The sequence below is a fragment of the Gossypium hirsutum genome, chromosome A01 (assembly GCF_007990345.1).
Source record: "Gossypium hirsutum isolate 1008001.06 chromosome A01, Gossypium_hirsutum_v2.1, whole genome shotgun sequence".
Lineage (NCBI taxonomy): Eukaryota > Viridiplantae > Streptophyta > Magnoliopsida > Malvales > Malvaceae > Gossypium > Gossypium hirsutum.
Genome location: NC_053424.1, coordinates 110,670,711 through 110,742,799, shown reverse-complemented (window position 1 = coordinate 110,742,799; position 72,089 = coordinate 110,670,711). Strand labels below are relative to the sequence as shown.

Genomic DNA, 72,089 nt, shown 5'->3' with positions numbered 1-72,089 from the left:
GGCTTGCAAATCTTGATCATTTTTTTGAGCTTCACAAATCTCTTGTAAAAACATCGGTCTTGCTCTTAACTCTGCTAGAATCGAACCATCATTTGATACCTTTAACTGAGTGTTCATAGCTTTCAAAGCAAATAACAACTTTCTGCTCAAAGCATCGGCAACCACATTCGCTTTTCCCGGATGATAGTCAATAACAAGCTTGTAATCTTTCAACCATCTTCGCTGTCTCAAATTCAAGTCTTTCTATGACATCAAGTACTTAAAACTTTTGTGATCTGTATATACTCGGCACTTTTCACCATACAGATAATGTCGACAAATCTTCAAAGCAAACACTATAGCAGCCAATTCCAAATCATGAGTCGGATAATTCCTTTCGTGAGATTTTAACTATCTCGAAGCATAAGGCACCACTTTTCCTTCTTGCATAAGTACACATCCTAAACCATTTCAAGAAGCATCACTATACACCACAAATTCTTTACCTGATTCGGATTGTACCAATACTGGTGCTTTAGTTAATAACTTTTTCAATTCTTTAAAACTCTGTTGACATTCTTCTGTCCATTCAAATTTAACATCCTTTCGGAGTAGTCTAGTCATAGGAGCAGCAATTATAGAAAATCCATTTGCAAACGGCCGATAATACCCAGCTAGCTCCAAGAAACTTCTAACATCTGTTACATTTTTCGGTGGTTTCCAATCAAAAATGGCTGAAATTTTACTAGGATCAACCTGTATACCATCACCTGAAACAATATGACCTAAAAATCCAACTTCCCGAAGCCAAAATTTACTTTTACTGAACTTAGCATACAGCTGCTTATCTCTCAAAGTTTGCAAAACTATCCTCAAGTGCTTAGCATGTTTTGTCTCATCTTTTGAATAAATTAAGATGTCATTTATAAACACCACAATGAATTTGTCCAAGTATGGCTGAAATATGCGATTCATTAAATCCATAAACACAGCAGGAGCATTTGTTAACCTGAATGGTATAACTAAAAATTCATAATAACTGTACCTTGTTCTAAAAGTAGTTTGAGGCATATTCGACTCTTTTACTCGCAGCTGATAGTACCCAGATCTCAAGTCAATCTTTGAAAACCATGTCGCTCCTTTTAGCTGATCGAACAAATCATCAATTCTTGGCAATGAATACTTGTTTTTGATTGTCACATTGTTTAATTGCCGATAGTCAACACACAATCTCATAGAACCATCCTTCTTTTTCACAAATAACACGGGAGCACCCTAAGGTGAAAAACTCGGTCTCACAAAGTCTTTATCAGTCAACTCTTGCAACTACGACTTTAATTCTTTCAACTCTGCTGGTGCCATTCTATACGGAGCAATCGAGATCGGAGCTATTCCCGGTATCAAATCAATACCAAATTCTACTTCCCTGACTGGAGGCAAACCCGGCAACTCTTCTGGAAATACATCCGCAAATTCACACACAATCGGCACTGATTCAACTTTCTTTTCAACTTCTTTTGTATTAATTACATACGCAAAATAAGCTTCATAACCCTTTTTCAAATATCTCTGGCTGACATCGAAGAAATCATACTAGATAATGCCTCTGATTTATCTGGTTCAACCCGTAGAATTTCACCACTTTCACACTTTAATTCTATAACCTTTTCTTTGCAATTTACTATAGCATCATGCAATGTCAACCAATCCATACCCAAAATAACATCAAATTCATCAAACAGCAACAACATCAATTTGGCCGGAAAGTAATGACCCCAAATCATTAAAGGGAATTTCTTGCATACTTTATCAACTATCACACATTTGCCTAACGGATTCGACACTCTAATCATAAATTCTGTGTTCTCAATAGGTATATTCATACTAGACAACAATTTCATGCACACATATGAATGAGTAGAACCGGGATCAATCAAAGCAAGAACATTAACATTATAAAGAGAAAATCTACCAGTAATCACGTCAGGTGATGAAGCATCTTCACGTGCCTTTATAGCATAAGTTCTAGCTGGAGCCCTTGCTTCAGATTTAGTTGCTAAATCTCTGGCTACATTCTTGCTGCTTGCTTCATTTCCAGCTTTTCTCGAATATCTTCCCCTCAAGTCTGCACCACTAACTTTTACACTCTGAAAATTTTCTTTCTCAACTCTCTCTGGGCAGTCTCTAATAAAATGATCCGGAGAACCACACCGAAAACATTCATTCGTTCTACACGGGCCAAAATGATTTCTACCACACCGCTGGCACTCGGGCTTAGCAAATCTCGAATTCCTTACACTAGCCACGGAAGTAGTCTGAGATCTAAGACCCACATTTTGCTTCTTAGAATTTCTATATGATTGTCCGGCCGAAACCTGAGAACGAGGATTCATATTTCTAGATTTTCTGGATTGCTGTGAGAATGAACTGCTCATCGGTCTTTTCTTCCAATTTCTAGTCTCAGCCTCTACTTTTTTCTTCTCTTTAAGTAGTTCTTCAGCCTTGCAATCTCGATCAACCAGTACTACCATTTCTTTTAATTCAAGAATCCCAACAAATACTTTGATGTCTTCATTGAGTCCGTCTTCAAATCATCTGCACATTTTAGCCTCTATAGGAATATATTCTCTAGCATATTTACTCAACCTGATGAACTCCCTTTCGTATTCAGTAACTGTCATGCTCCCCTACTTTAATTCAAGAAACTCTTTACGCTTATGATCAATAAATCTTTCACTGATGTATTTCTTCCAAAATTCTTCTTGAAAGAACTCCCAAGTTATTTTCTCTTTCGGTACTACTGAAGTCAATGTCTTCCACCAATGATAAGCTGAATCCCTCAACAATGATATAGCACATTTCAAGCATTCCTCAGGTGTACAAGACAATTCATCAAATACCCGAATAGAATTCTCAAGCCAAAACTCTGCTTTCTCGGCATCATCATCAATATTTGCCCTGAATTCTTTAGCCCCTTGCTTACGGATTTTGTCAACTGGAGTTTTGTGAAATTTCATCAGATCTACACCTTGAGGCATCGGGTGTACAGGTTGAGGAATCAGGGGAGGTGGGGGAGGTTGTGCATTCAGGTTCGTACGAACGAACTTAGTATACCGGGCATTCATCATCTGGAGAAAGGCTTCCCGAGCCCTTTCTCCTCCTCCTTGACCAACAGTAGGAGGTGGATTTTCAGTTGGCACCGCCGCTTCAGCCGGGGCTGGTGCATTACTCTCTACACCATCAGCCGCAACTGGATCGAGATCCATTTACTATAAAAAAATCATTTAAAAGGTCAGAAGTCGTCACACTATCACAATATATATATGGCATGTATAGCAAAACCCGTACATACAACACATTAGTCCGAAAACTGACTAAACTTGCTCTGATACCACCAAATGTAACGCCCTCACGCCCGAGACTGTCGCCAGAGTCGAGCTTGAGGTGTTACTAAACTTAATTCATTAATTTAACAGCTCAAACAATTTATTTTTAAAATTTCTAGACAAGCTGGCCAACTGCATCACAGTTGCCTAAAAATTCATATATCGAGTTCCAAAACTCAAAATTAAGATCCATAAATTTTTCCTGAAACTAGACTCATATATCTATCTAATAATATTTTTTTAAAATTTTTGGTCGATCCAATGAGTACATTTTATTAGTTAAAGTCTCCCCTGTTTCAGGGTTCGACTACTCTGACCCCTGTGTATTACGAATCAAATATCTCCCTATATAGATTTTCAATGACTATGCCATTTGTTTCTTATAAAACTAGACTCAATAAATATTTCATAAATATAAGATAAAACTCCTAATTATTTTTGTACAATTTATAGTGAATTTTTAAAGTCAGAATAGGGGATACAGAGATCACTCTGACCCTATTCCACCAAAACTTAAATATCTCACAAAATATAACTCATATACCTATTTTGTTCCATCCATATGAAAGTAGACTCATCAAGATTCAATTTCATAACTTACTCATCATTTAATTCCATTTCTACTATTTGTAGTGATTTTTTAAATTTACATAACTGCTGCTGTGAGATTCTGTTTTATGGCAAATTTTACTTTACTATAGATTTTCATCGACTCAATAGCATTTTAAACATACATAACATCAAATATGACTTAGATTGGCCATTCCAATGGCTAACCATTTACAAACCCTTTTCTTGCCAAACCATAGCTATATCATAAGATCATTTACACAAAGTGAGTATTTTTCCATACATGCCACATTCAAAACACACAAGCCATTTTACCAATTTAGGCCTTCGGATAGTGTGAACGAGTCTTCGACCTATCCCGATTCTCAAGCTGGCTTGTCAACAACTACAATGAATGAAAAGGAGGGGGTAAGCATAAATGCTTAGTAAGTTCACATGAAAATAGCAAGTAACATAATCATGCAATTCCACATAAAACATCATTTGCATAAACAACACCAAGACATTCATGTTTCATTTGCATTTAATATATTTCTACGATTTCATCATACCAAGTTCTCAACCCGAGGATTTAAGCACATACCTGTCAAATTTTCTCATCCATCGCACTTACCAATATGTCACCTTCGTTTTAGGCATTCTTCTCATTCACTTAAGATTCACCCGTTGAACACATCAGAATATAATTTGAATACGCGGATTTCAAGAACGTAAGTGCCATACCCGCAGCTAGACAAACTCAATAGCCTGCGGAATTTATGTAACCAAGCAACCATATAACCCGCCCATAAGTGAACTCGGACTCAAATCAACGAGCTCGGGCGTTCGCATCCATAAGTGAACTCGGACTCAACTCAACGAGTTCGGATGCCTAGTTACATCTCATGAACTCGGACTCAACTCAACGAGTTCAGAACTCAAATATCCTAGTGACATGTCACTTGTATTTTAATATATTCCTAAGGTTCAAACTGGATTTTTCCTCGATCTCACATCTTTGCCGTCTTCCACGGAATATCGAAATCGATACTCGGTGATAGTTCATACTCATCAAGTAATTCACATAATTACATATTATTCAACAATAACCACAAAACATAACAATTCATGATAATAATAAGCATCATATCATATAAACAACATTAAATTGATTAAAATGACAATTATGTTACTACATTTACACATGAACTTACCTCGATACAATATATTAGCAATCGAGCCTACTCTTCGTAAACTTTGTTTTTCCCTCGATCGCTACTTAAATCTCGTTTCTCTTGATCTATAATGCCAAATTAATCTTATTTAATACATACATTCATCAAAACAGTCTTTAATACAAACTTTGGAAAAATTACATTTTTGCCCCTAAACTTTTGCATAATTACACTTTTACCCCTAGGCTCGGGAATTAAACTTCATCCCTTATTCTTATGTTTTATGACATCCTGATCATTTTTCCCTTCTATAGAAACATCAAATTCACACTCTAACATGCATTTATGACTATTAGGTATTTTTACTGATTAAGTCATTTTACTCGTTTTCACTTAAAACCGAGTAGCACAAGTTGTCTAACATAATTTAAAACCTCATATTATATCATAAAACACCAAAATACACAAATTTCACCTACGGGTATTTTTCCAAATATGAACCCTAGGTTGAATTTTTGCTAGCATAAGTTAATTCGAGTTACCGGTATTCCAAAAATGTAAAGAACATTAAAAACGGGGCTTGGAATCACTTACTATGGAGCTTGGAAGCTTGAAACAAACCCTAGATATGGAGAACCCTATAAATTTCGGCTTAATGAAGAATATGGACAAAAATTGGCTTTTAATTTTGTTTTAAATTCATTTTAAAAACTAAATGACCAAAATGCCCTTCCTACTAAACTTTCAAAAAAATTCCATCCATGTCCAATTTTTGTCCATAGACTTATAAATTGGTCACATTTCTATTTAGGACCTCCTCATTAATATTCCAAAGCAATTTCATACTAAAATCTCCTAGAATGCAAGTTTTGCAAATTATTCGATTTAGTCCCTAGTTTCAATTTAAGCATTTTAGGCATAGGATTTCATCACAAAATTTTCACACAATCATGCAATCATATCATAAACATCAAAATAATTATAAAATAGTTATTTCTATGTCATATTTGTGGTTACGAACCACTATTCCGTTTAGGCCCTAATTTGGGATATTACATAATGAACCTATTCATTTGTAAGATGATAGTTATGTAGCTTGATAAGTCTTAAGGCATTGGTATAGGTTTATTCATGACTTATAAAGTCCATATTTGAAATGGAATGTTATGTTTAAAGTTTATACGAGCTTACTAAGCATTCATTGCTTACGTAGTTATCTTTCTCTTACTTTACAGATTATCAGAAGCTCGATCAGTTTAAAAGCTTGTCGTAGATCTATCACACTATCCAGCAATTATATCCGTAGATTTTGATATATTGATCAAGGTTATAATGGCATGTATAGGTGGACTTGTGGTTCAAGTTAGTTGATGTGTTGTTATGACAATGTGATAATGCACGTTTGAATGGTTAAATTGATAGGTGATTAATTGATCTCAACATGGTCAAATTATGATATGTTTTAGAAAAGTTTTGAATAAATGTGCATGATTGATATATGGTATGCATATATGTTGGTTGTTGGTACCATTTGGAAATGGTTAGATTTGTGTCATTTATATGGTTTTGATGCATGTGAGAAATGGTTCAAATGGCAATGTTACTTTGACATGGCATGAATCTAGTATGGTATGGTTGAAATGTGTAAATTATGATATGATTTGGTATAGAAATAAGTTAGTTGAGGAATGGTTAAGTATGCACATGTTTAGGTATGTTTGATACATTATGTTTGAGGTGCCTTTTGGCATATTGGTTGTATGGATAAATGACCTTTTGAATTGGTCTTATTATGCATGTTTTAGATATGTTTTAAGGTTTAATTCAATGTGCAAATGGCTTGTGGGTGTCTGCTTGAATTGGGTGAAAGAAATGGCTTGAATTTGGCCTATTTCTTGTCCACATGACCTAAGACACGAGTGTGTGTCTCAACCGTGTGTGATGCACAGCCATGCGACACGACCGTGTGCCCCCTATAGGTTTTAAAGGTGGAATTTTGAGTGTTACATGGCCTGACACACAGGCGTGTGGCTTGGCCATGTGACCCAAGTCAAAGAGTTACACAAGCACATACACGAGCTGGGACACGGCCATGTGTCCCTATTTTGAATTTCCACACGACCTGAGACACGGGTGTGTTTCTCAGCCGTGTGAGTCACACAGACTGGCCATACGGCCGTATAACCCCTATAGTGTGAGTTTTTCTATCTTTTTCCATGAAGTTCTAAATGTTTTTTATTTAGTCTCAAATCATTTCAAAAGTGTTTCTAAGGCCTCAAGGGCTCAAATTAGGGACGTTATGCATGTGTTTGAATGCATTTTGCAATCGTTTCAAAAATGTTGGAAATGAATAATTTGAGTTACGTTTTTATGATAACGCTCTGTAACCCTATTTCGGTGACGGATACGGGTTAAGGGTGTCACAGTACCAGTCCAAAATAAGGATTCAAATCGGTTGAATCAATCGAATTGGTTTTCTATCTCTATATATATTTTTTTAAAATTTATTCAATTGAGCTAGTCGAATCAATTGAACTAGTAATAAGTGGTTTAATCTTTACCCACCGATTTGGGTCTAAAAACATTAAGCTTTGTTGATGATATAATATAAGTAAAATTAATTGTTTATTATTTAGGTTTTAAATTCCGTGTAAAATAACAAAGAGCAAAAAGTTTTCATGTTCTTTAATTTTAAAAATTCAAAATTTTAAAATTGATGAACACTTTTTTAAACCAAATCATGGTTTCCAAAATAGTCCGTTAAGCAAATTGATGAACACTTTTTTGAACAAGAAGAAAGCTTGCCGAAAGAACCTTTGGAAGCCCTTTCAAGAACTTGAAAATTTCCATCTCCTGTTTGGTGATGATTGCTATATTCTTTTTTCAATGCAAAAGTGTTTTCCTGTTGAGCTAGAGAATGCTTATTGTATACATACTGTGAATTGTTGGGTATGGCTATTAACCATAAGAAGTCTGAACTGTTTCTCACTAAACCTGGAAAGGCAATGTGAAATCATTGGATATTGGTGTTCAAACAATTGACCAACCTAGTAAATTTCTCAGTTCGAATGTAAGATATCTAAATAACTGAACTCTGTTTTTCCAATCAGTAATAGAAAGAATGCTAAGAAAGCTTGCGGGATGGAAAACTAATTTCATATCCCAGGGTGGCCAATTTACCTTAACAAGATCTATTATTTCGGATATTTCTTTATATTCATTTTCACTGGTTAAAGTTTCAAAAACAATCGAAGATGATGATGAAAGACAAAAGAGACTACATATCTATAGTTGGGGTCATCTGTGTAAGCCATGCAGACTACTATTATGTAAGAAAGCATGACAAATATTGGCTAAACCACTACCGTTAGCTTAGTCTGTAACAGCCCGTTTTTAGTCAAATCAGAACAGTGGTTTCGAGACTACTAATTTGAGTTCAAAATATTTATTTTATTATTATTTTAATGTCTACAGCATGATTGTATGATTGTGTGAAAATTTCGTTAGGAAATTTTATTGTTTGAATGCTTAATTTGTTATAAAAGACTAAATCGCGTAAAGTTAAAACTTGTGTTCTATTAGTTAAATGTAACACCCTAAACTCGGCCTAGAAGTCTAGACCGAATTCAGGAATGATACATTGACCACCAAAGTGATCATGAGAAAATCTTACAAAACTAGTCATTCTTAATTCGATTCCTGAAATAATTAATATTGAGTATTAAAAAAACCAGAATAATAAAATGATTAAACCGTAAAACAGAATTATACCACAGTGTTAAAAACCTTATATTCAAAATTGAATAACCAATAAAAGTTTGAAACCACAAACTAATAACTTATTAGTCTCAAAACTGTCTGAGTCCTCTACATACCGAGTCCAGCATCCAAAATCCCGAAATGTACCTGAAAGGGGAAACAAAAGAGGGGGTAAGCTATACGAGCTTAGTGTGAGATCAAACTAACTAGCTACCAAAATAGAAATAGATACAGTAAACTTGAAAATAGTTCAGCAGCAGAATACACTTACAGAGCGACTATAACAAAACAGACCATATGTAACTTTACAGTCATATAGCTCTGTTAGACACAATATCAGAAATTCTCAGAAGTCACAAACTGGCCTAAGCCCTTTTCCAGAATCAGAATCGGTTGGGTCTTAGCCCATCACACAAGGTTTCTTTAGACATGAGTGCCTTTCAGTCAAATAGTACAATCCGACTCCTCAGTCAATCAGACAGTCAAATAGATATTGCAGTCACAGAATCACACAGACGCATGTGAGTGTAAATGAATTATAAAATAACTCACCCATCCAACCAACACACCATCTCCATCCAACCCGGCACATCCTGTGGGGATTTAATCAACCCACCTATCCCTGTACTACGAGTAGGATCTCGAAAAGCCCATCCAACCTTATACTCCACAGAACGTCATCCCGGGTTGCTCGACAATGATGATCATCAATATTGTCCTCGACCCTCAGGGAATTGGGACCGCCCACGACCCTCTAGGTATTAAGGCTATCAGTAAGCTGTAAGGTGCCATGCGGAAGACGACGATACAGACATATAGTATAACTGCCAAATCAGATGTGCTACACAGCAAGGCTAGCGTATAAGTTGTACTGTGCAATGCAGTGAACCACGGTACAGACGTGCAGTATAACTGCCAGATCACATAATGTTACGTAGCGTAGCTAACGTACATACGGTACAGTGCAATGCGGCAAACTGCTATACCATTATTAGTAATGTCCACGACCCTTAGGGTATTGGGACCGCCCATGACCCACTGAGTATTATTAAGGGCTTTCAGAATGTAGACAAATTGCCAAATCGTAAATCTCCCTTCTCTTCAACATCCCACCCAAAAAGATTTATACATATGTATGTATGTATGCAGTCAGATGTACACAATTTAGAATACAAATTCAGATAGTCAATCAAAAGAATACACACACATCCGGTCATCAGTTATAGAATCAAACATGTATACCTTCGTATCTCGAATCCAGTATCAACTTATCTAACAAATAATCACAAATGCGCACATATCAAGCCCAAATCAAAGTCATAATTACCCCCAGTAAGGCTTAGTCGAGGGTTGGAACACACAGAGTCGCATTTGCACTTGCATTTGACCTAAAACCCAAAGTTTGGCAAGATAGGGCCACATGCCCGTATGCTCTGGCTGTGTGGGGGTCAAAAAGCCCGTGGGAAGGGTTGCACACGGCCGTGCGACAGAGGCATACTCCCGTGTGGTGCAGAGCCACGGCCATGTGATTAGGCTCGTGTAAAACACTGTCCTATTTCACTAAGCTCAAGTGCAGAGTAGACACGGCCTTGTGAAGGTCTCACACGCCCGTGTGGCCACGAGACACGGCCGTGTGTTCCAAAACACACGCATGTGTGGAATCCCTAATTCCCAAATCAGTCACACGGTCGTATAGCCAGGCCGTGTGACCCCAAATCTCAGTCCCTAATTTCCAAACTCACACGCCCGTGTGGACCAAGGGACACAGCATTGTGATTTCCAACAAAAATCCCTAAAACAGCCACACGGCCGTATGGCACCAAGATTGGTCGAAACCTTGAAGCCATGAAACCGCCCTAAAATAACCCCGAAAACACCATTTTAGCCACCAAACTATTCCTCAACTTTGGTACTATCGAAACCACAACAGAAAATAAAGTATCGCACTCCATTTTAGCCTTCAAAGCTCTGAAACTAGAGAATCAAAGCATTCTCATGAAAAGCCAAAACAACACTTGTAAAAAAAAGATAAGTAGATTAGTCAGAGTTGAGTCTCACACCTATTTTGATGACGAAGAAGACGACAAAGGAGCAGAAAATCAAGGTCCTTCGACCCCACAACACCACCGATTCCAAAAAGCAAAAAGAAGAACATGAGAACAAAAACCAAGAAGAAAAAGAACAAAAAAATAATGTGCCAAGTAAAAGCAAATAAAAATAAAAATAATTAATAATAACACTAAAGACAAATAAATACAATAATTATTTTAACTGAAATCAGAAATAACTAAAATGTTTTCTAAAACGCCCAACAGGGACTCGAACTCAAAACCTTGAGACAAACCAACACACTCACAACCACTAGACCAGCAAGCCCACTCTGCCACTAAACTGCACAACTTAACTTATGTGTGTAACCTTCCCACTATCCCTACACTCAAAACCCAAAACTTCTAGGCCCAAAATTCGGGGTGTTACATTAAAGGTGCGTAATAGCTATAGAACCTTAAAGTAGAGGTCCTTATGTGGTAAATAGTCCATTAATAGGATAGTGGATGATAATTGCTTGGTAATTTTGAAACTTATAATAAATTCTAATGTTAATTTTGGTATTTGGTAATTTAAGGTTAATTAAATAAAACAAAACAAAAATTTGTTTCATTACCATCTTATTCAATCGATTTTTAGGGAAAAAGAAGCCATTTTCACCCTTTCCATTCGGCCAAGCTTGTTTGTGCAATTGGTAAGTGATTTTTGTCCCGTTTTTAACGATTTCTATGCTTTTGAGATCGTTGCAACTTAATCGAGCTAGCCCATGGACTATTTTGCAAAATTTTTAAAGGTTTAGGGCTTTCTATTGATGAATATAGGTGTATTTTGATGTTTGATGATAGAAAATGTATGCTTGCTGTTAGATAAACAACATTTGTAAAGTGATTTTTGACAAAATTTATCATTTAGGGATTTAATTGAGAAATCTTAAAATTTTATGGTTAAATTGTGAAATAAATGAAAAATATAGGCTGCTAGGGACTTAATTGGAATTCGGCTAGCATGGGTATAGGTTGAATTACATGAATTTATATTTTTATGAGATAAGGACTAAATTGTAAAAATGTTGAAATATTTGGAGCAAAATGTAAAGTTGCCTTACTATTTATTTTGGACTGAATTGAATAGAATGATAATTAAATAAGTTAATTTGGATTACATTTAGATCAAGAAAAGCAAAATTCAAATTTAGATCGGGGGAAAAACAAAGTATCGAACTAATCGACTTATTTCGTTATTTTTACAATCAAAGTAAGTTCATATGTTAATAAGCATTATTATAATTGTGTTTTAAATGCTTTAATTTTGAATATATTGTGTATACAACATTGCGAATATGTTTGACGACAATTCAGCAAATGAGAAATCCCGGTTGAACCGTAGGAATAGATTAGGATACAAATGACATGTCATTAGGGATTATGTGATTTGGGTGCTGTTCTGTATGTCCTACCGGTGGTTGAGTTATCCGACATGTGTTGCGGATACTTGTCAACTTGTGTGAGCAGACCCGTTGATAGCTCGAGAGTGAGCATTATATGTGATATGAGATCGAGATAGCTTCGACTATATATGTGGCACTTAGGGTGCGAGATTCCTGTGTATCCGATAGTATTCCAAATGGTTCAACAGGTATATCAGAGATGTAGTTGAATATGAATTTGATATGAGATGGTACATGTATTTACATGAACCGTATAAGCATTGAAATGAGAAAGTTTATGAAATTCATAATTAACTTGGTGAATGAAAATGTGGTAAGTTGGTGAATCATTATGAGATATGTTATGTTTAAATTACTTAAATTGGGCATATATGGTAAGTTGAGTTATACTTTTATATGTACTTACTAAGCTTTATAGCTTACATTATTTATTTTACCGTGTTTTATAGTGAAATCAAAGCTAGCTCGGATTTGGGAATTGTCGGAGACTTCATCATACTGTCAAGCTATCACTTTGGTACTTTTGAATCTATGTTTTGGGGATATATGGCATGTATAAGAGCTTTGGTCATTCTGGTATATGTTAGTAATGAATTTAGCCATTTGGATTGGCTTGTAAATGTTTAATGTTTGGTTTTGTATATAGCCATGAGAGTTGGCTTATTTTGGTTGATTTGGTTGTGTGTATATATATATGCAAATGGCCTTTGTCTTGTGTTGATAATTGTTATGCAAATGATTGTGGTAAATGGTTGATATTTGAGAATTGGTATGCTTATGAGTTTAGGCAAAATTATGCATAATTGGAAGTGTCCACATTGATGATTTGTGAAATTGAGGTTTAGTATGAAATTGAATGGCATATTGTGGTATTTGTGTGCCTTGTATATGTTGGTATTGAAATGGTATGATTTATGCTTGTTTGAGGTTGGTTGAATGCCTATGTATGCCATATTATTTGTTATTTGGTTTGGTATAAGTGTATGCAAATTTGGGTGGCAAGATGGCTTGGTGAATAGCTTATTTTTGTCCACACGGGCAGAGACACGGGCATGTGTCTCAGCCGTGTGTGAAGCACGGTCAGGTTACACGGTTGTGTGTCCCGTGGTGTGTAATTAGAAATCAAATCAGTATGCTCCACACGGTTTAGAAATTAGAAAAATGAAGTCTATTTTACAATGACAACCCAAGATCCAAGAGGTGAATATAAAAATGATAAATATATTAAAAATTAGAAAAATATAACAATATATAATTCTAAAATTTTTTAAATACTTAAATAACTCAATTTTTTAAAAATTTTAAAAAAATTAAAATTTCATAAGAATATTAAAATGTTCAACAAATAAATATAAATGTTATAAAATAAAGAGAGATTGAGAGAGTAAAAAACAAAGAAAACATGAAAGTAATAGAGAATGTACTTTATTTATCAAATGAGATGATTACAATGCTTTATTAGTCTCTATTTATAGGCATAAGAAGTATAAAAGAAGTAGAGGTCTAATTCTAATAACTATTAGAATTTAAAGTACATTAAAACTTTATCTTGATCATGATGGACATCCACTTAATAAGATATTCATAACACTCCCCCTTGGATGTCCATTGATAGATAATGCGCCTCGTTAAAACCTTATTAGGAAAAACCGTATGGGATAAAAACATAATGAAGGAAAAAAGTACACAATCTATAATATGCATAATATGCTGCCTCACTAAAACCTTACTAGAAAAACCCAATGGGACAAAACCTTGGTTAAGGGAAAAAGAGTATGTAACAGCCCGATTTTCAGTGGTAATTATGCCTTTTTTTTAAAGTTGAGGCCACATATGCCTGATAAAAATCTTAGATTTTTATGTTTTAAATATATATAAATATATTATTTAATTATAAAGTTAGTTGTGTAGTTAATTAGGTTTTAGTTAAATAAATTTGCTTGAATTAGGAGTAATTAGGAAAAAAGACTAAATTACAATAGGGGTGAAAGCTTAATTATAGATTAAAGAAAAGTTAAAAGGAACAAATAGGCAATTATGCCTTTTTTTTAAAGTTGAGGCCGCATATGCCTGATAAAAGTCTTAGATTTTTATGTTTTAAATATATATAAATATATTATTTAATTATAAAGTATTTTATTATTTTATTATTTTATTATATTGTAAATTATATTAATTATATTATATTATTATATTATAAATAAACCAAAAAGTTGACAAATGTATTGTAACACCCCTTACCCGTATCCGACACCAGGACAGGGTTCGAGGCATTACTGGACTTAAACCTAAACAAACATACAATGCCGAACCATAAAATTTCATCCAAAATTAAAACTTTTCAGTCACATGCAAATTGTCTCTTATAAAGGCCTACGAGGCCCAAAACATACGTTGGGAGCGGTTCGGGACTAAACCGAGAACTTTAGAAAATTTAGAAAATTTTCTTATTTTGGGAAGTCACACGCCCGTATGAGTAGGCCGTGTGGTCACACACGCCCTTGTCCTCAGCCTTGTAACTCTCTGACTATGACGTCATCAACAAAATAAGGTTACACGGCCAAGTCACACGCCCGCGTACTTAAGCCGTGTAGCGAATTAAATTCTCGAAATTAAGTGCAGACTTCACACGGCTTGGGCACACGCCCATATCCTAAGGCCTTGTCCTCCACACGACTACACATGTCTACTGGGCATGTGTTTACTGCTGGGCATTCTATTTGCATTAATTAGGGTGTAGGGGACACACGGCCGGATCACACACCCATAGGGCGGACTGTGTGTCACACATGGCCTAGACACACACTCGTGTGTCTACCGTGTGGATAACTTTGAGGCTATTTTCCAAGCCATTTGTCACCCTTAGATGCTCATTCACTCATACATTTTTTATGGCATGCAACATAGTATATTTACTTACTCAAATACTCATAAACTTGATTAATCCATAACTTTGTAACATCAACATATCACCTATCCAAACCATCAAGTTTTCACATAACATTTCACACCAATTTCATATTTGTCTATCATCTCTACTAACCTATTTTTAATTTACACACTTGCATCACCTTTAATGTCATGCACATTAATTCTGTAACATCCCCTTAACCCCAAACCGTCGCCAGAATAGGGTTACGAGGCATTACTAGGCAAATCAGACAACTTACAAAACAATTCACAAATAAATAATAATATTCATAGTATAATATGATAGTTAAGTCCTAATAATAGACGCTTGAAGCCAAAACATAAATTTAAAAGTGAAACGGAACTTGTTTTCATTTTTTTAATTTTTTTTGTAATTTATTTATTTATTTATTTTTTTAAAATTTCGACAGCATTTCTGCTTATTTTTACATAAAACCCCCTGCAAACTTTAAACTCAAAAACAAACCAATATCAATACTCCAACCAATGATTAAGTATACTCAATTACATCCAATTTATATCAAATAATAATTTAATACCTTAGTTTAAACAATATAACATGTTAGTATATATGTATAATTAATAATATTTATTTCATTTCAATTATTTAATACCAAATCTACCATTTCATAACTTTATATCATATTCATAATCCAAAACATTATAATCATTTATATACAACCAAAATCATTTAACTTAATGTATACATATAATTTATATGCAACTACCTAGTACATGCCACTTAACCAAAGGAAGAAATACATCACCAAAATCTTTTTGTTGGAGTCGGGTTTGTTTTAGATGCTAGACTGGATCCGAAACTCTAAAGACCTACGTACGGAAACAATCGTACGTTGAGTATTTCATACTCAGTGGTATTACTATAAATCAAGACTATTTAACATTAATAAATTACAAACATCAACCATAAATTTTATAATTATTTAAACTAATTTTATATATAATTATTTTACTTCATAAATCTTAAATTCATAATTCATTTTTCTCATACCAACTCAATTCATAATTTAGTTCATACATTCTTTCTCATACTTTTCAATAGTGCCAAAACAAATAATCTTATTTTCAAAATTTCATTTCAATTATTTACCCTATTAACAAGGCTCGGACTCTGACAGATATGCGGATTCCACCCAACCACACCAGAATGTTCAACCCAAACACACCCAGAATATTATAAATCCTCCATAACACACCAATAAGGCATTTAATGCCTCTTCGGATAAACCGAAGTATATAATAACAGAAATCTCTTCTCGGCCGAACTACAAATCTCCTCGTCACATCACAAATCCAATGGCATGCCATTTATATCAAATCTAGTCCGACAAGTTAATAGGGTATTATTTTATTTTTCCAATTTCGATTTCATTTACACACAAATTTTCAATTCACAATCAATTCAAACATCTATTATTTTAATTCATATATAAATTAATTTCCACATATACTCATATTTAAATTCAAATATAATACTTACCTTACCTTAATTATTCCATAACTATAAATTCAATATACATTTAATAAATAGTTTGAGTTATAGTAATACAAACCCGAAACACGAGTTTACTCCTCAACGATCTTTTCTTTTTCTTTGGATGCCGATGCCTCGTTTTCCTTGTTAGCTACAAAAATAATAATAATAATAATAATAATAATATAAATTATTAATTGCAGCATTAATTTAATAATTAATTGAATTTTTATTCAATTTATTCCCTAATTCTCATTTAATCCTAATTAACTCTTTTATTTGTTTTATTTGATTTATACTTCATTTCTACTCAATTTCCTTCCATGTTTACCCAAACAATTTAATGTTCATTATAAAATCCTAATTTAAATTTTCTTTCAATTTAATTTCCTAAAACACAAAACTTATAGCTTCTTTTACAATTTAATCCCTTTTTCAATTTCTAACTTAAAAATCATTCAATTAAATCCCTAATTCTTCTTTTTCTTCAACATGAACTTTGTTTAAAAGCTTTTAAACTTTCAAACTATCAAATTAATTTCATCAAAACCTTGTTTTAAGACTTCTAAAACATCAAATTTAAGAGAAAAGGACTAAATTTAGCTTACCAAACAAGTTTGAAGCTTCAAAATCCAATTTTCCCCTTTTCTTTTCTTGCCCTTTTCTTCCCCTGTTTTTCGAATGCTCTCTGTTTCTTATTCTGTTTGTTTCTTTTTATTTCATTCTTTCATTCTTTTATTTACTTTATTTATTTAATTAATATATATTATAATATATTTATTTTAAATATCTATTAAGCATTTAATTATATTCACACAAGTGTACACCATCAATACCATACATTTGTCACCATTTATTTTATTTTATTTTTTTCACACAAGTATTTAATAATTTAATTTTTTAATTAACAAATATCTTTTACTTTAATATTAAGTAACTTAATTATTTTATTACAAGTGTACATGTATCTATTTATTACAAATGTACCAATATTTTTATTACAATTGTCATTATTCAATTTATTTGTCAAACAAAAATTTCATAAATTAATTATTTAATTAATAAATATCTTTAACTTAAAATTAATAATAATAATAATAATATAAAACCATACTAATAATTAATAATAATAATAATAAAATCTTAGATTTTTTTAATGCATATGGCACCTAATCTTTTGTAAATGGTTTAATTACCATTTTAATCCTTTTTATTTTCTATTACTTTAGAATTAAACTTTTACCCCTTTTTCAATTTAGTTCTTTTTACTAATTTCTCTAAATTAAGCTAAATTCACTTAATTAAAACCTAATTAGACACGCTACTAAATTCATAAATATTTCTAATAAGTATTTTCGAACTTATTTCACTAAGGCGAAAGCCCTATAACTCACTTTTCTGGTGCCCGTGAATTTTGGGTCATTATAAATTCATATTTTATACACTAAGCATACATGTCATCCATCACACTTGTTAACATAAGCAACCATAACCACGTTAAAGCCTAAGCACATTTGCATGCATGGACCAATAGTTAGGGTTACGACCCAAATAATCAATATGAACCATATCACATGGCCATATACAAAATAAATCAAATATTACCATAAGCCAACACATTTGGCTAATCAATATGACACATAACACAAAGACCAAGTCTCTATACATGCCATACTCAAAATGTTGAGACTAACTATACCCAAATATCCAGTTGATAGTGTGATCGAGCCTCCAACGTCCTTCGATCCTCGAGCTAGCTTGGCGATACTATAAGAAAATGGAAAGATAAGGGAGTAAGCATAAAGCTTAGTAAGTTCAAATGTAAATAAATAGCAACATAATCATATAAATAAATACCAATGACATAACATAGTTTACTTATGTGTTATCATAAATTCATAGGCTTAACTTACACAATTCCAGTCTTACCATAAGTTTGTCACATATCGAGCTCATTCATATAGGTTTTTCGTACATACTTGTACCAACTCGTAACCTATTATCACATTTCCTCATCATTGACTTACTAGTCGAATAACTTACAGGTTTACCCGTTGAACACTCAGAATACTATCGGATACATAGAAGACTTGCACATAATGCTTTAAACGTAGCCACATGCTACCACATATCACAATCACATATTGCTCGCTCTCGAGCTAATCACAGGCCTACTCACACAAGCTGACCATCAGGACGTAACTACTCGGGCTGCTCACACAAGCTGACAGGTACCCGCAACACATGTCAGGTTCCCAAGCCACCGGTAGAACGTACAAGACTAACACCCGGATTCACATAACCACATATACACATAATCTCATGAGCTCATAATCACATATTTCCTAGTGACATGTCACTTGTATCCTAAACTATTCCTAAGGTTCAAACGAGATTTTCTCGACGTCTCATCTTTGTCGAACTCGTTCACAGTGTCATTCTCATTAACCATAGTATCATTCATACACTCATTGTAACAATTAAACATAGAAATTCATACATTAATTAAGCATTAAAACATGATACAGCATTGCATTATTTACACATGAACTTACCTCGGTACAAAATATGGACAATTAATTCGATTTAGTCCAAAATCTTATTCTTTTCCCGTCTAGGTCTAGACTCCATTTTTCTTGATCTATAATAGCAAATTCAGATCATTTAATCATCACATTATTCAGATCAGCCCAAAAACTATATTTACACAAAATTACAATTTTGCCCCTAAACTTTTACATATTTACAAATTAGTCCCTAGGCTCGTAAAATGAAATATGTTTATTTTCTTTGTTACCCAAGCCTAGCCGAACCTATTCCGTGCTCATATTAGCTCATATTTTCCTTTATTTCATATTTTACTACTCATTTTTATACCTTTTTACAAACAAGTCCTTTCCATGCATTTCTATCAAAAATCACTTAGTAAAAGATGTTAAACACACATCAAACTTCCCTAAAACATCAAACTACAAACATGTCACACATGGGTCAAATTTCATACATAAACCCTAGCTCAAAATATGGCTAGAAATGGATAGATCATGCTTCAAGGACTTAAAAAACGCAAAGAACATCAAAAACGGGGCTAGGAAACACTTACAATCAAGCTTGAAAAGTTGAAAAAACCTAGCTATGGAGAGCTTTAGAGTTTCGGCTATGGAATGGAAAAGATAAGCAAATTTTTCTTGATTTTTCCCTTTTGTTATTTTATTAACCAAATGACTAAAATGCCCTTTTTTATTAAACTTTCAAATTTTATCCATGCATGCCCATTTTTGTCCATTTCAGGGATACTTCGAACTTGAGTCGATGAGACACTGGTGTCATATTATTACTTCGGATAGATTCGATGAGGTACTGGGTACCAACTTTTTTCGGCTTCACCGATGAGACACTAGGTATCAAATATTGCTTCGAACTATCCGATGAGGCACTGGGTGCCATTCTGGTGTGTTTGGTTGGATCCGTGTATCCGCCAAGATCTGAGTCTTGTTAATAGGGTAAATGAATGAATTGGACATTAGAATTGGTTTTGAATAAATTGATAAACCGAATGATTCTGTATAAGAAATGAATTGAGTTATCAAAACGAGAAGTTAAAATGGAATGAATTAGAAATCAAGAAATAGTGTATGAGTTTAATTGAATACAATCTTATAAATTAGTTATTATTATTGAAACATGTTGGCTTAAATATTTAATTTGATTATTGAAAGATTCAAGATATAAATTGATTATGCATAATTTTATTGTAATGTTACGAATTGATAATTAGAATTGATATTGAATAATTTTATATATAAATGGAATGAAATATTGAAATAAGGATGTAAAAATAAAATAGTTTGAAAATAGTGATTATTATTGAAATAGATTGGTTTAATGTATAAATTGATTATTGAAAGATTATAAATATAAATTGAATTTGCATATTTTGCTATATTATTTATAAATTTGAATTATAGTAATACCACTGAGTATATATATATATATATATACTCATCGTATGGTTTGTTTCCATGCGCAGGTTAGTTGAAGACAAAATTTCTGGTCCAGCATCCAAAGCCAATCCCGAACTCATTGTGATGAAGGACTTTTCTTTGGTAATGGCATGTACCTAGGATGTTTGTGTTGGTCATCTTGAGTAATGGTTGTAAATTAGGTAATAATATATGACTTTGAATGGTTAACTGCAACATCTATGAATATAAGATGATAAACTTATGAATATGGCATAATTTGGTACAAACTTGAATTGGATTGAATGTGACAGATTTGAATTTATTTGAATATCAAATATGAAAAATTTCTAGAGTACTGGAATTGGTCCCAGTTGGCTTCTAATACGTGTTTTAGGCTTCGAGGACCCAAAAAGAGAAATTATGATTTAATTATGACATGTATGCTAATTATCTGTTTAATATTTTGTAATTGTTTTAAAAAGTCTGGTAATGCTTCGTAACCCTGTTCCGGTGACGGTTTAAGGTTAGAGGTGTTCCAAAGTACAACGCGTATTTACTCCCCTTCATGAAAACATCACATATTTTATCATATTCTACATATTCAATCTTGAATACTAGTTTTTCAAATGACTATTTGAATGTATTTGCTAAGCATTTATATTATCATTCTTTTAAAAGTCATGAGTGGGGGAAATTTGGGGAAATATATTTTGACCTCTTTAGTAGATTCAACAATAATCATAACAAACTTTAATCGTGATTCATCTATAAAAATACAAATAGATATTTTGGATCATTTTATAATCCTCTTTCAACTACTATTGACTAAGTCAAATTTACCATATATGTTCAATTATTTCAATTCATATAAATGTATAATTTCCCGAGAATTTCAATATGCTTCTAGCATTCTAAATCTTTCAAGGATTTTAATATAAACTTTACTACATGGTGATTTATAAATGTTGTAACAACCACCATTAGACGCAAGTTAAATCGTTTATGAATTGTCAAAATAATATGTCTAAAGGTTATTGCATCTACAACAAAAGAATATTATATCTTTTCATAATCAATACAAGTACTTAGTGAAAAACTTCATATTTTTATTCCTTTTTTTTTTGCAAAACTACTTCATTTGCATCCTCACTGGCTTTATACCTTTAGATATTTGAACTACTGGTCTAAAAATTCCACAAATTTAGTTGTACTCGAGTTGCGTCTTTCTATTTTGATTAATTTATTTCATATATATATTTCTCAATAGATTTATTCAAGATCTTCCTTTTATTTTATTATTTCAATAATAATATTGCATGCAAAATCATTGTCAACCACTTATTATTCGGTTCCATATTTTCTCGAATTGACATAACTTATCGAGATATCTTATTTTCACTTTTTAATCTCTAGTTTCAAGTACCTAAATCTCTTCTGAAGTTTTACTTATTATTCTCGAATTGGCGTAACTTATCGAGATATCTTATTTTCACTATTTTAATCTTTAGTTTCAAGTACCTGAATCTCTTCTGGAGTTTTACTTATTAGTTATGTCTTGGGTCTCTTCTGGAGCACCCACCTCCAATATATGATCATTTAGAAGAATTTTTATCTTTGGAACCGATCAATCTATTATTTAGTCTAACTGATTGTCCTATTGAGACTTTGATTCAAATTAAAATATTAGATGGTATATAACAATTAGTTATTCTCATTAAGTTTGTAAATATATCTAACAATTAACTTGTAATGAGTTATCCTTATTGAACTTCTGGTTCAAATTACTCTCCCCCTAACTCATTACAAGTTATTATTTTTCTCCCTCTAATGTCGGGAAAACTATCGAATCAAAATTGTACTCACAAATCATGTCATAATTGAATCTCCAATACATTCAAAATATCTAATAATATAAAAAAACTTATAATTAATATATATTCTAACTTTCGTTGAAGATTCACTCATCTTTGTGCGTTGTGGTGGAGCAATTGGAATATATACACACATACAAAAATTCAAAGATGAGAAATATTTATCTCTTGATCAAAAACCAATTGTAATAGGGAGTATTTATAACTTATTAGCTTGATGCGTACAATACTTAAATCAACATAATCTTATGTTGAAATAGAAAGTTTAGTTCTCATAAGTAATGGTTTAGGCATTAATCAGAAGTGTTTAATCAATAATTTCTCTAAACTATTATGTGAAAACTTTTACAAAAGTTCTTCAAACTCAATCAATAAAAGATTGAGATATAAACTTATCAGTATTAGTAAGATGAATTGTCTTAATTGCATGATCTAAAATTAATTATTTAAACAAGCAATCTTGCAAACGATAGGCTGCAAATTGATAACACATATGTGATTATTTTGTAGATGTATCTACCACAATCATATAATATCAAAACCATCTATATAGTGGATGAATGGGCCCATATTCGTTTCAGAAATGTAAGACATTAAATCCCAACTTTAGCTAGTGAGTTTCTAATAATCAATTTTCATTAAGAATAAGCAACATATAAGAATTCTTTTAAATTAAAGAATTTTCTAGTTCTTTAATAAATGTCCATATGTATTCTTGATTAATTTTCGCATCATATATGATCCAGGATGGTCTAACTAGTCATGCCAAATAGTAAATGCATTTGTATTAGTAAACTTCTGGTTTACTTTAACATGTGTTTCAATTATACTAAATTGTAACAAATTAATAATTTTACTATCATTCCTTTTACTTTATATCCACATATAAGTGCTATTGTGACATTTACTATTGGAAATGTCTAAATCAATGTGAATACTATAATGTCACTTAGTCAACAAAATAAATATAATTTCTAAATAGTTATATGCAATATTCGCTTCAGGGAATATGCCAAAATCTTCAAATATCTAAAAAAAGTTTTTTGCAACTTCAGGTGCATCTAACCATAATGAGCTTTAGATAGAATTATCATATTTTATTACTCTCAAGTAGATTTTTCACATTCAAATATTTTGTTTTGACTCCTTTAATAGGGATGATGACAAAAGAAGATCACAAAGATTATAAAATAAATATACCAATTCCTTCTTTTTTTATTCATATGAAATATAATATTTTCCTCATTCACAATCTCAATATGAGATCCATCACAAATATCTTTTAAAAATAATGCATTAACATCACAAATTTTGTGCTTTTTAGATATTATATATTAGCTTTTGTGGAGCTTTCAACTAATTTTGTACTATTAAATATTGGAATAATATTTGTTTGTTTCAGTACTAGATAAAATAAATATTTTCTATTTATAATGATAAAATTCATTACTACATTATCATATCCTTCCTTAAAGAATATTAACAGAGACAAAATATTTGAGCATACACCACATATGTGACCAATAATCTTTCATATCACATTTATAACATACGTTATCTTTACCCTTTGAACAGTTATCTTGAGAACTCTCATTGTTCTCTTATTTATTACTATGTTCCCACTTTTAGTGGTTCATGAGTATATCTTTTATTTTCTTTATGTTTACATTCACTTCAGGGAATGCAACAAATCTAGTAGAACAGACTTATAAACATCCCAATAGATTTTTTATTTCATAATCATCATCGCAAACATGCGTGGATTTTAAATCATAATCTATCTATTAATGTTGTCATGGTTAGTTTCCAATTATAATAAACATGATATAATAAATAAAATATAGTAAAATATACCTGAAGATCTTTAACATCATCGTCACCACCATGATCCATTATGAGATTGAAACTTTCAACATCCTAAAGAATCATCGTGCCAATAACGTGTTATAAAATAAAGAGAGATGGAGAGAATAAAGAACAAAGAAAATATGAAAGTAATAGAGAATGTACTTTATTGATCAAAGGGGATGATTACAATGCTTCATCAGAGTCTCTATTTATAGGCATAAGAAGTATAAAAGAAGTAGAGATCTAATTCTAATAACTATTAGAATTTAAAGTCCATTAAAATATTATCTTGATCATGATAGAAATCCACTTAATATGATATCCATAACAAAATAAACATTTATATTATTAACTATTAAACATTTAGCATTTAAATACCTTTCCTAGCTTTTTCCCTCTCAGCTAAATTATCACCGCCATCACTACCATTCCCGATCTCCGACTAGCCTTCTTTTCACACCAAAATGAAGCCCATCACCTCCTCCTCCCAAATTTGTTGTCACTTATTCAAAAATTTTCATTTGAATCCATGAAATCAAAGGAAATTTCTAAGGTTTCTCACCTTTTTATTTTCTCTATATAGACTTTGATTATAAACTCTCTTCACCAAATTTTTCATTCGAACCTTCTAAATTCATGAGACGATGCCCCAGATCTAGAGGTGAGCGTTCGAATCGAATGAAAATTTTTTAAGTTAATCGAGTTGATCAATCCTATTTTATCATTTTGATTAGATTTGAATTTTTTTAAATCGAGTCGAATCGAGTGAAATTATTCGAATTAAATTAAAAAATTAAACATGTTAAATCAAAAAAAAATTACAGTATAATTAATTCTATGTTTGAGCACATAAATTTGAAACCATATATATTTAAAAAAAATTCAAAGTGAAATAATAAAAAAATACTTTAGTATGATTAACTTGAATGATTAATTAGCTTATTTAGGTCTTCAAAATTATTATCCTAGAAAAAATTTAATTTTTTTAACTTTCTTTATATTTTTTTAGAATTTTTTAAAAATTTTATAAATTTTTAAAAAATATAAAATTTGGAAATTTTATAAATATTTTGATTTTTTTTGTAATTTTTGTTGAGAGATAGACCAATTTGTTCGTTTTCAAACTTGACAGGGACTAAAGTGTATTTACACCAATATGTTATTTGAATTATTCGAGTTGTAAAATTTAACTCGGTTTAAACTCGAAACTCGAAACTCGAATTACTTATTCGAAATGACTCGATTAATTTAAATAACTCAAATAACTTGATTATATTAACTTGAACTTTAAAATTTTTTTAATTTTTTTCAAATGAAATTAAATTTTGCCCACCCCTGCCCAAACTTGATTGATGATTACCACTTTGTACTTTTCAGAATTTGTAGGGCTTCACATTGTATTAATTGAGACTTCCTTGCAATTACAAGCAATGTCTGCTCATCTCACTGTTTTGGGTTCATCGGAATGTGAAATTTTAGTGAAATTTGTAAATTTAAAGAGTTAGGATAGCTCACAACTAATCCTACTGCGTATCTGTTGTAGGATAGCTTATCATTTTCTCAAAATTCTAATCTTTTAAAAGAATTTTAATTTTATTATTATTTTTATATAGAATTATTATCAAATGGATAAAAAAATAAAAGATACAAATTAAATGTATTATTAAATCAATTGCGTAGATGATCATAATTATAAAAAAGGTACTGTTTTTTTATAAAACAATAAAATATAATTTTAAAAATATTTTTATTTTTTACATATAGTTTAAAAAATTAAAGCATATTTTTATCTTTTTAAGTATAATGATTGTTTTGGTCCTCCAATTTTATAAAAAAAATATTTTAACTCTTCATCTAATTTTTCTGTTTCTTTTAACTTTTGAACTTGTATTTTTTGTCAAATTACCCTAAATGAAAAATTAGTTATAGATGTGGATTACCAAGTAGATAACATATTAACATTTAATTAATTTTTCAAAATTTTTAAAAAATAATTTTTATACTTTTTAAATAATTCTTAATTTTTAAAAATATTTTTTTTTGAATTTTTAAAATTAAAAATTAATATGCAATGTCAAGATTTAATAACTAATAAAGATATTATTTGAATTTGACTTATATTATACATGTGAGAAAAAGGTTTTGTAACATTGTAATGATAAAAAAAAAATGTTAAATTTCGTTAAAGTTTCGAGACGTACTCTCATCTCTATTTCCACATCCCCCACAGCCAACCAAGCCCCTCCTCCTCCTGACCCAAAGCCTTCTCTTGCCTTCGGCAAATTAATTAAGGTAAATTTTCAAACCCTAAGCGTCACTTGAAGATTGATTTCGATTTTGAGTTATCTGCTTCACTCTGCTAACTTTGATTTCCTGTTCTCCATCCTACTGGTTCTTACTCTCTCCCTCCCTCTCTGTTTAATTTGTTGAGAAAGGAATTTTAAATAATAAAAAAAAGAAACTATTGGTTTAGCAGAAATATCGCCGCTATTTTCCGTTACACTGTGACCCACTGCTATTGAGGCCTTTAGCGGTTGCGGATGGCGCCGTTACCATGAAATAGCGGCCCACACCGGTATTTGAAACCATGCTGTAAAGTAATCGTAAAGACATCGGATGGAGATGCAGTACGCTCACGGTCTATTCGAGAGACGCCCCATTCTCAAATCTAAGGCTCCCGCTGTTAAATGGTTCAAAAGATGGTAGATTAAACCTCTCTTTCTTTCTTTCTTTTTTATCGATTGTATTTTACTTTTTTTCCTTTTGTCTAGCATATATGCCAATTGGATTTCTTAACCAAGATTTTGACATGATTTAGTCCTCAAGTTCTTTCTTTGTATTATAGACAACGTCAATGACCTGATCACAAATTTTTTTAGGGTACCTCAAGATGTTGTAGCAACGGGTGGAAAATGCATGATTTTGAAATGGGTAAATGGTGAGTTCAATGTTCTTTTTTCTATGTTTGTTTTTCTTTTTATCTGCTACTTATTCCTAACTGTGACCTGATTCTTTTCTTTTGCAATGGAAAAGTATGCATTTTCTGTAGAAAGCTTACAACTTGTTTAGCATTGGAACAGAAACAAATATATTGTATGGAAGGTCTTTTCATTATGCTCTATGAGTTTGTTTACAGAAAAGAAGAATTTTTATTTTTGTATTATGTCTAATTGTACTTGTAAGGAGTTAAATCCAAATCTTTTGACAGTCTATTTGTTTGGTGATAGAAATATGTCTATATTCCTTTTCACAATGGCTATCTGGCCCCTTTTTTTTTTCCCATTTTCCTGAGACTCCCTTAACTGTGTTCATTAGATTGTAGGTTTTGAATGTTTGCTTGGTTATCTTATTTTATTTCTAATGCTAGATTCTGTGGATAATTTCTAGGCTATAGAGAGGAGGGGTGAAAGAATTATCCTGTAGGGGACTTCTGTTGTCATCTTCTTTATGGTTTAGGCCGACCTAACTTTCCTCACCCAATTGTTTTGTTTAGAGAACACCTTGAAAGCATTGAATGACAAGGAGAAAGAGCCTGAAGCACCAGAGCCTGAACCAGAGCCTACTACTGAAGTTCTCTTCCTTTGCAGCTATGAAGGCTGTGGAAAGACCTTTATTGATGCTGGTGCTTTGAGAAAGCATTCACACATTCATGGAGAAAGACAATATGTTTGTCACTGGGAGGGTTGTGGAAAGGTATCTTGTTTAAAATTTCTACTTCTGATACAACAAGGATACTTTCAGATTTACTTTATGAGAATTTCTCTTAGAACCCCAGTTAGTTCTGGTTCATGCTTTCTTGGGAGCTATGGAAATGCTTAATTTCACCTTGAAAGTGTTTCATTGGTGTTTCTTACCATGTGTGTGCATGTGTTGGCAGATAAATATAGTGTTTTATTGGCAGTTGTTAATACAGAATACTGTTTGTTAATACTGCAGAAATTTTTGGATAGTTCAAAACTGAAAAGACACTTCCTCATTCACACTGGAGAGAGAGACTTCATATGCCCACATGAAGGTTGTGGTAAGGTGGTAAATCTATCTCATGGTGTTAATCTTCTTCTTTTAATATATGGTTTGTTACATTACTTATTTCGGGTATATTCTCTTCTAATATGAAATTGTGAATTGCTTTAGTATATAGCAGGAGATGTAAGGGACACTGAACCTTAATTTCAAACCATATAAACTTTGTCAAACTGCTATGTGGGACATTTGTGATTTTATAGACATAGTTTTGCGTAGTGTCTGGTGATAAGGTTCTCAGCAACTGTTGTTTTTGCTTCAAAGGCTAACTTTATAAATTTGCTTTTATGGGCATGGGCGTATATACATAACATGCTTGCCCTTAATGCTCGGAGTTCTGATGGATTTGATTGTGAGAATGGCAGGCATTCTCCTTGGATTTCAACCTGAGGTCACACATGAAAACACATTCACAAGAAAACTACCATATATGTCCATACCCAGATTGTGGAAAGAGATATGCTCATGAGTACAAGCTAAAGAATCACATTGCATCACACCATGAAAAGGTTTGGGAATTTACTGTCATAACTTGTTGCTGTTTTGTAGAACATGATATATACAAGCCATCTTATTAACCTTGAGATATTAAATCTGATCTGAAATTTGTCTTCACATTTGGTAGAACACGACCCCAGAAGTGGCAAAGTATGCCCCACCTTTAGAGAAGATAGTTAAAACAACAAAGCCTACTGGTGGCGCCTATGGTTCTGCATCATCTGATCGCCCTTATGCTTGCCCTTATGAAGGTTGTGAGAAAGCTTACATACATGAATACAAACTAAAACTCCATTTAAGGAGAGAGCATCCTGGACATATGTCAGATGAGAATGCTGAGAACGCCACAGCCAATGCTGACAATGAGATGGATGAAGCCAGTGATCAAGATGCTTATGCTGGAAAGCGAGTTAATGGAAAAAGTCAGAAACAACAAAGTAGGGCCAAGCCAAATGTGAAGATGCCTCCGGCAAAGGTTGCTCGACAGAAAGGCTCGAGTCCATCTCCTGCGACTTTGCCTATACCCAAGAAACAGTGGCCAATCAAAGAACAAGTATTTGAGGAAGAGGATAGCGAAGAAACTGAAGAAGACCGTGACAATGTAGATGATGGATGGAGGTACCGGGAAAACAATGAAGATGATGACGAAGAGACAGAATATGAAGACTAGAGCAAGACATACATACTACTCAACAAATGTGGTACAAATGTGGTGTTGGGTATTTGGCATCCCTTTCCCTCACTGGTCTTTTCCTATTACAGGAGACTATGTATTTTTCTGCATGATGTTAGGGAAAGGGAATTTATTCGCGCACCTTCCTTTTTCTTCCAAGCTTTCATAGGGCGGTTACTGTTATGCCTTTTTCAGTTTGAAGGGTATGATTTATTAATATACAAGTATGATTCCCAGCCTCGCTTGGGAAATTTTCTCATTACAAATAATTATTAAACAATATTATAAACCATAATAATACTTATAAAAATATTAATCATTAAATCTATATAATTTTTTATTTTTAAAATATAAATATAATTCCTCTTTTATTAATTAATTTTTAAATCATTATCAATTTTAAATGATTTAATAAATTTCTTTCATTCATTTTTATTGCTGTTATCAAATATATAATTCTTACAATTTCTTTATATATAAAAATAAATAAATAAATGTTACATTTACAAATATGATATTTCATTAATTAAATTCTTTAAAATATAGAATTTATCAAATTGTTTGAAAAAATTAAGTTTAAACAACTTTAAATATATAAAACGGATATTCAGTTAGAATGTCAAAATATTTTTATTCTTAGAAATTCACATATATAAAATATTTAAATTAAAATCAAAATAAATGCACTATAGATACATACAAAACAATAAATATAATATTCAAATATGTATATAAACATTTAAAATAATAGATCGAGTGATGTCAAATATTTAAATTTTTATTATATATATTTATATAAATAAAAGTATAAATTGTTGTAGGATTAAATTTTGAATTTAATTTCTCTATTTTAATTTAACATTATTTAATATCTCAACTTCTATAATATTATTGGCCAATACAAATAATTAAAATCGTTAACTATTCCGATTAAATTGCTTGCGTATTTTTTTTTCTTTAAAAAACAAACTCTTAACTCATCATGTTGAAATATATGTTCTTTTGTGTTGGAAGGGTGTTTTAAAAAAAATGACCTTAGCATTTTAACCAGAACTGTTATGAATATTAACTATTTGGAATAATTAATAATCTTATAGAAGCAAAGGAATTAAATTATGTTAGATTAAAATGTAGAACTAAATCTCAGGTTTAAACATAATAGAGAAACCAAAACCAAAAATTGACCATTATCTTATAATGATAAACTATTTGGACTAATTAATCCTAATGACATTATAAAAGTAAGGGAATCAAACTATGCCAAATTAAAGTATAGGGGCTAAAACTAAAATATGAACACAATAGAAGCACAAAATGGAAAACAAATCATTGCCTTACAAAGACTAAAACTGGGTCAGCGACAAATTATGCCAACTTAAAGTGTAAGGACTAAATAAAAATTTTGAATATAATGGACACCAAGACTGAGAATAAACCATTACCTTACAAAGACAAAAAAAAAAGAAAAGGGACAGCTGTGATTGCCTCCTTTCTCGGGGAGAGTTTTAATATATAGGTATAGGCTTTAGTAAATTTCTTTTTCCTTGGGGATGCATATCTGTTCTCTCTGTGTGAGTTCTAGTGTTGTGATCAACATCAGGATAAGGAGCTAGTTTCCTTTTGTTTTGGATCATTGTATTTGATTGCAGAGAATTTAAAGGTTTTGAATCCAGTAAAATGGCTGGAATTAGATGAGTTAAAATTTATACCATGCATCAATTTTTACCAGCATGGGTGAATCGTAAGTATCACTTGAGTCTGGGACTGATGGAGGGGCTCTAATCCTGGACTAGATACCGCAAGATGGTGAAATTAATTGGATTGAATGGAGCAGATTGATGATTTAAATAAGAGGTCAATCCTCAATAGCATCCTCAGGATCTCAAATTTCTTATGGCCAGCATTTAAAGCTGCAAAAATCTTTTCCCTTTTGGTATAGGCTCATCCAATCGGTTTGCCAACCATCCATCCTTACCGCATCTTATCTACTATCTATTCTTAGCCTTTTTTCATTATTTTCCAGCTTTTGGTTCATAAGTTTTAAACCTTCCCTTGCTTGTATAAGCATACCTAAATATAGCAATGACAACAACAACCTCAGCTACACTCTCTCCACCCACATTGGCTGCTGCCAGTGTTGGCAATCCCAGGAGGAGAACTAAAGTTAATGTAAGTTACATTATAGGATTGAATTCCTTTGGTGGGCTAAAAGCTCATAACAATGTGATCTCACTAGGCCAACCAGTGTGCATTGAACGATCATTTGCAAAGGTTGTGAGCTCACTCAGAGCTCCATCCAAGGGGAAAGGTAGTGGCGGCGGTGCCCTCTCTTCAACCTGCAATGCAATTGGTGAGATATTTAGGATTGCGGCAATCATGAATGGACTTGTTCTCGTTGGTGTTGCTGTGGGGTTTGTTCTCCTTCGAATTGAAGCATCTTTGGAAGAGGCTGAGTGAGAATTTAAGACCGACTTTTATATTGCTTCATAAATATCTACTTTTCTTTGTCAAATTTGTACTTTAATTGCTTTCATTCTTCATTGATGTGCAACTTCGATTGTGTTCAACATTTCCAACTACATCAGTATCTTGAGTTGCTATATTGAAACTATATATATAATATCAAAATTCAAATCCATTTCAGTTCTAGTTATGATCTCATACTCCCAAATACTTCCCACTAGAGATGTTATGAATCAATTAGTTTTAGGGTTTGATTAGAACTCATTTGCTCAATCTATTTGCCTAAATATAGACACATAACTTGTTTTCATAGGAGGATCCATAACTCTTTGACTCAAATCATTTCTACAAATCATGTTATATACTCGGATTTGGAATGAATGAAAATACATATAGCGTTACATCTTTGTATTCTTCGTAAATTTGGAATTTAGACTTTTTACTTTTATTTTTAGGAATTTAATCTCTCTACTTTTCAATTTTTAAAATTTAAGTCCAACTGTTAACACGGTTGAAATCATTTTATTAAATTCAAGTTCATTACAATAATATTTTTTTAGTTATATAACTACAACACTGAGTATTTTTTTATTTTAAAATGTCAAACTAACAAAAAAAAATAATAGTGTTAACAAGTTTACCTGAATTTTAAAATTTAAAAATTTAAAGTACTAAATGACAGTTTGAGTCTTATAAAAAAGAGAATTCTAAATGACATTTCATACGGTGGTGAGATGTAAATAGCCATTTAAAGAAAGAAATGAGTACAAAGTATGACAGTCTTATGATTGAACAAGCTCTCCTACGATCAAAGTTAAGTATTTATAGATGAGGTTGATCATTCCTGGTTATAAAGTTTTAACAATTGTCTAGTTTGATCTTATTGTGGTTCCACTTGGGGAGCGCAGTAACCTTTTAAATAAGTGGCAATAAAATTGATATAGAACCAAGCAAGATCCCACATGTGAACTGTGCATATGAGGATCTAACATCTGCCCTTAGTGAAGCAGATCAAAGATGCTCCACATGCCACATATATATATATGTTTGTGAGGTCTATAATTGGTGAAGTGTTGCTCATATTTAAAGTTCTAGCCATGCAATTTGACTTCATGTTTATTGAAGATAAATGCATATGGGTTACACGTTTCTTGAGGAGGAGACACATTCTTTACACGCAGAAGCTTTTATAGATCTTTAATTTAAATTAAAGAAAGGATTGTTTGAGTTTTCACCAATTAATGAGAATAACACGCATTTAGTATTAAGAGGATAACAAGTCATAATGTATAGGACATGTGTCAAAATCTATTGGACAGCAAATTATGTTGTTTAAATCTTCCTTTAGACACCTATGTCGTTATAAATAAAGCATTTAGAGACTTCTTTTGACTTTTTGTGTTCTTGTCGATAAAATCTTATAAGTTTAAGGAAAACTTTTGGAATCCATTTGTTTCCGAAGATCTTTGTTGGAGTTTTGCATTCAATTGGTTTTGGTAAGTTTCATTTCTTTTGTGTGTGTGTGTCTTAGGCTTTCTTAGCAAAGATTTGGAATAAAAAGGATAGACTCTGAATTGCATGGCCATTGGAGGGGTGGTAGAGATGGTTGTAAAAATGAGAAAGAAAAAGGGTCAGTTCAAGTGCAACAACAGTGGTAAAAATCCAAATAAATATAGGGAGCTTTTAATGATAGTAATTGACAATGAATGTTCGTACATCGCAAAAGAGGAGAAGATGATAAAAATGCTAGAGTTGAACGATATTCAATTGAAATCTAGCTCGATCTAGCTCATGATCACATTTATTTATATCATGTATATGCTACTTTTTTAAGATGTCACGTGACTTAATTAATTATTTTATATTATTTTATTTTTCTGTAAAAGTCTCAAATCATTTTATTTTTGTTTATAATTTAGGTTAAAATGTTTTTTAGGTTATTGTACTCGGTACGTGCATTTGAAATTCAGTCTCTTTACTTTTATTTTTAAGAATTTAGTTGTTCTGTCTTTTAGTTTTCAAATTTTAAGTCAAATTATTAACATAATTAAAATTCTTTTGTTAAATTATATTTTAAAATAAAAAAAATACTCATTTGATAGCTATGTAACAAAAAAATGGTGTTGTAATGAATCTAAATTTAACATATTAAATCTTAACGATACTAACAGCTGGACTTATATTTCAAAGTTTAATAAGTAGAGAGACTAAACTCTTGAAATAAAAGTAAAAAGATTATATTTCAAGTATATGAAAAATAAAAATTTATAATTTATTACAGTAATTCAATTTTAACTTTAAATCCATTTCTAGAAAGCAAGGGCATGGATAATTTGAAATGAATTCAAGCACTGCGTTGCTGTTGAAAGAGGAAGAAAAGATGAGGGACCAGTTTTGGAAATTTTGAAAAAATGAGTTATAGTATGTTTTTACTGTATTTTATGGTAATTGATAATAACATGTAGGAAATTACTAAAAAAATTAATATATAAAATAAATACAATAATAGATAAAATGATATGCGACTTCTCTCGAGATATTTTACACTTTCTCCCACAAAAAATTTGTAATGCCTACTCAATTTGTAATTCTATCTATTACTCGCCTATCAAAAAAATGAATTAGTTCGGATTTAGTTCACAATTACCGTTTTATGACAATTGAGTACCATAACAAAAATTGCCTTGAAGGTTGATGCAAGCCTTAATATATTTTCTCACCTTTGTATAACAAAAGCATAAATACATTAAAAGTTTTTAACATTATATATAATGGTTTTATTAATTAGTATTTTGTATTTGGTTCAAAAGAATAAGTATTGTAATAACATAATAAATTTGGTTAAATTGACAAATATTAATTTATTTTTATTTTAAAGAAATTAAAAAATTTATTACTTAAATAACTAATATATTATTTAATAAATTATATATATTTAAAAATGTCAAAAAATAATAATGGGACTAATATACCTTTTAAGAGATTGTTTTTAAAAAGCAAACAAATGTGACACATGAATATAATACTTTGTTATGGATTACTTAGGAAATTTTGGGAGATTTAAAAAAAATGGGAAAAAAAGTACAAAAGCTAAATTTGAGACGTGTTGGATATTATTTTTAAGGATATACAAAAAAAAAAAGAGCTTGAGACATCTTGAAGACTGTCTTTAAGGATATTTCACCCATAGTCTTAAAATTCAACAAGCTCTTTTATCAATAACACCTAAAGAAAACACTGAATAAAGAAAAGAGAAAGAGAGAAAGTGGAGTGCTCACTTGTTGCATTTTGAAACCAAAGAATTGAGTTCATTATGCAACCTTATTCACCACATATTCAAAAGAATGAAGGAAAAAATTTTGCTGAATATTTTTTTTTTTCTTTTGATTTAATGCATCAACTCTAGTATTTTTTTAGACCATGAACTAGAGCTAGAAAGAATGAAAGTTAACTTGTGGAATAATTGGTGAAACCTAAGTTTCTATGAACCAAGAATTTATTATGTAAATTAAAATTCTTGCCACTCACATTATACCCACAATATTGTTGTTCAATGCACTTGTGCACTAATAGGCCATGCATGTGCTTGGATTTTCTTGAATGCTCTAGAGGTTTTGCCACTAATCTCAAATAAGTAGCCCCACCTCACACATATGTAGGTCAATCCATCAAGTGTAGATTGCAGATTAATACACCACCTATAAAGTATACGTGTTTAGTTAAGAATTTACTCAACCTCACTTTCTTTGTAAATTTAGCACTATTTATATCATAAAAAGGCCATGATTTGTATAGTGATCAATGAATCAACTAATGATTTGTTATTACCCATATGAACTTAATTCTTGGGATCGGCAATCACATAGGTCGGGTCATCATCATTGTTGATATCTCAATTTGACAATATTCACGTTTCGCTCAATGTTTAATTTATTAGTTTTCCCCCAAAGGTTTAATCAGAGAATTGTCTAAATTCACTACTAATTATATAGTCCATTTTTTATCATTGACAACATCAGCAACAGAAACAATTCCCAAATATCTTTTAGATTGCTGAAGAATTTGGCCATTATGTAGATTCTCAAGAAAGATAGGTGGTTCACAATAAACACTCTTTAAGTATCAAGTCTTTCCTAAATATGCGCTCATTCTTAAGAAATTTCGGGAGATTTTGAGGAAAATGAAAAATTAAAAAGCTAAGCTTGATGCGTATTAGACATTTTCCTTTAGGATATTGTTTGAAACCAATGAATTGAGTTCTTTATATAAGTTTGAAGAACCCCTTACTTATTGTTTCCTTAATGATGTAGGATAAAGTGATATTTCTTTTAAAATATCTCATATTTCCAACAAAAAGGACATCACAAAAAATCTGCTAGAGAAAGTTGATGTATATGAAACTAATTGGATATATAATGGAACTAACGATAGAAGTTGAGATATACATTATGTCTACTCAAACATCTATAACAATACTATCTATGCAAATAAACTATATTTGGAGTTATATCTAGGTCTATGTCACACCCCGAAATGTCGAAGTTAAGTTGGAAAGGTGAATTTGGAGACTAATTTGAAAAACTTACAAATTGAGTGAACTTTAATGGAAATAAGAGAAATTGAAAGATTGGTTGTGAAAAGGTTAGATTTCAACCTTGGTTCCATTGAGTTTAAACTAGGAAATCTTAGTTGGAGAGGTGATGATTATAGATGTGCACACTTGGTTGTTGAGTTTGGGATTGATGAAAGAAATGAGTGAATAATATATTAAAGGGAGATGTTATTCTTCGGTAGGGTTCCTTCATTTTTCTTTTCTTTCTTCATCTTCTTTATTGGTCTGGTTAAAGGAAAGGAAGATTAAGAGTGGTCTGCATGGAGGATAGAAGGTGAAGTTTGTGCATAAGTAATAGATAATTTATCAAGCTAGTAAGCTTATTAACCTTTCTGTGTTACAGATTTAAGAAAAGGAAATAAAGTTAAGGATTTTAATTGTCTATCGATTTTGCTTTGTATGGGATTAAGTTGTGGACAATCATTTTAATGGCCTCTACATACAAACAAAATCTAGTTTTTATGATGATAAAATATCTTTGTTGGAGATTCTGAAATAGTTGTTATGTTTTATAAGTTGGAAGCTCAGGTAGCAAAGGAAGAAGCTATGTAGAAGGCTTTGACGTCAACTCCCAAGTGAGTCCCAGAACTTAAGCCTTAAATGGTTGTTTACATTTTGGTAGCATTTGCTGAGTTTGTAACTTCTGCTTTAAGATGAATAATTCTATGGATGAATGATGATATATCGAGATGCATGTTGTGTGTAGATATGAAAGTTTATGGTTGGTTGTAAGTCTATCTATGAGGTATAAATGAAATTTTGGTGTGATGTTTGTTGGTTTTGTTAGTTGAGTGTTGAGCAAATGATGCATCGTCCTACAATTAAATAATGTGTAATTGATGAATTACTTCATAACTAAATATTGATGTATCGTGAGGTCTATTGTGTTGATATGAAAACGCATGAAATGTTGGCATGATATGTGTTGTGCTTGAACAATAGTGTTGATAGAATGCACGTGTATGAAATGCATGTATTTGACATGCAAAGTATGGAGGGTTGTTTATGAAAGATAAAGACATGTCATGTTGTGCGCTTTGTGCCATGTGTTATCTCACTTTGCGAAAGTTCGATTGGATTGTATTAAGATATATGATAACCCAATGTGGGTTCTATATATGTATGAGGCTTTGTAGAGTCTAAAGCTTTAAGCCCCGTTTGTGTAAACAAGTCCATAGCCATAGCATATGGAAGTTATGAAAAATGTGGAAGTCTATCAGGACTATCTTACTTGTATGATTTCATAAAAGGAATTTGCTCTTAAGAATCCGTTTACATGTTATCTGTTTCTAGAAGTAGAATGTGAATAACGGGTTATCTGTTATTATGAGAATGTGGAAAGATTTGACGATCTAAATTTTTCTAATTAAAATGAGTTGATCTCTTATTAATTCGCATGGGGTTTTCCTTATGAATCCACCGATATGTTTTGAAAAGCAGAAATTTGCACACTTGGGTTTGAAACATTAACCTATGAGGATTGTAATACGAATTTGAGTCTGTTAGGACTACCAGACAATAGCAGTCCGCAACAAGTACTATTTACCGAAATAAATCTTATTTATTAATGTAATTATTGATGCAAAGTGCTATAGGAATTATCCATAGGTTTTCTTACACAAGTTCTCAAGTAAGAATTTGCAAGAGTTTCCTCTTAAGGAAATAGGTGCATAAGAGTCTACGAAGGCAATTAGTGAAGATAGAATCTGTAGGGATAATCCACCAAAAAGGCAAATTACTATTAAATCGATATTATGATATTTCATCTATGAAATCTCACCAGTGGAGGCTTTATGTGTGCAAGGTTTGTTATAGTCAAACGTGAAATCTTTTGTTTTCAAATTGTTGAAAGTAGATTATCTACAATCAAGTAAGATGATTTGTTCTCCAGGATGTGCGGGTAAGTAGGCAAAGGTATCATTGAAGATAATGTGCCAAGTACGAGCAAGTCAGTACGTGCGATGTAAATACTATGCCAATGAGATTGGCAAACCTTCCTAGTATAGATAATCAAACTTTAATTCAAAATCATAAAGTGTCAGCTTATTAGTATTCTACTAATACGAGTTATGGATAACTCACTAAGTTTACTTAAACTTATGTTTATGACATTATGTATTACAGGTAATAAGGGAATTTGATCCTTCGTGGAAGGACCAGATCAAAATCCTTCGTAATCAGGCAGTTGTGCTTTCTAGTCGTAATATGCATACAAAGGGGTGACCCAAAGGTGGAGTCTCAGGGTCAAAGTCTTATTTGTAATTAGTTTTGATAAGAATATTATTTCTAAGCTAAGTAAATATTTGATATGTTTAAACTACTTTGTAAAATATTTTGTATCCTAGATTAAGGTTACAAATTAAAATAAATTCCTGTGACGTAGTCAATTAGATAACTATTAGAGTTGTGTGACCCAAATTCCTATTAAATAAAATAAGAGATTACTTACAAGTCAAGTTAAACAAAAATATATTTTCTTTCTAGAAGATTTAGTATTTATTAGTATAATATATTTAGCATTTATTAGCATGATTTATTTGACCTACGAATTTAGTCTATAAATAGGCTATTTTATGACTTTAGAAAATACACTTACTAAATATTAGAACTTATAACACTTTTATAGAATTTTGTATTTACATTTTGAGGGTTCTTTGTTTTTCGGGTTTCGAGATTTAATTTTTATCTCCATCTTTTGTACTCTTCATTATTTTGTCATTATAGTAAAATTATCTTTGCCCGTAGTTTTTTATCCTCTTTGAAGGGGTTTTTCCACGCTAAATTTGTGTGTTCAATTTTTCAATTTCTTCTGCTATTTTTACTTGTTCATTGCTTAATTAGGTCGATACCTAACAAGTGGTATTAGAGCTAGTTTAATCTTTTGTAAATCAGCTCGTTCAGAGATGGCAACAACAAGGTTTGACATTGAGAAGTTCGATTGTATCACAAATTTCAATCTGTGGCAAGTTCGGATGATGGCAATTCTAGTTCAGACCGACCTGAAAAAGGTTGCTACTAAGAAAAAACTGAGAATCTAGATCAGACAAAATGAGAAGAGTTTGATGAAAAAACCTGACTGCAATCTAATTGTGCCTCGCGAATAGGGTATTATAGGAGGTATTGATGGAGAAAACCTCATCCGCCTTGTGGAAAAGGTTAGAAATTCTTTATGCGACTAAGTCTCTGGCTAACTGTTTAGTGTTAAAACAACGTCTATTTACATTTCGCGTGAACGAAGGTAAGCTTCTTAGAGATCACATTAGTCAATTTATTACTCTTTTGAATGATTTAAAGAATGTTGAGGTTAAGATTGACGATGAAGATCAGGCTATGATATTATTGTGCTCTTTACCCTCTTCATACAAGTTTTTCAAGGAGACCCTGATTCATGGCAGAGACAAACTCTCGTTCGAGGATGTGAAGAGTTATTTGATGAGTAAAGACAAACTCGACAATGAGTTTGGTTCAGATAGCAAGGTAGATAGGCAAGCTTCGGTTTTGGTAGCATCAAAGAAGCAAGACAAAATATGTCGCTATTGTAAGAAGTTAGGTCATGTCAAAGTAGATTGTTATAAACTGTAAAATAAAAGGGCTGCTGAGAGTAACGAGGAAGATGTAGTTGGTGCTAATATGGCCGACGAAAGTGGTGATGATTTCTTGTTAGTGTCAATGAGTGATAGCTCCGAGCTTACGTTTGATTTGATCCTAGATTCAGGATGTTCTTTCCACGTATGTCCCAACAGAGAATGGCTCTTCATATACAGTTCGGTTGAATGTGAAATTGTACGCTTGAGAAACAATTCATCTAGTAAGATAATCGGGATTGGTACTGTTAAAATTAGGATGCATAATGGGACGATTAGGACACTCTTAGGTGTCAGATATTTACTTGATTTACAAAAGAATCTCTTCTCCTTGAGTATTTTAGACTCTAAAGGTTGTAAAATCAATATCGAGTCGAGCGATATTAAGATGTCTCGTGGAGTTCTCATTTTATTAAAAGGTAAAATGACAGATAGCCTTTATATTCTAGAAGGTTCTATAGTGACTAGTGAAACCGAACGTCCCTCATACGTTACGGAGTCAAAGTCAACTCGTTTGGAGTGAAGGCAACTTGGTCATAGAAGGGAAAAATGTATGACCGTTGCATTAAAGAGAGGTTCTCATTTGGATACAGGTTTTGAAAAGTTAGGGCATTGTGTTCGTGAAAATCAAACCCGTGTTAGTTTTGATTTGGTAGTGCACAAGTTGAAAGACTTCTTAGTTTTGATTTGGCAGTGCTCAAGTTGAAGGCTAGAAGTCTTCCAACTTCTAACCATAGATTCAACTCAGTTAATTCCTTGCATAGTTCAAGATAGGCCCGTGGTGGGCTTTGGCAAAGATGGCAATATGAGAATTTGTGTTAAGGTGGAGATTGTTAAAGTTGTGTGACCCAAATTCATGTTAAATAAAATAAGAGATTACTTACAAGTCAAGTTAAAGAAAAATATATTTTCTTTCTAGAAGATTTAATATTTATTAGTATAATATTTTTAGCATTTATTAACATAATTTATTTAATCTACGAATTTAGTCTATAAATAGGTTCTTTTACAACCTTAAAAAATACACCCATTAAAGATTAGAACTCATAACACTTTTGGAGAATTTTGTGTTTATGTTTTGAGGGTTCGTTGTTTTCCGGGTTTTGGGGTTTAATTTTTATTTTCATCTTTTGTACTCTTCGTTCTTTTACCATTATAGTAAAATTATCTTTGCCCATAATTTTTTATCCTCTTTGGAGGGTTTTTTCACGTTAAATTTGTGTGTTTAATTTATTAATTTTTTCCATTATTTTTACTTGCTCATTTCTTAATCAGGTCGATCCCCAACAATAATTGTATCAAGTTAGAATGATGGAATACACATTGAAAAATGTGTTAATTTATTTTCAATTATGAAATGTAGCACCAGATAGTTCGAATTCGACGATTGAATCGAGTGTTAAACGTTACAATCTATACATAACATATACATAAAAACGCCAATCTTCAACATTTATGGTAATGATGCCTTGACATCTGCATATACTTGAACAGTATTATTTTTTAACTTCAACAATCTATGTATGACGCCACAAACTTGCCGTACAATATTGTTTTGAACTTCATGGTATTTATGCATTAATGACCACATATAACTGAACAAAATCTTTAACAATTATGAATAAACAATAAAAATATATTAATATATAAAATAATCTTTAAAAAGAAAGGTAATAGATGAATGTGTAAAACTAAAATCTTCACAAAATAAGTTCACAATTTTTGACCAATTGAGCAAGAAGGGAAATGGTCAATAAATACTTTTTTATGAAAACAACCAAAAAAACAAGTAAAAACAAATAATAGTTGAGAAATTAGACAACTAGCATAGCAAAAGCCATAAAAATCAACACTCTCTATTTTAAGCAAAGGAAAAAAATTGTATAAAATAGTAACACCATGTTATTTGCATTCATTTTTTAATAGTTTTATGTCACATCAGTAGTTTTATATTAAATTTTAACATTTTCATCCTGAACAATATCAAATCTGAATTAAAATTTTGAAATTCAAAATGATATTGTTGATATGATATAAAACTATTAGAAAGTGAATATATTTATGTTTCATACAATCTTTTCTCGTCAAGTAAAATAATAAAAGTTTGATCACAAATAACTAAAGCTTCTAGATTTGAATAAACTATAACAATCATTTGTTTAGGTTTATTTTGAATTTTAATTTTAAAATATTTTTTTATATTTTATAAGTTTTTAATGTGTTACAAACTTTTAATAATTTTTTAATTCAAAAAATTAAAATCTGAATAAATATAAGCAAATGAATGTTTATATTGAAATGCACCTAAACATCAATTTATTTAAATTTATTTTTGATTTGTATTTTTTTTAAAAATATTTTTTATTTTTGATGACATAGTAGTTTATGTCAATAGTGGTTGTTATGAATAGTCATGTCAACATTACTTCATTAACATTAACGTCCATGTCAGTATAGTAACAATTAACAATGGAAATTATTCGCGAAAAAGATTAATTTAATTATGTTTTTATTAGAGGATATGAATTTTTTTTTGGATAAATCCTTTTAGCTAAGGAATAAAGTATATTTCATAAAAATTGTATAATGACAGATTTAATCTTCAATGCTTACATCTTTTGTCAATTTGACTTTCTTTTTTAGTTAAATTGATTATTAATCTTTTAAAAGGAGTGAAATCATTTTTTAACGTAAATGCTAATTAAAACATTAGTCTTTTAATGATGTTGGTGTGATAACCCGATAATAGTTTACATGTATTTCATGTTAACACGACACTATTTATTTTATATGCTACTTAATAAAGAATTTAAAAATTATTAAAATATTTAAAAAACAAAAAAAAGTAAAAAGAATTCTTAAAAATTAGTATGAAGTATACATGTATTGTTATATGAGCTGTTATGTTTAAAAATTGAATCTTATAAAAATAACTATTCGACTCTTTTTGGAAGGTTAATTGTCAAATTCGATTATTTTTGTAAGATTGAGGTCAAATTTAGCTAAAAAAAGAATAAGGATCAAATTGATAAAAATATAAATATTAGAAGTTAAATTTATTATTATGCCAAATAATGGAACTTACTCGAGGCGGGGGGCTTTTAAGTACGATGATTGAAAATCAAATGGTAAATGATTATTATATTTATAATTTTAAGGGACCTATAAAAAAAAGTGTAAATTTAATAATTTTCGGTGATATTTTAAAATTTTAAAATTTAATGAGTGCTAAAGCTATAATTCGGTATTACAAAAGAAAGAGAAAATATAAGAAAGAAAGGGAAAACGCCACAACGGAACGCTTTGAAACGCATCCGCTGGGGCAAGCAAGCGCAGAAGGGAAACGATCAAGAAATGCGAAGCCATAGATATCTTTTCAACAATGATGCAAGGACTCCACCACCAACAACAGCAACTGGCTGCTCTCCTTTCCGCTGCCCTCCCCAAAGACACCACCGCCGCGGCCACCGCTTCCGTTACTTCTTCTTCCTCCACCACTGCCTCAACTACGCTTCCCACAACTGCATCAACTCCCACTGTTTCAACCAAATCCGACGAAAACGACTCAGCTCGTCTTGCAGCTATTAATTCTCTCCACCGCGCCATCATTTACCCTCCTAACTCCATCCTCGTCGCCCACTCCGCTTCTTTCCTCGCCCAAGGCTTCTGTCAACTTCTTTCTGACAAGTATAACTCTGTCCCTCTCGCTCGCATTTAAATTTATTTGAATTTCAACATTATTTATGCTTATTTCTTTTTGTTTACTTTCTTTGTTTTCTTATTACGTGGTAACAATTTTTTATCTCAAAGAAAAGAAGAATTGTTCTTATGTATGCTTGACCATTAAATTGTTAAATTACAATTTAAAAAGAATGCTTATAGACTATAAATTATGAGTTCTGTGAACTTTGAGATCATGCTTCCAAATTTTTAAAAAAATATCTGATTCTTAGAATATATTTTATGTATAGCTTGTTGAAATTTCTGGCACAAATTTGATCAGGTCATACGCGGTGAGGCAGTCTGCTGCTATTGCATATGCTGCTCTTTGTGCAGTTGTATGTTCGGTCCCAATAGGATCAAGTGGGAGGCAAAACCATGTTATGCTTAGTAGTTTGGTGGACAGGTTCATTGGATGGGCTTTACCACTGCTTAGTAATATTAGTGCTGGGGACGGGACCACGGAACTGGCCTTGGAAGGTCTACGTGAGTTTCTTAGTGTTGGTGATGTGGGTGCGATTGAAAGATATGCTTTACCAATCCTCAAAGCATGCCAAGAACTTCTGGAGGATGAGAGAACTTCCTTGAGTTTATTACATCGGCTTCTAAGTGTTTTGACTTTGATATCATTGAAGTTTTCGCTGTCTTTCCAACCGCATTTTCTTGACATTATTGATCTTCTTCTTGGGTGGGCATTGGTGCCTGACCTTGCAGAATCTGACAGGACGGTCATTATGGATAGTTTCTTGCAATTTCAGAAGCATTGGGTGGGTAATTTGCAGTTTTCTCTGGGATTGTTGTCTAAGTTCCTGGGAGACATGGATGTATTGCTTCAGGATGGGACCCATGGAACCCCACAACAGTTTCGTAGGTTGCTTGCATTGCTTTCTTGTTTTTCTACAGTTTTGCAATCGACTGCATCTGGATTGCTTGAAATGAATCTACTTGAACAAATAAGTGAACCTCTAAGCAAAATGCTTCCCCGGTTATTGGGATGTTTATCTGTTGTTGGAAAGAAGTTTGGATGGTCAAGATGGATTGAGGATTCTTGGAAGTGCTTGACTCTATTGGCAGAAATATTACAAGAAAGGTTTTCCACGTTTTACCCACTTGCTATTGACATATTATTTCAGAGCTTGGAATTGGGAAACACTAGTCGGCCTGTTGGAGCTGGGAAGATAACCTCCTTTCAAGTTCATGGAGTGTTAAAAACTAATCTTCAATTATTATCTTTGCAAAAGCTTGGCCTCCTTCCCTCATCTGTGAAGAAAATTCTTCATTTTGACAGAGCAATATCTCAGCTGCGCTTGCATCCAAATCATTTAGTCACTGGAAGTTCTGCAGCTACTTATGTTTTCTTGCTTCAACAGGGGAATGATGAAATAGTTCAACAGGCAATGACCTTGTTAACTGAAGAACTAGAGCTGTTGAAGGGTATGCTTAAAAAAAAAATAGTTCATGGAGAGGAGGTTAATAGTGCGGGGGATTTGAGATGTTACTCTAAATTTGAGTTGTTTGCATTGATTAAATTTGATTTGAAAGTTTTGTTAACCTCCATTTCCTTGTGTGGATGTAACAGTTTGATTGTCCAACCAAAGATCACTGCCTTGTATCTTCAGAGGTCAGAAAGTTTGATTTCTTTTATCATTGAGAAGCTGAGTCCTTTTGAGTCACCTATTCAGTTTTGTGTGGAATTGCAAGTCCATGTTATCAAGACACTAGATAGGTTAAGTATGGTTAAATTCTTTAGCAAGTGTTCCATTAGAAATCAAAGTGGCAACATACCTGTTGGGGATGCTGCTACTGAAAAAGTACTTGATGGTAATAGTCTTAGAGATGTCCATCCAGCTGTGATTATTGAGTATCTAAGGGAGTTTGGCACACTTCTTGTTAGAGCTCTCCATGTTTCTTCTCCTGTCGCAGTTAAAATAGTTGCTTTGGAATGGGTACAAAGATTCTGTGAAAATCTCATTTCCATATGTGAGAGTGCAAATATGAGATATAATTTTATGAAGAATTTGGATATGTCTCTCTTTTTGGAGATTTGATTTTCTCTATTTGGAGGCTGCATTTGACAGGGAACCAGAGGTCAGGTTACATGTCACATTATCTTTGGAGCTGCTTTTGCAAGCTAGGTTGATGCATCCCTTGTACTTTAATTCTGTTAGTGATGTGGTCCTGGAAAAGCTTGGTGATCCAGATGCTGACATTAGAAATGCCTATGTTAGGCTTCTGTCTCATGTCTTGTTGACTACAATGTATGTATATGGTATACACGATATTGGAGCCTTTAGCAATTCCAGGCCCCGAGCTCTTATGTTAGGCAATAGTTCAAACTTGTACTGGAAGCAAGTATTTGCCTTAAAGCAGCTGCCTCAGCAGCTTCACTCTCAGCAACTTGTTTCCATTTTGAGTTACATTTCACAACGATGGAAAGTGCCTCTTTCTTCTTGGATCCAACGCCTTATTCATACATGTAGGAGCTCTAAGGACAGCAGTTTGGGACAGCTTGAGGAGACTGGGATTGTAGGTGCAAATGATCTATGGTTGGATATAAAATGGAAAATATTCTTGAAAAATTTTGCTCTGTTAATAACCTCGCTGGTGCTTGGTGGGCCATACATGAGGCAGCTAGATATTGTATTTCTACTCGCCTACGAACTAACCTTGGTGGGCCCACTCAAACTTTTGCAGCTTTGGAGCGGATGCTTTTGGATGTTTCACATGTGCTACAGCTTGATGGTGAACAGAATGATGGAAGCTTAAGTATAATAGGTTCTTCTGGTGCACACTTGTTGCCCATGAGGTTATTGTTGGATTTCGTTGAGGCTCTTAAGAAAAATGTATATAACGCATATGAGGGATCTGCTGTTTTACCATCTGCTGGCCGACAGAGTTCATTGTTTTTCCGGGCAAACAAGAAAGTATGTGAGGAGTGGTTTTCTCGTATTTGTGAGCCAATGATGAATGTTGGTTTGGCGTTACAATGCCACGATGCTACCATTCAGTACTGCACTCTGCGGCTGCAAGAGCTTAAAAATCTGGTGGTGTCAGCTTTTAAAGAGAAGTCTCAGGCTCAGGTAACTGAATACCTCCATAACATGAGGGAGAAATATATTGGAGATATCTCAAGGATTGTACGGCACATGTCATTGGCTCTATGCAGGAATCATGAATCAGAGGCTCTAATTGGTCTGCAAAAATGGGTTTCACTTACCTTTTCTCCTCTACTTTTGGATGAAGACCAGTCAGTGAATCACAGTGGCATAGTTGAACCTTTCCAGTGGATAACTGGGCTTGTATATCAGGCAGAAGGTCAATATGAAAAGGCTGTTTCTCATTTTGCTCACTTGTTACAGACTGAGGAGTCACTCAGTACTATGGGTTCTGATGGTGCACAGTTTTGCATTGCACGTATTATAGAGAGTTATACGGCTGTATCTGACTGGAAATCTCTGGAATCCTGGCTTTTAGAGTTGCAAACACTTCGGGCTAAATATGCTGGAAAGAGTTATTCTGGTGCTTTAACTACGGCTGGCAATGAGATGAATGCAATTCATGCATTGGCACAGTTTGATGAGGGTGATCTTCAGGCTGCATGGGCATACCTGGATTTGACACCAAAATCTAGCAGTGAACTCACACTTGATCCCAAACTAGCCTTGCAAAGGAGTGAGCAGATGCTTTTGCAGGCATTGCTTTTTAAGATTGAGGGAAATCTGGACAAGGTGCCACATGAATTGCAGAAGGCCAAGTCAATGCTGGAGGAAATGTTGTCTGTTCTGCCACTTGATGGATTAGCTGAGGCTACTGCATGTGTCACACAGTTGCATTGCATCTTTGCAGTTGGAGAAGGCTATGACCTAAGCCAAGGGAACTGCTGGAAGCACATGGGCAGCCAAGGCAAATCCAAACTAAGTCAGTCTGGTCTAGGTTCATACTTGTTGCCACTGCAGCCTTTGATTAAAGGAATACATCAAGATTGTAACCCTTGGTTGAAAGTTCTCCGAGTTTATCGAACCATTTCCCCTACTTCTCCTGTTACCTTAAAGCTTTCTATGAATCTGATGAGTTTGGCTCGTAAACAAGGAAATCTGACATTGGCAAACTGTTTGATTAACTCTCTGAGAGATCATGTGTTGAGTTGCTCTCATGAGAGATACCGTAATTTGCTAAACTTGAATTTGCAATATGAGGGAATCTTGCTATTGCACGCTGAGAACAAGATTGAAGATGCTTTAGGAAATATTTGGTCATTCCTTCGTCCTTATTTATGTTCTTCATCATTTATTGTTAATGATGTTGATGATGGTTTGATGAAGGCCAAGGCTTGCTTGAAACTTTCAAATTGGTTGAGACAGAATTATTCCAGTTTGAATTTGAGGAATATTGTTCTCAGGATGCTATCAGATCTAAATGTGGCTACTGTTTCTTCCAGTGGCATAGGTGGTTATTCTTTCAGTGATGAAAACTTAACCTCTAAATGGAGCTTAGATGTTATTGTTGAAGAAATAGTGGGTACAGCTACAAAGTTATCCACTCAACTTTGTCCGAAAATGGCCAAGTCTTGGATTTCTTATGCTTCTTGGTGTTTCAGTCAGGCCAAGAGCTCTGTTGCTAACCAGCAAGAGAAGTGTCTTCAGTCATGCTCTTTTTCTCCTATTCTGGTTTCTGAACTCACACCTAAAAGATTCAAGATGACCGAGGATGAGATCCAAAGAGTGGAATCTGTTATACTGCCGCTTTTTCAGAAGAGGGATAGTACTGACTATGTAGATGATGGAGCAGAGCAATGGGGTTTTTGTTCTGGTTCTGCTGAAAATTTGAGAACCAACAATATGTCGATGACTTTGGTGCAGCAACTAGTGGATATGATGGAGGTTGCGGCTGGAGCACCTGGTACAGAAAACTCTGGAGGTGAAAGGCTTTCTTCCACTCTAACTTCTCAGTTGCTGAGTTCTTTGCAACATGCAAATTTTGGAATAGAAGAAACACATTTAACATATGTAATTGATAAGTTGATTGATATTTGGTGGTCGTTGAGGAGGAGAAGAGTCTCCCTATTTGGGCATGCAGCTCATGCTTTCATAAAATATCTATTATATTCGTCTACCAAGCTTTGTGATGGTCGGTTGTCTGGTGATTTTTGTCAGTCCCAGAAACAAAAAGTTGGCAGCTATACTCTGAGAGCTACATTATATGTCGTGCACATTCTTCTCTACTATGGATTAGAGTTAAAAGACACACTTGAACCTGCGCTTTCAACAGTTCCTCTGTTGTCATGGCAGGCAAGCAGTTGTTTCTAGTTTCTCCCACGCCATTTTCTCTTTTCATCAAAACTACTTATTAACATTACTTTTATCTTTGTAGGACGTTACACCTCAATTGTTTGCTAGGTTGAGTTCGCATCCTGAGGAAGTTGTCCGGAAGCAGATAGAGAGCTTATTAATGATGTTAGCCAAGCTTTCTCCTTCATCTATAGTGTATCCAACGCTGGTTGATATAAATGCTTATGAAGAGAAGCCCTCTGAGGAACTTCAGCACATTCTTGGCTGTTTGGTACTTTAAAATTTAGTGCATTATAAAATTTTAAATACTATGATGCAAGATCTCTGATGCATAACTAGTTTTGTTTACCTGTCATTTGGTTGCTGCTTGCCAGTTGTTAAAGTGTTTCAATTTTTTGTTTGTCCTGTCTTTTATGCCTATTTATTTGCAATATTGAAGAGTCATCTGTGATATTCTGCATACTGTCTCGTTGATTAAATGAATAAGTAGCTCTTAAATAAAGTTGTTTGCACCTTTTTATAGCACATATTGCTTTATATGTTTACTAATACCTTTGTCTTAAACATGCTATCCATGCCAATTCTGCAATCTAAATGTTTTATAACATTTGACAGAGGTTTTAAGTGGTGATTTAATAGGATTATTAGCTTTTGAAAGTTGCATGGAAATGAATCAGAAATGCAAAGTGAACGAGATAACTTCTTTGTGAGTGTTTGAATGCTTCTGTGCTGATCAAATGCATATGTATTGATGCAAAATTAAATCCTTTGTCTTGTTACTCCTTTTTGCTCATATTCCTGTAGACTTTTGGTTCTCTTGGGGCTTTATTACGTTGGTTCTGTTTTGTTGAATGATGAGTTGCTTATAGACAAATTTTAAGGCATAAATTTGCTGCATACAGAGAGAGCTTTATCCAAGATTAATTCAGGATGTGCAACTAGTGATTAATGAGCTGGGAAATGTGACTGTCCTTTGGGAGGAACTGTGGCTGAGCACACTTCAAGATCTTCACATGGGTAAGCTTAGCATCAAAAGGGTTTCTTCTGCTCTGTTTTGTTTGTATATGCATTCTTATGATTTTATGATGTTTCATATTAAGCATGAATGGTGATACATAACATGCATATCCTGAAACTGTATATGACATATGAGTTGCATCTAACTAGAGGTAATTTGATACTTCAGTTTAAACTATACTACATAGCAATTGTCGAATTGGTTATTGCTAGCATGTATATTTATTGGTCTTCTCTTGTGCTTTTTTCTTTTGTCTTCGATTTTGCTGGTTCATTTCCTCTCCATGTTGACTGAGTTTCTTTCAGATGTAATGAGGCGTATAAATGTTCTGAAAGAGGAAGCTGCACGGATTGCAGAGAATACTACACTTAGCCAGAGTGAGAAGAACAAGATAAATGCTGCCAAATACTCAGCTATGATGGCTCCCATTGTTGTTGCTTTGGAACGCCGTCTAGCTTCAACTTCTAGGAAGCCTGAGACACCTCATGAATTATGGTTCCATCGTGAATATAAAGAGCAGTTAAAATCGGCCATTGTAAGCCTTAAGACTCCTCCAGCATCTGCTGCTGCACTTGGAGATGTTTGGTGGCCATTTGACCATATTGCTGCATCCTTAGCATCTTATCAGAGGAAATCTTCAATTTCTTTAGGGGAAGTTGCACCTCAGCTGGCTATGTTATCATCCTCTGATGTTCCAATGCCTGGTCTTGAAAAGCAAGTCACTCCATTTGAATCTGACAGAGCTCTCACTTCAGCTCTACATGGAATTGTCACAATTGCTTCTTTCTCAGAACATCTTACTATCTTATCAACCAAAACGAAACCAAAGAAACTTGTTATTCTGGGTTCAGATGGTAAAGCATACACTTATTTGTTGAAAGGACGTGAAGATTTGCGTCTTGATGCGAGAATCATGCAGCTGTTGCAAGCCATTAATAGTTTTCTACATTCATCTTCTGCTACTAACCATAATTTGCTTGGCATTCGCTACTATTCTGTGACTCCAATCAGTGGTCGGGCAGGTCTAATCCAATGGGTGGATAATGTGATAAGCATATACAGCATCTTTAAGTCTTGGCAAAACCGTGTCCAGCTTGCACAAGTTTCTGCTTTGGGAGCTGGAAGTGCAAAAAGTTCTGTTCCTCCTGTTCCCAGGCCAAGTGATATGTTCTATGGAAAAATTATTCCTGCACTCAAGGAGAAAGGCATCAGGAGAGTAATTTCCAGAAGGGATTGGCCTCATGAAGTCAAGCGTAAAGTTCTTTTGGATCTTATGAAGGAGGTTCCTAAGCAGCTTCTGCATCAAGAGCTTTGGTGTGCAAGTGAAGGGTTCAAAGCCTTTAACTCAAAACTGAAGAGGTATTCTTCATTCTTTCAGTAACAGACTTGCTCCCAGAAAGCTTCACTTAGCCACACTTGAAAAGCCATAACTTATATCAGAAAGAAACTAAAACTGCATTGTGGACCTTGTCCCTTTAAACCATAAAATTTTACACCCAGAAACTTTTCAATTGCAACCATTATTAAACTTAGTAAGAAAATCATTTAAGAAAGCACCTGAATGCCCTTATTTACATAAGAACAGAGTTAACTTCATGAATAGTTGTACGAACATCAACCATTAAATCTATTTGATTATAAATGGAAACAAAAATCGCAAGTGCTAAGATACTAAAAAATTGAGCCTAATGAACCCTGAATCAATCGGTGTTTAATTTCTGGCCAGAAAGCCATGTTTGGTCCAAATTTAAATATTCTTACCAGTGCTGTAGAACCAAAAAAGGATTGATGCGCATTCACCATCAATTCCATGTTTTTGCAATGGTAGCTTGCGTAGTATGTCTTGCAGTATTCTAGAGGCAAACAGAATAGGAAATCTACTTTTAATGTTATATGGCTTAAGCATTAATGAATGTATTTGGTATTATTTATTGTCAAGTCAATTGTTCAGAAGTTATTAGAAGTGCTCATAAAATGTGCTTCTTGTGAATGGTATCATTATTGATGGCAAACTGAATTTTGGTATTATTCTATCCTTTTTTATAAGATTCAAGTGCCATTCTCGTTGGAATAGTTGTATCTTATCTGCATATAAATGGTTTTAAACTTTTAATATTATTAGTAAAAGATAGGACTTGAAATTATATATAATTTATCTTGGTGTTGATGCATGCTTCTGTCCAATTTTTTAAACATTAAGATAAATAGTGAAACGTTTAAACATATGTTATATTTTCCCCTTGTAGGTATTCTGGAAGTGTTGCAGCCATGAGCATGGTCGGTCACATTCTGGGCCTTGGTGATAGGCATTTGGATAACATCCTTTTGGATTTCAGTAGTGGGGATGTGATGCATATTGATTATAATGTTTGTTTTGATAAAGGGCAAAGACTAAAAGTCCCAGAGATTGTTCCATTCCGGCTAACCCAGACAATTGAGGCTGCATTAGGGTTGACAGGAATAGAAGGTACATTTCGAGCAAATTGTGAAGCAGTTGTCAGTGTTCTAAGGAAGAATAAGGATATACTATTGATGTTACTGGAAGTATTTGTATGGGATCCACTTATAGAGTGGACACGTGGAGATTTTCATGATGATGCTGCCATTGGTGGTGAAGAAAGAAAGGGCATGGAGTTGGCTGTTAGCTTGAGTTTATTTGCTTCTAGAGTGCAAGAAATTCGTGTTCCCTTGCAGGTTCTTATTTGCTTGTGCTTGTGATTTTTAATTTTTAGACTTGGAAGCATGATTGACTCTATTGGCCACAGCCACAACTTGCTTGGTTATTATTTAGGCTGTGTAACGGAGTATTTTCTGTTCTAGGCATCATTTTAAATATCTAATTTCCTGATTTTGGTTAGGATTTTAATCTGTCTGATAATCTATTGTTTACTTTCATTGCATGAACTGTTTAGCTGTCTCTATTGCGGAAATTATTTGGAGTTTTTACAGTTTTTGATATCTCTCAATTTTTATACAGGAACATCACGATCTTTTGTTGGCTACATTTCCAGCTGTCGAATCTGCTCTTGAGGTAATGGTTCCCACCTGCAACTTTTTCTGACAAGCATTTTGTTTGCTTTGAACTTGAAATGTTTATTGTTGAACTCATGTTTCAGAGGTTCAGAGATGTTCTGAATCAATATGAGCTTGTCTCTGCTCTTTTTTATCGAGCTGACCAGGAGCGTTCAAATCTTATTTTACACGAGACATCTGCAAAGTCAATTGTTGCTGAAGCAACTTGTAATTCAGAGAAAATTTGTGCATCATTTGAAATCCAAGCTCGAGAGTTCAAACAAGCAAAGAATGTGGTAGCCGAGAAAGCTCAACAAGCTACAACTTGGATTGAGCAGCATGGAAGGATACTTGATGCTTTACGAGGCAGTTTAATTCCTGAAATCAGTGCCGGCATGAATCTCAGTGGTATGGCAGATGCTTTGTCTCTTACGTCTGCTGTTCCCGAAGCCGGAGTTCCGCTGACTATAGTACCTGAGCCCACACAAGCCCAATGCTATGATATAGATAGGGAAGTTTCTCAGCTTATAGCTGAGTTGGATCGTGGGCTCTCTTCTGCGGTAATGGCACTTCAAGCCTATTCATTGGCTTTACAAAGAGTACTACCTTTGAATTACCTCACAACCAGCACAGTGCATGGCTGGGCACAAGTACTGCAGCTATCTGCAAATGCTGTTTCTTCTGACATCCTTTCTCTAGCAAGAAGGCAGGCTGCTGAATTGATTGCAAAAGTACATGGGGATAACCTTGAGTTTATGAAAAGCAGTCATGATGACCTTTGTTTTAAAGTAGAGAAATATGCAGCAGAGATTGAGAAAGTTGAGGAAGAGTGTGCTGAGCTAGTGAACTCAATTGGCTCGAAGACTGAATCAAAAGCTAAGGATCGACTTATGTTTGCTTTCATGAAATACATGCAATCTGCCGGTCTTGTAAGGAAGGAAGATGCTAATTCTTCTCTGCAATATGGAGAATCAAAATATGATGGTACAAAGGCTTCTAGAATGCGAGAGGATCTGGAAGAGAAGAAAGACAAAGTCTTATCTGTTCTTAGTATAGCTGTGCGTTCATTGTATGATGATGTCAAGCATAGGATACTTGAAATATACAGTCATACCAATAGGGTTCAAATCGAGAACAGTCGACCACAATCTGATCTTGGTACTGTCTTCTCTGGGTTTGAAGAGCAAGTGGAGAAATGCATACTTGTTGCTGGATTTGTAAATGAACTATGGCAGCAAATTGGAGGAGACATGCCAGGTGTTGATAGAGATTTATATTATTCAAAGTATTATTCTGAAGGAAACTGGGCTTCAATATTCAAAACCATTTTAAATTGCTGTAAGAGTTTGATTGGGGAAATGACAGAAGTTGTTTTACCTGATATAATGAGGTCTGCTGTTTCATTCAATACAGAAGTTATGGATGCATTTGGATTAATCTCACAAATAAGGGGATCTATTGACACAGCATTGGAACAGCTAGTCGAAGTTGAATTAGAGAGGGCATCCTTGGCTGAACTAGAACAAAACTACTTTGTTAAGGTTGGCCTCATTACTGAGCAACAGTGGGCTCTTGAGGAAGCTGCTATGAAGGGTCGGGATCATCTATCTTGGGAAGAAGCAGAGGAGCTGGCCTCTCAAGAAGAGTCTTGCAGGGCACAACTGGAACAGCTCCACCAAACTTGGAATCATAGAGATATGCGAACTTCTTCTCTCATAAAAAGAGAAGCTGAGATTAAAAGTTCCTTGGTTTCTTGTGAACAGCATTTTCAGTCTCTAATTACTGGTGATGACTTTAGAGAGTCCCATCATTCAAAAGCCAAGTATTACTGGCCATCTTAGTTAAACCCTTCTCTGAGTTAGAATCAGTTGATAAAGCATTATCTTCATTGAGTAGCTCCTTTGCTCCTCATTCAGATGAAATTCCTAATTTAGTGGAATTTTTGAGTTCTGGACACTCAGTATCAGAGTGTGTTTGGAACTTTGGATCTTTATTAAACAACCATTCTTTCTTTATTTGGAAAATAGGTGTTCTGGATTCTATCCTTGATTCATGCATACATGATATGGCATCATCTGTGGATCAAAATCTAGGATTTGAGCAGCTTTTTGATGTTGTTAAGAGAAAGCTTGAAATTCAACTTCAAGAGTATATTGGTCGCTACCTCAAAATACGAATTGCTCCAGCTTTAGTATCTTGGTTGGATAAAGAAAATGAACATTTGAAGCTACTGACTGAGGGAGCAAAGGATCCCAGTACTGATCATGTAAGGAAGGATGTTGAGGCTGTTAAAAAAGTCCAGCTTATGCTTGAGGAGTACTGCAACACACATGAAACTGCTAGAGCAGCAAGATCAGCAGCTTCTGTCATGAAAAGGCAGGTGACTGAGCTAAAAGAAGCTCTTCGCAAGACTATACTAGAGATTGTGCAAATGGAATGGATGCATGATGTTGGCTTGACCCCTTCACATACTAGTAGAGTTCTGTTCCAGAAATTTTTTTCTAATGATGATGAATTGTATCCTGTTGTTCTAAACTTTAGTAGACCTAAGTTGCTGGAAACTATGCAATCTGTCTTATCAAAATTAGGTCGTGCAATAGAGGGCCTAAAATCGTGTGAGCACACTTCTATTGTAGCAGAAGGTCAGCTGGAGAGAGCAATGGGATGGGCTTGTGGTGGACCAAATTCCAGTGTAGCGGGAAATTCATCAACCAAGGCTTCTGGAATTCCCCCTGAATTCCATGACCACCTGATGAGACGCAGGCATCTGCTTCAGGAAGCAAGAGAAAAAGCATCAAGCGTTGTCAAAATTTGCACGTCAATATTAGAGTTTGAGGCATCTTGGGATGGTATTTTTCAGATCCCTAGAGAGGGGTATGCATTGAGCACTGGCGGTGATAGCAGGACGTGGCAGCAAGCTTACTTCAATGCACTAACAAAATTGGAGGTTACCTATCATTCTTTTACACGTAAGTTCCCCGTATTAATGGATGCTTGAATGATTTAATTAAATTATGATATCAAATGGGTGGTTACTATAGTCTTTCGACTTGTATTAGGTATTGAACAAGAATGGAAGCTTGCTCAAAGCAACATGGAAGTTGCTTCTAGTGGCTTGTATTCTGCAACGAATGAACTATGCATTGCGTCTCTTAAAGCAAAATCTGCCTCAGGTTACTTTTCCTTTCTTTTGACTACTTAATTTCTAATCATCTGAATGCATTTGCACGTGTGGAGCTCAGACAAGCATGTCTATCTGTTTTTCTTCTGCATTTGCATTTTTGTTTTCAGGTGATTTACAAAGCACTGTACTTGCAATGAGAGATTGTGCATATGAAGCTAGTGTCGCTTTATCTGCATTTGCTCACGTATCGAGAGGCCATACTGCTTTAACTTCTGAATCTGGTTCAATGCTGGAAGAGGTATTGTTTGTACTTTTTCTTTAATGTCAATAACAATCAAAAGATGCTCTCTAAGTAGATCATAAAGTGTCAGCAGAATTTACTAATGGCTTTGTTTTAAAACTTCCATCCTGTTGAAGGAAAAATACCAACATTAATGGTTTTGATCATTTATTTATTTTTAACATGTTTGTTTTTTAATGTGTTCTTGTAGTTTCATTATGGGTTGGTAGCACATATTAAGACTTGTAGAGTAGTTTGTTCTTTTTGTTTGTGTCTGTGTTCCTTATCTTCTGTTCAATTTATTAATGTGACTCACCCACAACATTCCTTCAAGGATGAACAGCCCATAGAAGCATGCCAGAGAACGTTTGGAGAACTGCACCCCTAGTCTATAGCAAGGCCCTAACTATCTTCCCCCCCCCCCCAACCCCACTTGTACTAAAATAGAACAGGCATTCACACCTTTACAAAGCAATGCTACTGTTGCCCATATTGACAATCATGTCTTGTGCACAAAGTTCTGCTATATAAGACAACCAAGGAATTATCCAACTCCCACCCAAGACCATTAGAACATCCCAAACAAAGACATCAAGGTAAACAATCTCAAAGCTAAAACAGCGACAATTTGCATGCTTGCTGTTGTATAGCTTTTCTACAAATTGGAGTATCATGGCTTTGATTAAGGCATGGTAGGCAGAAACGTAGAAATATATATTGTTAAGTGATTGGTTTCTGTTAGTAACTTGAGGAAAACTCTGCACCCACTGCCTCAAGAAATCAAATAATTATAAAGGTGAAAAGAATAAAGATGCTATCTATTGCAGGAACTTTGGCTATTTCTGGTGTTGATTAAGGTTAAGCATCTTTTGTTATTTAGCCAGTCACATCACCGAGACATGCTCTTTTAGAGCCCATTCATCTTTTGTTTTTCTCCTGTTGTCTTTTTTGCAATTTATGCTGTTACATTCTCTTACGAAATCTAACTAAAGGAATTCCTTTTATGTTCTCCTTGATGCTCCCCTCTCTCTGATGTTATTGAGCTTCTCTTTAGGTTTTGGCAATAACTGAAGATCTGCATGATGTCCACAATCTGGGAAAGGAGGCTGCATCTGTACATCGTTCTCTTATGGAAGATCTTTCGAAGGTTCCCCTTTTTTTTGAATCATTTCTTTGGTTTTGCTTGACTGCGTAGTTTCTTTGTAATGAATGTTTGTGTTTAGCTGCCTTGATTCGGTTTGTCTTTTTCATAAAATTACATAACTTTGTGAAAGCTCTTCTGATCTTAGAGACTCTGTGATTTGACAACTATATTACCCCTTTTGCTGTTGTAGCAGGCAAATGCAATCCTTCTTCCACTAGAGTCGGTTTTATCCAAGGATGTCTCTGCTATGACTGCAGCTATGGCTAGGGAGAGAGAGACCAAGATGGAAGTATCTCCAATACATGGACAAGCCATATACCAGTCTTATGGCTTAAGAGTTAGGGAGACTTGTCAGACCTTCAAACCTTTAGTGCCATCACTTACCTTTTCTGTGAAGGAACTACATTCATTGTTGACCACACTTGCGCGAACTGCTAGTCTCCATGCTGGGAACCTGCATAAGGTACAATCCAGTTTCAGTACTATTAATAATGATTTAGATTATATGAACTATAGTATGGCATATTGATGATACCAAGAGTAATAATAATTCTTGCTCACTTTCTCTCCAGGCTCTTGAAGGACTGGGTGAAAGCCAGGAAGTAAAATCACAGAGCATTAGTTTGTCAAGGCCAGATCTTGCCAGTGATGCCACTGAATATGATGAAAGAGGGGGTGAGAGCATCTCAACATCAGGCAGTGGGAGCCCCAAAGATATTGTTGGTCTAACTGGGCTTTCTTTGCAAGAGAAAGAATGGATATCACCACCAGATAGCATTGGCACTAGCGGTATGGAATCTAGTATTACCTCAAATGGTACTAGTCTTTCAGATAGCATCAATGACCCAGTAGTAGAGATGATGGAAAAGATTTCACTTGATTCTAGTCAGAAAAAGGATAAAGGTGATCCAAATTTTGTTCCGTCTTCTGAAAGTGAATACGATGAAATCTCACGTTGTGGGCATAGATTGTCCGAGAACATGGAGGTAAAAAATACTAATGAAGTGAAATCAGCAAATGAAGAGACCAATGAACATCTGAAAACTGTACCCTCAGTGAATGATGAAGCAGTGAGTGCTCCTCTTGAATCTTCGCAACCTTCAAACAAGGTGAACTTGGATGTGAAATTTCAGGGTAAGGACGAAGTATCTACATTAGGCAAAATTGAGGTTGGTGATGAGAGTCATGAAGTTCCTGTTCCTAGCACAGACACAGCAAGTCGAATAGCAAGGGGTAAGTGTAAAATCCAAATTAAAGAACCATCTGTTGGTTTTTTTTTTAATATTTATTGTTTGGATAATACTTTGACCACTAAGAAACAGAGGTTGATTTGTTCTTGGAACCATGATTAGGAACTGCCTTCTTTTTAGTTCTGTTGATTATTTTGAGTCAAACATGCTGGTGTACTGAATGCAACTCTGGGTTTTTATTCCATTCTGTAAGCTGTTAGAGGACAGCATCTTTTGAGCACTACATAAATCACCCAAAATTTTCCTGCAAACTCAAATGGATCTCCTGATTGCCCTAGTATGCTAGTTGCACCTAGAACCCTATTATGCTTTTGTCCACAGTTGCTGCTATATATAGCATTTCTTTTCATCCAACTTGAGATCTCAATATTGAAATGTTTATTTTGTTTGACGATTAGATAAGAATTGATTTTTTCATTTTTGGCCAAAAGATAAGGATTAATTAGGGGAAAATTATGAACCTATAAATTGCATGATGTGAAGTCTGACCTGGAGTTTTCATGATGTGATTTTTTCCCTCTTTATTAAGATTAGGAGATACTACTGCTTTGCCATGGATTTTGTTAAATCTATCTAGGTGCTCCTTTACTAGCTTTGATTTTTTGGTTTTTACTAGATACTGACTACTGAAATATTCTTGTTTTATAATGGGTTTCTTCTCCACTCCCCTTTCTCTTTCTCCAGGATACTTTGTGAGCTTTTAGTACAAGAAACCTGTTAAAAGGAACTAGGGTTCCCTCCTTTACTTCATTGGTGTAACCTATTTCTGCCTGCAGGTAAAAATGCTTATGCAATGTCAGTCCTAAGACGCGTTGAAATGAAATTAGATGGGCGAGACATTACGGAGAGAAGGTATCTACTTCCTTCTGAGACTGCAAATGGGTATAAAGTGAAATGTGTATTAACAGGCTGTTTCTTTTGTAACCTTTTTCAGGGAAATTAGCATTGCAGAGCAAGTGGATTATTTAATTAAGCAAGCTACTAGTGTTGACAACCTTTGTAGCATGTATGAAGGTTGGACGCCATGGATTTGAAGTCTTTGTTTGCAGGTTGGTGTGAACTGCTGGAGGTACTTCAATTACCCGTCATGTTGGCTGACTAGACACAACGGAGTCATTGCATCTATTGGCTTACAGAAAAGAAAAATGAAGAAAGAGAAGCCTGGTCCCCTCTTGCAGAACGAACCCATTGCCCCTACTTGAGAAATGAGATGAAGGGCATATGCTTCAACCCTGTTTCAGAATACATCTCAACTGGAGGTGCTTTATCATCAAGTTGGGATAGCCACATCGAGGTTTTGAGTTGGAATTTATTTTGGCTTCATCTGCCTCCCATGCATCAGGGCCCGATGGCGTCATGGCAACATTGGACATCATTTAGATGGGAACTTCGATGAAAGCTGCCATACATTGTGGTATCAAAATGATCACCGGTTTCATTACATTTACTATATATGTTCTTTGCTGCAATTAGTCCTTAATGATTCATGTTGTTGTATTATATATATAGGGAGAGATTCACTTACACTGGTGTCCATGTAAAATTTAAGTGATTTTACATATTTCTGTAACTTTTTATACTACTAAACTATTTTATTGATTAACTGTTGAATTTATTAATATGTTTATACAAGTCATATATGTAAAATTTTGAATTAACTTGATATCTTAATCATATTAATTAAAATATTGTTTATATTAATATATATTTAATAGTTGAAAATTTTTATTTAAAATTAGTTAAAAAATTTAATTTAGTCAAACTTTGACATTTGTAATTTACAATAAAATGAGACGGTTTAATTAATAAAATTTAATTTTATAAAAGGATAAGGAAAAAATATAAAAATATTTAAAGTTTTAGTGAATAATTTCCCTTTCACATCTTCCAAAATATCAACCTCCAGAAAAAAGAAAATCTTAAAATATCTCAAAAACCCTTTGAGATATCTTTTATTGCCTTTTGCATTTTCAAAATTGTTGAGAAATAGATTTGTGACGTAAACCCACTGCCCACGTGAAAATTGCCAGTCTTCTTCTACTTCTAGAGAAAACAAAAAATGGGTTCCAACTATAACAAACGAGAAGAAAAAGATACCATGCCACCTGTACACTACTTGGGTGGCCTGAATTAGCCGGGCTTGGACTGAATTTAAATCAGAATTAAATAATTGTTTTTTTATTTGAGTTGAACTATAAATTTTATATTTTAAAATTCTTTTATTAATATACAAATAATGAAAAATTGGATTAAATTTAAGTTTTTATTAAAATCTTGATTAAAAATCAAATTTTAAAAATTGAGTTCAATTACTGATATTGTTAAAATTATTATTTGATTATATAGTTATTAAATTATATTTTTAACTTTAAAATGTTATTAATAAATTAAAAAATATTAATAATTAAATATAAAATTTAAAATTTGGAAAAACAAAAAAACTAAATTCCAAAGTAAAATAAATTATTGCATATTGTAACCTTTCTAAATGGAAATGGAAGATGGTATGAACAAACAGATGGCAGAAGTTTGGTAGAGGAGAGAGAGAAGATATTGAGGAAGGATTTGGGAATATCCTTTTCTTCCAAATGAACAGTATCTAGGGGCCGTCCCACACATGGGTTCTTTGTTTCCAATGAGTCAGAACCCACAGATACTGACACCGCCAATGAAAACTACAACTGTTTGGCAAAAACCACAACTCTCCGTGCTTTTCTCTCCTTTCTTCTATATTAACCCTTTTGGTTCCCCTCCCTGTTTCTTCCAGAAAAGCAAAAGCATATCATAAACAAATTCCAAAGAGAGTGAGAAAAATGTCTGCAGTAGTTGGTGGATGGATGGGCGAGGTAGCAGCAAAGCTTAAAGAGAAAGTTGAAGCAAGAAAACCATTCTTGTCAATAAGGGCCAAGAAAGACCAACCGTTTCCGACCAAAGAAGGGCATGTTGAAGACAAAGATGCTTCTAAAGATGATACTAACGAAACCACAATGTCTGAAGCTACTGTCTGTCTGCTTATGGATCGGTTTGTACCTTGGTAATGATAAATTAGAGAAAGTTCCCTTGTCCTAACTTTGTTGGGCCTTATATGTAAAGGCAACTCTATGCTTTGTGTAAATTAGAGTTGTTTTATTGTGGATATGGCAGCCAGCTCTGCTTTTAGTGTTCATTTCTTTTGTATCTGAGCGCTGTATATGATTAGCTGTTCTCTTTAAACATATCCAGTAATACTTGAATGTTTTCTAATTGATTTTCGAGTTACATACATACTTACATATTGGAAATCTAGTAAATACAAAAGAAAGAAATGCTTGCCCTGCTTTAGAATTGAGTTCTGTGATTTAGAGCACACACGCATACACAAAACGGGGGTCATGAAGTTGTGCTTGCCTCAATAACGGTAGTAGTGGAAAACTCGTTGTTGATGAAGCTATTATCGTTGTGATCCCACTTAAGGATTTCTCTGGCGTATCTGAAAGCTTCATCAACAGAATCAGGCTCCAAACCAGTAACCATACAAACATACAACTTACTATGTGTAAGAGAATCGAATAACCTCTTGAACTTCACAGCAATATAATGGAAGGCACGTTGTGCTACTGAAGCAGTAAGATTGTTGTTATGGTGACTGATAACTGGATTGAAGTCGTGGAACCATTCACACCGAGTCAGAGGAACCTCCTCCATCTTTTCTAAGAGTAGGTCAGCTTTGTTGAGTATAAGAAGGAAGTCCTTTTGCTCCAAGGTGGGATGACTGACTATAGTTTCAAACAGTTGCTTGCTTGCCACCATTTTGTTTATAAGAACTCCATTACTGTCTAACCAAAACTCGTCGTAGTCAGTCAAGGAGACGCAAAATAGGACCATGTTGATATCTTCAAACATTCCCACCCACTTGCAGCTTGCCCCAAGGCTGCTGGGATGCAGTCTAATAAGTTGGTACCTGCAGATGCAAAACCAGTCATGTTAAGCAAGTTCAAAGTGATTAGAAGACAAATAAAAGTAAACAACTTTTAAGTGTAGAATCAAATATAAACTAGCCTTGCTAATGGATCATGTTGATAACCATCAATAAAGCTTTCTCTTTCTCTTGTGGGAAAAGAGAATTCCATGCTAGAAAGTCCATTGGATGATTGGGTTCCCTCAGCATACAAGATATCCATGTCTGATGGCTCGTAATCTGTCCTTGAGATCTCAACAGCCTGAGGAAAAGATTAACTTCAAAAACTACTCCAATTGCTAAGCAATTCCAGCTGCTCACTTAGTTGGAAGGATAAAAACCCAGAGCAGCAGGCTTACCCGTTCTAGGAAATAAGTAGCAATCCTGGGCAGCATTTGGAGTTCATGCCTCCGGTTATAAGTGGCCTGAAAGGCTGCATCATTCCACAGCTTCTGAATAAATGGTGCATATTCACGAGTAGCAGCTGGGAAGATGACTTCCAAATTACCAGATACCATCACTTGGACAAGCCACTCCGAGAAGGCTTTCAGTCTTGGGGAAAGGGAATATTTTGTTTTACCATCAATCTGGCTTGCACCGCCTGTCAACAATGAAGATCACACTATTAAATAATAATGTCAATTATTCTATCCAGATCCTAAGAATATATATCTAAAGTATTGCAAATACTTGAGGCTTTTACAGATCATATTGCTATCTGTGAGGCTTATCACTACTAATCCAAGTATTGCAGGGGATAATAGAAAAGTTTTACCCGAAAATGCATCTATTTTTATCAGTAACCAACTTCGCAGAGAACAAAATAATTTATAAAAAAACTTGCAGAAAAATGACTACTTAATAATCATTATTGTTGTACCCGAAGAACCAGGTCCATCAGCAAACTGCAATTTTCTATTCTCTAGTAAGACTTCTTCCTCAAACCGTTCTCGTCCTTCTAGCAATATAGCAAGGTATCCATACAAATTTCATTGGATCTTCAATTTGATATTTTGGCGTTCATCTTCTGAGAAAGGAACATTATACAGAATCTTGGCCTGAAATATGTAAGTAACAAAAATTAATGTTTCACTTGGACATCCTATCTGCATGTCCAGTGTTATAGAACCATAGTAGTCATCAGTAACAGATACTGTTTACAGCCATAAAAAATGGGTGAAAGACTAATTGAAATGAGTTGCCTCCATTGATATATTTACCTGCTTATATATTGTACTTGTGCCTGATTTTTGATAGCCAACTAGAAGAAGTTTAAGAAGCACTTGCTGCTCTAGGGTCCTCTGGCTGACATCTTCCCCAGCAGGGTTCGCCACATTAGGAGGAACCGGCAAAGACAAGAGAGCGCAGAAAAGTTTAATTCTTGTCTGAAAGTAAGGTACATGTACAACATCCATGTTATTACTAGTATATTCCATAAGGGGAAAGTTTATACATCCCTATGCAAATATACCTTCTTCCATATAGGTCCCTTTTCATTCTTCTGACCCTCTTCCTGGTAAGATCCATCTGCACTTAGCCAAAAGCTCGGTTTTCCTTCACAATTAACTCCAGCAAACTGAAAACATTTTAACAGATTGGCACTGACCTTACATGTCTAAAATATCATTACTTAAAGGAAGTCAATCATGTACATCACAACAACCTGCAGCATCCACAGCTCTTTTCTTGTAATCTCTCTATCATTTACGAGTACTTTTGCATTTCCATTGCTAGCCTTAGCCTTGATACGACCTCCAACATTTAGCTGGGCAGTAATAATCTGGCAAGGACCATCTCCTTCCTGATTATTTTAACACAGCAGTAATTCAATTTTAGTGGAAGATAATGGAAGCTAGTTTACTTGAATGAAAAGAAAAAAAAAAAAAAGAAAGTTTAGTCATTACCTTTCCCCAAAATCCAGAAACTTTATCATACCAATAGCGTCCTGGTTTTAGTTTCTTTGGTGGGTTTTGGCAGGTCTGCAAAACATGCAACTTATATTGATTCAGAGGCTCTCCATTGATAAGAACCAGCTGAGGTGGTAGCTGGTTTGCCTTGCATGTCTTCTCAGAACTCATTGCCTGTTTAACTTCCAACTCATTGAGCAAATGCTTGAGCAGCCGGGAACATTTTCCAAGACTTGCTCGCCTCGACTCGTTGATCTTCTTCCCTATGCAAGTAACACATTTTCTCCCCTCTGGCATCGACCCCATTGCTCTCAACACACACTTACAACAATACTTAGCATTACAAACAATGCAAATCTCTTTCTCCGTAAACTGGTTTCCCTCTAAACACCTATAACCTGACCCTTTTTTCCCGTTCCTCTCAATTGATTGTTCAGCAGCATGCATGCTTTGCGTCTCGGAATAGTTGGAATTGGACTCTCCCTGGACCATGTCGCACGATTCAGGGTCACGGAAAGTTACAGCAGGTGGTCTTTTGACATGGCGAGTAGTAGTCTCATTGTTGTGAATATCCGCCCTTTTTTGAGAAAATACCCCAGATGATGAAACTGATGGTGAGCTCAAAACGGAACCTGTTGTATCAGAATGAGGAGAATCCATGTACTTGTTGTGCAACCCTAAACCTTGCTTGCAATCATCAGCTAAACTATCATGAACATGAGAATTTTGCATAATGCCACAACTTCCTATGCCATCAATTGTCTGACCTAATGAATCCAAACTAACAACTTGAATTGATGGTTCATTGGACAGACCAGAACCAATTTTTTTGTGTCTGGCTAGATTTTGCTTCATTTTGTTAGTATTTACAACAGGTTGGATAACTGGCAATGAAATGTTGTTATTCAAAACATAGGAAGAAGAAATAGTGGCAGCAGTTGGGAGTTGGTCAACGTCCACCGGAACTGCTCTGGGGATATCAGAACTGACGGGAGGACCATTGTACTCAATAGCAAATGAGTATTCAACGTTACTATCATCATCTTTGGGAGGGGATGATTGCCCAACATGGAGAATTTTTCTTAGGATCCCAGCCATGACTTCTATATTTTAAGTCTCAATTCCAAAGAAACAAAGCCAGCAATTGTAATTCCATAAACAAGAGGAACACAAGGGAAAGGAAAAATCAAACTTTAAAACCCATTAGCCACCAGAATAACAATTAGCCAATAACTCATTCAAACAATTAAGAAAAAAAAATGGGAGACGTACAAGGAGTGGGAAACTTCCAAGAAAAATTGAGAATGGAAATGAAGAATAAAGAAAAAGAAAAATGGTAGGGTGGGTCTTGTGTTAAGAGTAAACGATGGGGACAGGAGACAACATATTCGGGTTGCATTTATTCATTGTTTTTCCAAGTCAACACGCTGGAGAAGGAGATGATGAAATTTTGCACACTTGAAATGAAATGAAGTGCCTCATTTGTCAAAGGAGCCTGGAATGGAAACATCCCTCTGAATCGCCAACGATAAAAGGCCATGTTTGGTTTCCTTAAAAGTGATGAGATATAGCCAACTCCACAAAATGTGACGCCGTAAATCACTTTTTTCATCATTATTGTAGGACTCCAATACAGAAATTATATTATGGAATCCTATAAAATTATTTTTTAATTATTTAATAATAATATTTCAGTAATTTTTTTATGTAATTGATATGTCTTTCCTCCTATCCTAAACTCCGAACTTTGAATCTTGAATCTTAAATTTGGATTTAGGGTTTGAGATTCGGGGTTAAGATAAAAAAATTACAAAAATATATTAATGGTATGAAAAAAATACTGAAATATCATTAAATAATTAGAAAAAAATATAACTAATATGATAGAAAGATTCTATAAAATAATTTCTCGAAAATCAACTCTTATTATATACATTTATTTTGTATAGAGGTGTTCATGGGCCGGGCCGGGCCGGGTTCAGGCCGGGCTCAACTAAAAAAATCATGCCCATTTATTAGGCTCGGGCCAGGCCGGGCCGAGCCTAAAATTTTGTCCAAGCCCGACCCGGATAAAAATACTAAAACTCGGGCCCAGCCCGGTCCGCCCATATTAATTTTTTAAATTATTTTTAAATATATATAATACATCAAAAATACAAAAAATATCAAAATAAATATTTCCCAATAAATTAAAAATAAATTTTAAAAAATATGTAGACTTAAATAATACTAAGATAAATGCAACTTAACAAGCAAATGCTTCTAAAATAATAAAAAAATTAACAAATGCCTTTAAAATAATAAGAAAATTAACAATAAAATAAATTTTATACAATATACAAACAATAACAACAAAATAATAGCAACATAATAGTAAAATGGTAGCAAAATAGGGAGAAAATAACAAGAAAATAACATTCAAGGGCTAAAAATACCTTACCTGAGGCCCGGCCCATTTTTTAAACGGGCCTTATTTTTTTGTCCAAGCCCATTTTTCGGGCCTATATTTTTGCCCAAACCCTCCCACATTTCGGGCAGGCCTTCGGGCCGGGCCGGGTAGCCCGACCCATGCACACCTCTAATTTTGTATTTGTAATAATTATTATATTTTATTTATCTTATAGAAATAAGATTTTTTTAAACTGGTTTTATCTCTTTTTTTTAATTTATCTTAAATAAATAGATTTTTTTAATTTAAACTATTTTTTATTTTTTATTTATCTTAGGTAATTAGATTTATTTTTTAATTTAAACTAATTTATCTTTTTATTTCAAAACTTAGAATTAATCTATGAAGTTGTTGAGAAATATTTTCTCGTATATTTATTGATATATTGTTAGTAGTACTATTACAGCTCATGATAGGGCCCCACTATTTTGTCTTGACTTCGTTACCTCTAGTATTGACATTCACTGTGAGCTCGAAGTTTACTGAGCATGTGTCTACAAAGCACGCGATCCTTTCTATTCTTGGGAATGACATTTTGGGCGGGCTCCGTACCTACTAGACACGTGGGCCCAGCCGCCAGGTGGCCTACGGAGTACACGACCTTTTCTGCGAGCTCCCTAGGTCTTCACAAGCTGGATCTGTGGCCTTGCGTTACAAGCTAGGTCCTTGGCTTTGCCTTGCGAGCTGAGTCTGCGAGCTCGTTCTACGAGCAGGGACCGCGAACTCGCCTTGCTATCCTCTCGTGGCTTGCTTCGCACCTAATCTTCTAGTGGGACCTATTTAGGTCACGGATAGGTGACCCTAATCCTATCTAGGACTCAAGTCAGTGATCACCGATGTATAACAAAAGTATTTTTTTTTTCAATTTTGAGTAAGTAGAAAATCTTTACTAGTTTTTAGAGTTTTAGTTCTTTTTCAATTTATTTTGCTAAATTGAGAAGATCTTCAAATTTAAGTCTCGTTTATCATGAATAAATATCCCTTGCACCCTTTCAATGCCTTTTTAAATAAAATTTAATGATGTAAAAAGCTCTCAAACTTTTTCAAAAAAGTAATTAAGTCATTTTTTTGCACTCAACTGTATACTTGAACTGTCAAAATGCATAAAAAAAACGCCTTCAAACTTTTTCAAAAAAAGTAATTAAGTCCTCTTTTTTTTTTTGCATCCAATTGCCAAAATGCAAAAAAAAGGCCATTTAATCGTAAACTTTAACAGTTGACCGTTAAATTTAACTACTCCTAATTTTTTTCAGTTAAAACCACCCCGTGTCACAACCACAACGTGACATGTGGTAAAAAATTATAAAAATAAAAATCAATAAAAGTTAAACAAATTATTAAAATTTAATAAAAATGAAAGAAATAAATTTATTAAAAATTAGAAAAAAATATAAAATTGTAAAATTTTATAAAAATTATAAAATACATAAAAAAGACACTTTAACCATTAACTTTAACCATTAAAGTCAACTACCCTTAAGTTTTTTTTTCAGTTAAAGCTATCACATGTCGCAACATAACGTGACATGTGGGGAAAAATGATAAAAATTAAAAATCAATAAAATTTATAGAAAATTTATAAAATATTTCTTTTGATACGATAATTTTCATAATTTTTTTTATGAATTTCATATTTCTTTACTTTCTTATATTCTTTTACAACTTTATAAAATTTTATAATTTTTTCTATATTTCTATATATTTTATAATTTTTTTACAATTTTTATCATTTTTAATTTTTTATTAAAATTTAATAATTTTTATTTATTTTTATTTTTTATTATTTTTTTGTCACATGTCATGCAGTGGTTGCGACATGTGGTGGTTTTAACTGGAAAAAAATTAGGGGCGATTAGCTTTAATAGTCAAATGGTCTTTTTAATGCATTTTGATAATTGAGTGAAAAAAAATGTGGAGCTTAATTACTTTTTTTTTAAAAGTTTGAGGGTTTTTTTATGCATTTTGGCAATTGAGTGCAAAAAAAAAAAGTGGGGCTTAATTGCATTTTTTAAAAAAGTTTGAGGGTTTTTTATATATTTTGGCAATTGAGTGCAAAAAAAAGGTAGGGCTTTAATTTTTTTATTAAGTTTAAGAGATTTTTATATACATTTTGAAAGTTTAAATACCCAATTAAGTGCAAAAAAATAAACAGTGGCTTAATTGCTTTTTTTTGAAAAAAATTAAGAGCTTTTTACGCCATTAAGCCTTTAAATAAATAGATTCACTTAGTTTTTTTAAGAGTAATAATTTTTTTTATTAACTCATTTCTAGATTATATATTACTTGTAAAAAATAAAAAAAATAAAAAATAATTCTAATAATAAATTAGAAATAAAAATTTTAATTTTTATTATAATATTTTAAATTTATCCAACATAAAAATAAAAATAAAAATAATTGAAGATTTTCTAATACTAATTTAATAGGTTGAATTTTGAAAAATTAACTTTTTAATTAAATCTAAAATACTAAACCAAACAAGTCATTCTTCAACTAATTAAGTTTTTGTATATATAAATTAGATAATAAATAGAACAAGTATGGAATAATTAAAATTGTAACCTCCCAAAAACTGAGTTGGAAAAAATTGAGATAATGAAATTAAGAGTGGTTACTTCTTGATTTTGAGTTAAGATTTTTAAAAAATATTGCAAAGTGAATTAGTTTGGTTCAGTGGTTAAGGAATGTGAGTGATATGATTTTGTGGTTAAGTGACATGCTTGTGTGTGTGAGGTTTCGGGTTTGAATAATTCATTTAGAATTTTTGTTATTTCGTCTTAACCTTTATCCTTGATCGTTTGGCATAAATAATATATCCGGTTAACTAATGTCAATAATGAGTTTAGTGGTTCGGCGGTTAAGCTTTTGTATACTTTTTGGTCATATGTCCAAATACATGCGTAAGCAATAAGGAAATATTTTGCATCTATTTGGAAATAAGTGAGTTTTATTTTAAATCAATTAATTAAATTCTCATTTCCATGTTCTTTTTTTTTCCTCAAAACTTGCTTATTCTTCAATTCTCGACTTCTTATGTTCTCAATTCTTTTTTTTCTTTTTTTTTTTTTGCTCTCATGACTAAATTCTTGACACGGGTGTGGTGAATCCGTTACTCGTTAACCTCCTGATGTTCTATTTTGGTCGGGTAAGGGTATAATTCTTCTTATCGTTAGTTTGAGAATCTCTTTTTGGTTGGTTACTAAGTTGAATCGTAAAGATTGGATTTTGTTTTGAATATAGGTTTAATTGGTTGATATAATTCTAGGACAAGACCTAACAACGATTGACGATCCTCCAGGCTCTTAATTGTTAATCGCTGCTCTTTTGCTGGTAAGCAAATAGTTTACTTTGGGGTTTTACATCAAAGTTATTCGACATAGTTTTGGGTTTGAATGTTAATTAGCATTTTTGGTTCAATTATTTTGTTTGAATAGTCGATTGATTGTCGTTTTTAGGTTCCGGAGCCCTCTCTGTTGCTTCTACGTTAAACCGTATCAGGTGTGTAACGAAAACTCAAAATTCTTCGAATGGTGAAAGTCAGAAACCATGGCTGTCGATGCTACACGACCATGTGGTAGGCCGTGTGTCAAGCCATGTGGCAGACTGAAACACCCCCTAAACCTTATCTGTCGCCGGAACAGGGTTACAAGGCATTACTAGACAGTTCAGAACAAAAACAAGCAATCACATATATGTTTAACAAATACATCAAAATTTAACCACAATGTTTCTTTAATGAGATCTCGAAGCCCGAAACACGTGTTCGGAACTAATCGGGACTTAATCAAAAGCTTAGAAAATTTTTCACGATATTTCAAAATTTTTCCTAAATGTAGGCCTCATACGCCCGTGTGGTTCATGGACACACCCGTGTGACCCTAAACACGTCTATGCTTCAGACTGTGTCCTACCTCGTGTAACTTACTAACTTAGGCCACACGGCTAGCCACACGCCCGTGTGCAGAGCCTGTGTGCCTAACACGGCCAAGAAGCATGCTCGTGTCTCTATCCATGTGCAATTTCCTGAGCATTCTGTTTTTCATTTTTAAGGTGCAGGGGACACACGGCCAATCCACACGCCCATGTGTAAGCTATGTGTCTCACACGATCTGATCACATACCCATGTGCCAGGCCGTGTGGACTCAAAATCAGCATTATACAACAAGTTTACCAACCTTGCGAACCTTGAACGACAAGCAACTCAAAATTTAGTCTTTCAACCAGTCCAAAATATGATTAAATACATCTAAAACATGTCAGAACTATCAATATAAATATCTAACTCATGCATATTCATAGATATCTAACATAAATTATCTAATCAATTAATTTAAATACCATTCAACCAATTCAAACTAAAACCATATAAATGGTTATATTATAAGACATATGTTTATATATATAGATCAACCAATATCATCTTATACATCATTAATATTCACATATCTAAATGGCATTAAAAGACAACCTAGGTACATGCCATTTTCAAAAAAAAAAAATCCTTCACCACGTGATTTGAGTTCGGGATCGACTTTGCAAGCTAATTCAACAATTGAACTTTGCCCAAACCTGTGCATGAAAACAACTGTATGTCGAGTATAAACTTAGTATAAACTTAATAAAAAGTTTATAATATTTATATACATAATCAT

The 72,089-nt window shown here is 33.5% G+C and overlaps 3 protein-coding genes and 1 pseudogene across 6 annotated transcripts; 3 read left to right on the top strand and 1 right to left on the bottom strand.

Annotated features, from left to right (window-relative positions):
* The first annotated feature begins 26,600 nt into the window (after window positions 1-26,600).
* On the top strand, window positions 26,601-29,907 carry LOC107925468 (zinc finger transcription factor YY1). Of its 4 annotated transcripts, none has more exons than XM_016856171.2 (7): window positions 26,601-26,746; window positions 26,931-27,156; window positions 27,334-27,392; window positions 27,948-28,147; window positions 28,391-28,480; window positions 28,843-28,986; window positions 29,103-29,907. In XM_016856171.2, exons 2-7 carry the CDS (start codon window positions 27,071-27,073, stop codon window positions 29,643-29,645), a joined length of 1,122 nt encoding a protein of 373 aa, XP_016711660.1. In that variant the 5' UTR covers window positions 26,601-26,746; window positions 26,931-27,070; the 3' UTR covers window positions 29,646-29,907. The 4 variants fall into 4 exon arrangements, with proteins under 4 accessions (XP_016711660.1, XP_016711659.1, XP_016711661.1 ...); XM_016856170.2 differs by having other exon boundaries at window positions 26,890-27,156; XM_016856172.2 differs by having other exon boundaries at window positions 26,629-26,746; window positions 26,886-27,156.
* A 1,241-nt stretch (window positions 29,908-31,148) lies between these two features.
* LOC107925377 (uncharacterized) lies at window positions 31,149-32,286 on the top strand. Its single transcript, XM_016856036.2, has one exon. It carries the CDS (start codon window positions 31,731-31,733, stop codon window positions 32,103-32,105), a length of 375 nt encoding a protein of 124 aa, XP_016711525.1. The 5' UTR covers window positions 31,149-31,730; the 3' UTR covers window positions 32,106-32,286.
* Window positions 32,287-43,539: 11,253 nt separating this feature from the next.
* On the top strand, window positions 43,540-60,746 carry LOC107925423 (uncharacterized). The gene is given in 18 exon segments (XM_016856086.2): window positions 43,540-43,994; window positions 44,311-46,084; window positions 46,086-46,572; window positions 46,575-49,315; window positions 49,398-49,586; window positions 50,218-50,332; window positions 50,639-51,692; window positions 52,580-53,027; window positions 53,311-53,364; window positions 53,450-55,151; window positions 55,154-56,314; window positions 56,405-56,518; window positions 56,637-56,767; window positions 57,804-57,896; window positions 58,087-58,356; window positions 58,466-59,126; window positions 59,920-59,995; window positions 60,078-60,746. Coding segments are annotated over 18 exon segments (11,475 nt in total). The 5' UTR covers window positions 43,540-43,689; the 3' UTR covers window positions 60,178-60,746.
* Window positions 60,747-61,969: 1,223 nt separating this feature from the next.
* Window positions 61,970-66,528, bottom strand: LOC107925424 (extra-large guanine nucleotide-binding protein 1-like; annotated as a pseudogene).
* Window positions 66,529-72,089: the final 5,561 nt, after the last annotated feature.

Excerpts from the sequence above, each read along its gene's own strand:
- LOC107925468 (XM_016856171.2), top strand. The coding sequence starts at position 27,071 with ATGGAGATGCAGTACGCTCACGGTCTATTCGAGAGACGCCCCATTCTC. Across the intron at positions 27,157-27,333 it reads GTTAAATGGTTCAAAAGATG|GGTACCTCAAGATGTTGTAG; the intron begins GTAGATTAAACC and ends AAATTTTTTTAG. Across the intron at positions 27,393-27,947 it reads GATTTTGAAATGGGTAAATG|AGAACACCTTGAAAGCATTG; the intron begins GTGAGTTCAATG and ends TGTTTTGTTTAG.
- LOC107925377 (XM_016856036.2), top strand. The coding sequence starts at position 31,731 with ATGACAACAACAACCTCAGCTACACTCTCTCCACCCACATTGGCTGCT.